This window comes from Vespa crabro, chromosome 11 (genome assembly GCF_910589235.1).
Source record: "Vespa crabro chromosome 11, iyVesCrab1.2, whole genome shotgun sequence".
NCBI classification, from domain to species: domain Eukaryota; kingdom Metazoa; phylum Arthropoda; class Insecta; order Hymenoptera; family Vespidae; genus Vespa; species Vespa crabro.
The window spans coordinates 6,078,785-6,150,873 of record NC_060965.1 but is presented as its reverse complement, the minus strand read 5'-3'; the positions used below and the strand labels follow the sequence as shown (position 1 = coordinate 6,150,873).

General features: G+C 27.0%; 8 protein-coding genes and 3 long non-coding RNA genes across 27 annotated transcripts in view; 8 read left to right on the top strand and 3 right to left on the bottom strand.

Moving 5' to 3' along the window:
- Positions 1-3,060, top strand: part of LOC124428202 (facilitated trehalose transporter Tret1-like) — a 10,943-nt gene extending 7,883 nt beyond the window's left edge. Inside the window, exons 1-2 of one of the 2 annotated variants that reach the window (XM_046972027.1) lie at positions 55-423; positions 623-3,060. In XM_046972027.1, coding sequence (XP_046827983.1) covers positions 370-423; positions 623-2,077 — 1,509 coding nt within the window. In that variant the 5' untranslated portion in view covers positions 55-369 and the 3' untranslated portion in view covers positions 2,078-3,060. Of the gene's footprint in view, positions 1-54; positions 424-622 lie in introns of those variants that run through there. The other variant, XM_046972028.1, reaches the window with a different exon arrangement.
- Positions 3,061-3,398: 338 nt separating this feature from the next.
- On the bottom strand, positions 3,399-10,321 carry LOC124428199 (cytochrome P450 4C1-like). 6 transcript variants are annotated; one of them, XM_046972017.1, is made up of 15 exons: positions 10,131-10,321; positions 7,611-9,808; positions 6,615-6,684; positions 5,741-5,899; positions 5,523-5,632; positions 5,284-5,374; positions 5,019-5,210; positions 4,854-4,947; positions 4,668-4,770; positions 4,478-4,592; positions 4,287-4,402; positions 4,155-4,223; positions 3,895-4,060; positions 3,638-3,817; positions 3,399-3,572 (listed from the first exon to the last, which is right to left on the bottom strand). In XM_046972017.1, the coding sequence occupies exons 3-15, from the start codon at positions 6,637-6,639 to the stop codon at positions 3,412-3,414; spliced, it is 1,581 nt and encodes a 526-aa protein (XP_046827973.1). In that variant the 5' UTR covers positions 6,640-6,684; positions 7,611-9,808; positions 10,131-10,321; the 3' UTR covers positions 3,399-3,411. The 6 variants fall into 6 exon arrangements, with proteins under 6 accessions (XP_046827973.1, XP_046827976.1, XP_046827977.1 ...); XM_046972020.1 differs by having other exon boundaries at positions 4,668-4,704; XM_046972021.1 differs by having other exon boundaries at positions 5,741-5,832.
- LOC124428203 lies at positions 4,836-5,569 on the top strand. The gene is made up of 3 exons (XR_006943106.1): positions 4,836-4,953; positions 5,103-5,329; positions 5,427-5,569. It is a non-coding gene; the product is annotated as an uncharacterized LOC124428203 (long non-coding RNA).
- Positions 10,322-12,291: 1,970 nt separating the features above from the next.
- On the bottom strand, positions 12,292-19,524 carry LOC124428200 (cytochrome P450 4C1-like). Of its 2 annotated transcripts, XM_046972025.1 has the most exons (16): positions 19,349-19,524; positions 16,828-19,028; positions 15,833-15,903; positions 15,245-15,307; positions 14,996-15,152; positions 14,809-14,918; positions 14,464-14,554; positions 14,199-14,390; positions 14,034-14,127; positions 13,848-13,950; positions 13,658-13,772; positions 13,467-13,582; positions 13,335-13,403; positions 13,075-13,240; positions 12,818-12,997; positions 12,292-12,751 (listed from the first exon to the last, which is right to left on the bottom strand). In XM_046972025.1, the coding sequence occupies exons 5-16, from the start codon at positions 15,147-15,149 to the stop codon at positions 12,591-12,593; spliced, it is 1,551 nt and encodes a 516-aa protein (XP_046827981.1). In that variant the 5' UTR covers positions 15,150-15,152; positions 15,245-15,307; positions 15,833-15,903; positions 16,828-19,028; positions 19,349-19,524; the 3' UTR covers positions 12,292-12,590. The 2 variants fall into 2 exon arrangements, with proteins under 2 accessions (XP_046827981.1, XP_046827980.1); XM_046972024.1 differs by lacking the exon at positions 15,245-15,307.
- Positions 19,525-20,000: 476 nt separating this feature from the next.
- On the bottom strand, positions 20,001-23,122 carry LOC124428201 (cytochrome P450 4C1-like). The gene is made up of 12 exons (XM_046972026.1): positions 22,703-23,122; positions 22,516-22,625; positions 22,171-22,261; positions 21,906-22,097; positions 21,741-21,834; positions 21,555-21,657; positions 21,365-21,479; positions 21,174-21,289; positions 21,042-21,110; positions 20,782-20,947; positions 20,525-20,704; positions 20,001-20,459 (listed from the first exon to the last, which is right to left on the bottom strand). Exons 1-12 carry the CDS (start codon positions 22,854-22,856, stop codon positions 20,299-20,301), a joined length of 1,551 nt encoding a protein of 516 aa, XP_046827982.1. The 5' UTR covers positions 22,857-23,122; the 3' UTR covers positions 20,001-20,298.
- Positions 23,123-26,750: 3,628 nt separating this feature from the next.
- Positions 26,751-31,759, top strand: LOC124428058. 2 transcript variants are annotated; one of them, XR_006943063.1, is made up of 4 exons: positions 26,751-27,126; positions 27,284-27,344; positions 28,560-29,208; positions 29,284-31,759. It is a non-coding gene; the product is annotated as an uncharacterized LOC124428058 (long non-coding RNA). The 2 variants fall into 2 exon arrangements; XR_006943062.1 differs by having other exon boundaries at positions 27,284-29,208.
- Positions 31,760-32,831: 1,072 nt separating this feature from the next.
- LOC124428059 lies at positions 32,832-34,285 on the top strand. Its single transcript, XR_006943064.1, has 3 exons — positions 32,832-33,207; positions 33,365-33,425; positions 33,957-34,285. It is a non-coding gene; the product is annotated as an uncharacterized LOC124428059 (long non-coding RNA).
- Positions 34,286-36,245: 1,960 nt separating this feature from the next.
- Positions 36,246-41,573, top strand: LOC124427849 (facilitated trehalose transporter Tret1-like). Of its 2 annotated transcripts, none has more exons than XM_046971220.1 (2): positions 36,246-36,411; positions 39,930-41,573. In XM_046971220.1, the coding sequence occupies exon 2, from the start codon at positions 39,972-39,974 to the stop codon at positions 41,382-41,384; it is 1,413 nt and encodes a 470-aa protein (XP_046827176.1). In that variant the 5' UTR covers positions 36,246-36,411; positions 39,930-39,971; the 3' UTR covers positions 41,385-41,573. The 2 variants fall into 2 exon arrangements, with proteins under 2 accessions (XP_046827176.1, XP_046827175.1); XM_046971219.1 differs by having other exon boundaries at positions 36,247-36,530.
- Positions 41,574-44,322: 2,749 nt separating this feature from the next.
- LOC124427843 (facilitated trehalose transporter Tret1-like) lies at positions 44,323-49,532 on the top strand. 2 transcript variants are annotated; one of them, XM_046971209.1, is made up of 2 exons: positions 44,323-44,420; positions 47,892-49,532. In XM_046971209.1, the coding sequence occupies exon 2, from the start codon at positions 47,934-47,936 to the stop codon at positions 49,347-49,349; it is 1,416 nt and encodes a 471-aa protein (XP_046827165.1). In that variant the 5' UTR covers positions 44,323-44,420; positions 47,892-47,933; the 3' UTR covers positions 49,350-49,532. The 2 variants fall into 2 exon arrangements, with proteins under 2 accessions (XP_046827165.1, XP_046827164.1); XM_046971208.1 differs by having other exon boundaries at positions 44,340-44,672.
- A 1,742-nt stretch (positions 49,533-51,274) lies between these two features.
- LOC124427851 (facilitated trehalose transporter Tret1-like) lies at positions 51,275-56,559 on the top strand. 3 transcript variants are annotated; one of them, XM_046971225.1, is made up of 3 exons: positions 51,275-51,572; positions 55,034-55,556; positions 55,698-56,559. In XM_046971225.1, exons 2-3 carry the CDS (start codon positions 55,076-55,078, stop codon positions 56,489-56,491), a joined length of 1,275 nt encoding a protein of 424 aa, XP_046827181.1. In that variant the 5' UTR covers positions 51,275-51,572; positions 55,034-55,075; the 3' UTR covers positions 56,492-56,559. The 3 variants fall into 3 exon arrangements, with proteins under 3 accessions (XP_046827181.1, XP_046827179.1, XP_046827178.1); XM_046971223.1 differs by having other exon boundaries at positions 51,278-51,572; positions 55,034-55,330; positions 55,439-56,559; XM_046971222.1 differs by having other exon boundaries at positions 51,281-51,572; positions 55,034-56,559.
- A 15,141-nt stretch (positions 56,560-71,700) lies between these two features.
- Positions 71,701-72,089, top strand: part of LOC124428052 (protein retinal degeneration B) — an 18,349-nt gene continuing 17,960 nt past the window's right edge. For all 5 annotated transcript variants that reach the window (XR_006943061.1, XM_046971641.1, XM_046971639.1 and 2 more), the window contains exon 1: positions 71,701-72,089. This exon is cut by the window's right edge and continues 411 nt beyond it. The gene's annotated coding sequence lies outside the window, so the exon portion shown is untranslated.

The following is a 72,089-nucleotide window of genomic DNA, read 5'->3' as shown; positions in this document are numbered from 1 at the left end:
AGAGACCATTTCTCAATCGAGCATAAGTGACAACTTGTTTCGAAATGCAATTTTTCTCGTGAACGATATTGTTATTAAGTAAAAATTGCAGTATGCTACGTCGACTTATGGATTGTTGTAGTCTACGTAAATTAGATTATTGCTACTCAAAAATAGTATAAAATTTTTAATTAATGTTATACAACATACGAAATTACATTATTGAAAATAATCTTTCTTTTTATTCTATAAAATAATAACAATAGTAATAATAATAATAATACAAAAAATATTGCTACGTTTAACCATATTCGAAGTTTAGTGGTATTAGGAGGAGCTTAAAATTTTCATTGTTTTTCAATAATAATCTCTTAAAATAATACAATCAAAATGATAGAGGAAAATGTTTACGAATCAAGGCCAAGTGTATTTAATTACACTGAGGTTTGTATTTTTTAAATAGAATAATCATTTTTATTATGTATTATACTATAATATTGTTATTGAGCAGAATCTGCTAATGGCTATATTGCTTAGTCTGATTTCTGCTGTATATTTATATTGTTTTAATTTATGATCAAAGTTTATTAATATACACTGTTATTTAATAAGTATCTAATAAAATATTTTCTTTATTTTTTAGGCGGACGACAGAACACCATTACTACCAAATACTCAAGGCAATATGGCAGAAAAAACAGCTGGAATTTCTAAAGAAACCCTTGTTTCCCAAGGTGGGCAAACAATCAAAGCAAAGAGGCTTCCTCAATATATTGCAAGTTTAGCAGCTACATTAGGAGCTGTGGCAGCAGGAATGACATTAGGATGGACCTCACCAGCTGGATTAAATGGTGTCAATTTAAAAGCTATATCTGATGTTCCTATTAGTTTAGAGGAATTCTCATGGATTGGAGCACTCACACCACTTGGTGCTGCAGTAGTATGCATGCCAATTGGTATTCTTACAGATATAATAGGCAGGAGGCTTTCTATGTTAATACTCACGATTCCTTTTACAATTGGCTGGCTATGTATTATTTTTGCCAACTCTGTAACTTTATTTTATATTGGAAGGTTCATTACAGGTGTTAGCGGTGGAGCTTTTTGCGTGACAGCTCCCATGTACACCGCAGAAATAAGTGAAAGTGAAATTCGTGGAAGTGTGGGTTCATATTTTCAATTACTCCTCTCTGTAGGTATTTTACTTACGTACCTTTTAGGTACCTGCGTAAATATGTTGTACTTATCTATTATATGTGCGGCTGTACCAATAATCTTTTGTATAATATTCTTCTTCATGCCTGAAACTCCTACATTTTATTTAATGAAGGGAAATGAAAATGCTGCTAGAGCAAGTTATATTCGACTTCGCGGAAATCAATATAATTTTGAGCCAGAATTAATTGCACAGAAAGAAGCATTAGAAGAGTCTAAGAAAAACAAGGTATCATTTCTAACATCATTGAAATCAAAAGCTTGTAAGAAAGCCATAATAATATCGTATGGTCTTATGTTATTTCAACAATTGAGTGGAGTAAATGCTATTATATTTTATGCTGGTTCTATATTTTCTTCAGGAAATAATTCTCTTCAATCTGATACAGCTAGTATCATAGTAGGTGTAATGCAAGTAATTGCAGTATTTGTTAGTACATTGATAGTTGATCGTTTAGGTAGAAGATTATTGCTTTCAATATCTATTATTGCTATGTTTCTATGTACACTCATACTTGGTGTTTACTATTATATTCAGGAAGAAGGAGATGCAAGTAATATAAGCTGGTTACCTCTTTTATCTATTTGCGTTTTTATAATTTTATTTTCACTTGGGTTTGGTCCTCTTCCATGGATGATGATCGGAGAACTTTTTGCTCCAGAAATCAAAGGTGTTGCTGGCAGTAGTGCTTGCTTATTGAATTGGTTAATGGCATTTATAGTCACCAAAGTTTATTCTAATTTAGTCATTGCTTTACATTCTTATGGTACATTTTGGTTATTCTCACTCATTTCTGCTATAGGTATCGCTTTTGTCCTATTGTTGGTCCCAGAAACGAAAGGAAAAACATTAGAACAAATTCAACGCGAATTAAACGCATAGTTAAGTATTTAGAAGAAATCTCTAATATGTAAAATACATTTTTATATAAGAGATTAAACATTTTCATATTGCAAGACTGATTCTTTTGTAAATTTTGAAAGTCTGTAATATGTTTTAGACGAATATATATATATATATATATATATATATATATATATATATATATATATATAATTTATAATAAAAGAGATATATTCTGTACCATTTATAATCGTTTAAATAAACGTATATTGCTATTATTATAATTATAATTAGAATTTAAACGAAATTAATTTCCAAAATGTTTTTTAAAATTCCTGCTGTTAAATGATCGTATTCAATCGATGTGTTACCTAGCGGAAAATCTTTGATACTAATACTTATGTATCCATTGAAAATAGTGTTCATATTTGTAAAAATACAAATTAATTCTATTTTTATTTTGGAACATAGTAAATCTGTCGAAGATTCAAAAGCGTATTTTTAAGATTATATAGAGAGCACCACTTTCGTATAAATCTATATAAATATTCATACGAATAACATTTTTCTGTTTTTATTTGTACATTATGATATGAGATAAATTACAATAAATAAATAAATTGAATAAGTCAATTTTAGAAATATTTAGTAACACGTTCTAATATATAACAAATCACATTTCTCATAATTCTTGTTCGTTTGATAATAAAAATATCTATAGAGCACGAATTATAATGATCAATGAATCATTCAAACAATTTTATTTTTATGAAAAGTTATTGTGAACAGCAAAAAAAAATAAAAAGAAAAAAATTTTCATTCACAATTCTATTTGCATTTCTTCATATCGTGTATAAGTGAGATATACTAAAAAAATATCTGTATAATGATATCTGATAATATCAGTATAAGTGAGATAGACTAAAAAAAAAAGAGAGAGAAACAGATGATCGGAATGATGAAGTGTAGTTGACGAAACGAATCAACGAAAATAAGACAAAAATAAATGTGTCTCACAAGAATTTCTGTTATAAATATTTTCTGTTATAATTAATTCGTTTAAATTCATTGTAATAACATTGATAAAATAAATCGAATATCGACCGAGTAACTTAATGTTACAAAACGCAATTTGAATGTTGACAAATGTAAATTTTAAAATTTCCATAATTTATCTTCAAACAAACAAGCTTAGAAAATAGATTTACTTGTATATTTCAAGTGTCTTATTTATTTTAATATTTAAATACATTTACCAGATAAATATAAAATTTTATATTCACATCGAACACCACTAGTTATAAATAAATCACTAACAGTTACAATTCCGAATTATTTCATTTTGAAGAAAATAGAAATGTGAAAAGATAAGACTATTTTATTGGGATAAATTTAATATGAAGTGGCTTAGACGAATGCAGCGTAATATTTGCCATCAATTTTACATCATCAAGATCACCCACCGGTTCCAAATGAAAGTTATGCAATATATAAGCTACTATTACTTTTAGCTCGAGCATTGCAAATCTTTGACCTGCAAAAGTAAAGATAACTCAATTATTTATATTCTATTTTTTTTTATCTTTTTGCATTACTTACCGATACAGTTTCTTGGTCCAGCACTAAATGGGATATAGGAATAAGGATGACGGTTTTTTAAATTTTCTGGCAAGAATCTATCGGGATCAAAAACTTCGGGATTTGGCCAATATTCTGGATTTCTGTGGATGCTATAGATGTTTAAGTGACACATCGTGCCAGCCGGGATTAAATAATTTTCTGAAAATTAATATTTTTAGTTGCTTGATTTGAATGATCAAACGAAGATGAATCTAATATATAAATATATTATATACTTAGTTGCATATCCTCCGTCAAATAACGAAGTATAAGATGAACGCTTGGATATAAACGAAGTGACTCTTTCAAACATCTCTCTAAATACGAAAATTCTTGAAGCATTGGAATCGTCAAATTATAGTTTTCTTGCATAACCGTGTTAACCTCGTCTCTTATACGTTTCTATTCATGAACAAATGATTAATTATTCAAGGTAAATATCAAATGAATATTCATCGATAAATGTTGAATAATTCTTTAGCGATGAAAACATTACCTGGACATCTTTGTGTTTTGCAAACAGACTCAATGCAAAGCACAACGCCACTGCAGTAGTATCGTGACCCTACGAAGATTATTTCCTCAGTTTCACTAATTAGTCTAAATATATTAATATACTGGCACTTACCTCAAACATGAAAGTGTCGACTTCTTCTTGGATGCCTTCCACATCGATCATATTTCCTTTCACACAAGCGGCTATAAGCAGATCAAGCAGAGCAAGTTTCTTTTTGAACATCGGATCTGTGTCGGGAAAATTCGAATTATAATTTTATCGTGATTATAATTTTTTATTAGTAAAGAATGTGGAGAAAATACTTTTATTATTTTCCACGCGTTCTTCACAAGAGATTTCATTCTCATCCATTTCTTCATAATTATGCAAATATTTTCCATTAGTTTCTTCGTGAAATTGTATCCTTTCGGAAATTATCTAACACAAAAATGACAATTTCAAAGATCTGAATGGTTTAGTTTAACTAATAATAAAATGATTTATGTAACATACTTTTTTCGAAAAACTGTGTAACGTTTTCAATAGTTTCCTTTGTAATCGACCAGATGAAGAAAATTCAAATATAATATCGAGATAGACCCAAGGTCTTACAAATCTAATAAATGATAATTCTTTTTTAGATATATTTTCTTCTAACAGGCAATCGAATTTATTCCTATTAAAAGAATTAATAGTCACCTAGAAGCCATGATATCGCCGAAACTGTGAACCGCATCACGATAATTAGACTCTAAGTCGCCCCTCTGCTTCAAAGAAGTACCAAGAGCTGCTTCTATAAGTAAGCATTTGAAAATAATTTTTCTTTGTTAAATACCAATGATTAATAAAAAATACATCACAAACCACATATTATGTTAAGTGTATGTTGACTGATAAATTCTTGTAAATCTTTAACTACAGAACCTCCTTTTTCTTCCTCTTTTAAAGATGTTATAAGATACCGTGCTTCATTGTTTAAAGTGACAACGAAGTGTTTCAGGATATTAAAGTGAAAGGCTGGTGTCAATATCTTTCGACGTGTTTGCCATTTCTCACCTATCAAATGAAACATAAAACGTTAAATAATATTAAGCACGTTTACTGAATTTCTATTTGTCCAAACTATTACCTCCACTGGTTAGCAATCCGGTAGACAGCCAAGGTCTCAAGAAATGGTAAGCTATTCCTTTTTCAATATTTTTAGTGCTTCTCATAAGTACCTACGATCAATTTATATTATATTTACTTTTTTCCATAAAAATATATTGATAGTGAACATTCGAAATAAGAGAGAGAGAGAGAGAGAAAGAAGGAGAGAGGAAGAAACAGATAAAAAACGTATTCTACTCATGTCGCATAATAATTTACCTCAATATCATCCGGATGAAGTAAAACTACTACCCAAAAATAAAAGCACCAAATTTTGAAAATTGGATAAAATTTTGCACTCATATCCCAAATTCTTTGGAGGAGATGTTCTAAACAACAAATATTATATTTAGTGCTAAATAAGGACTGGATGGAGTAAGAATCACAAGTTAAAATACAATTCGTGTCGAACCTAGTTTGATTTAAATGCACTTTACCATTGTCAACGTGAAGATGATGTATATTTCCTATTATGGGATATTCATTTGGTCCTGGAATATTATTAAGTATTCTTCCCATTCTTCCATATCTTATGGAGCAATGCAGTAGAAATAAAATGAAAATTGAACCCAATGAAATAATAAAGAACATAATGTCTGTGGGAAAAATAAGATTAACTAAATAAACTCATTCGAATTGACTATTGTAATTAATTATTATGATTACTATCGAAGTTACTATCCTATGCAAACTTGAAAAAATATTTATTGTTCATGTATATTAATTATAGGTAAATGTAGAAAACAGTTAATGAAAATAATTATCTTACTGATGAAATGCGAAGAGGCTATATAAGATATAAATTCAATACTTTAATATTTCCATAATGCTATATTTTCGTTTTATTTCTCAATAGAAATTATGAAAATATAATCAATTTTCTCACATTTGTAATAGATTTAACAGTCAAATACAAAAATGAAAATACTGGAACCTTAGAAGAACATATTCAAAGTATATCATATTTCAACAGTAGAGACGAACATTCTAGATTAATAAAAATAGGACACAGTTATGTTACTACAATTTTAAAATGACAGTATAATGATATGAATGAAATTTTTCTAATTAATTCATACATTTTAATACTATTATTTAAAATATCTTACGTGTTTTTTAATGATTAATATAATTACTACAATCAAAGAAAAGTTTTAAAATGTATGAATCAAATCATTTTATTTTATTCATTTGATTTATTAGCGAACGCATTCGTACATGTAAACAATATTAACGATTCATTGAAATAGTATATAACAATTAAATGAAACAAAATAATTAAAAACAACAAACACGTTTCAACACACTTACCGTAATCTCTCGGAAAAAAGGACATTCAGCAACGTTTAAGTCTTATTAGATCTCTCTGTTCCGGTTAAATCTACAAGACGAATAAATAATTCTTATCGAATATTACTCTTATATACTTGAACAAATATCCATTAAATTACAAGAATTTGAAAAATACAATTAAGAAAAAATTTATCAATTCTATCATTAAATTCAATCATGTACTCAAAGCACAGAAACTTCCAATCTGTTCAAAATAAAGTATTTATATCATTATAATACATGACTTATATAATATATTTGTCAATTTCGCTGGTGGGCAAATTATTATAAATATTGATAACTAAATAATATAATGTGGTAATAAATATGGTAAAATTACATTTCGCGTAATTATCATGTATTAAGAATATTTTGAACGTAGTATTCAACTATAAATTATAATGCAGTGATAAATCAAAGGTCGAATAGATAAGAAATTTATTGTCAATAATATCAAAGTCGCAGAACTATTTTAAAATATATATAATATAAATATAAGATGAGATCTTTTTTAAAAATTTGATTCATTAGCAATTCAATGATACGAAAACGTATTATAAAGGGTAGATAGGAAATGTAAAAGCATAGATATAGATGTAAAAAGACAGAAACGACTAAGATTTAGATCAGCATTTTTTGTTAGTACAGTCAGTTTTTTCAACTTTTTCTCGATCTCAATTTCTGTTTCTGTTTTCTATTATTAGATTCAATAAAACAAAAGCAATTAAGTTAATTCGATCTCTTCTTCCAATCGTTCTTGTTTTTATTCGGTTGCATTTTCATATTACGTGAAACGTAGAACATAAACATTAATAAGTACGAATGATATCGTTAATAAACGATATTGATAATATGTTACGAGAATGTACACATGCTAGAACTACATAAAGCTATGATACATGAATTAGTAAGTATCAATGTAAGTATCCTATACTCCATGAGAAAAAATTTCTTAATAAAGATATCTAATCTCACCCATTTGCGACAAGCCGCTCTTCGAAATCGTTATCCATATTTGTTACTTATTTTTTTCAATTGATTTCTACATATGTATTCACCTATAAATATATTTATATCTCTTCTGTTGCCCTTTAACATCGATTTTATCTGTCGACTTAACATATGAGAAATCACTGCTTTATGCAGTTTTTTCCAAGATATGAATAATTTATTTCTTTCCCCTTTTAATGCTCTTGTACAAGTCAAATATTATTCTATGACATGAAATATGCATATAAGCAGATTTTTGAAAATCGGTAGTACTAAGGACGATTGTTTTTTTATTGTGTTTGGACATTTTTTGTCGAGTTGAAATTATTATTTCCAGTTGATTTTCTAGCTTGTTTATATCCCTAATATCAATTGAAAACAGCCTGAATTCTGTGATCCGTTGTTAATGCCAGGTTGTCTTTAATGATAATTTTTCCAATGATAATTTCTCATTTTTTCAGACAATTCAATACTGTTTCTGGACCCCACGTTATGTCGTATTTCTGTTGTACCAGCCTCAGTTTGGAGGCGTCTTTACAAAATCGTTTGATAGTGGCATTTTAATCAATATCTGGTCCCAAAACCAGGGCCACAATTGAACTAAACGTGTATTTTTGAAATTTCTGCTATAAATGGATCTGTCTGCATTAAACAATAAAATCTCCACCACCTCATGAGTGTTCCTTCATACTGATCTATTGATGGTTCGCTTAACAATGAATTGCTACTTTTAATGCCTCTGATGGCATTTCTCTTATTCTGTACGCTTGTCGGATAAGATTCCTGCCATCACAGAAAGCTGTCCATCAAAGAGTATAAAAGTTCCCCCCGTTGGAAGGGTATAATAATTGTTTATTAGGTTTAAAGATAGTTGGTTCTGATTTAAACATATTTATATAACGAGTGTATCAAATTTAAAAAGGCCAACTAAGATTGCCCCTCTATCATTCAAACTTAAGATTTTTCTCAAGATTTTTGAGATGAGGACAAAAAGCAAAAACCATAAGCTCCAGTTGACAGTGAATACGACAGCTGTCATCGCATCCAGATCTTTCTTCCACGAAATATATTTATTGCACTATGTGTTTACTCGAACAAGTCTATTTCCGGATTAGCAAATTTACTACATATTTTACTAAATGCTTCCTGACTTAACTCGTATTTGGTCTCTGGCTTTAGTCTCTTAGATACAAGATCTGCAATCTTATTTTCTTTAAATTGAACATACGAGTATAATATCCAGATATTTCTTGCCCCACATTATTTCCAGATTACTTTGGTCTATTGCTTAGTCTTTTAAATTGATTACCTCCCATAGGATTAATACAGCCAATCGGTGTTGTATTATCAATCCGTAAGAGAATATCTCAGTTTCGTCTATTATTTGCAAAACATTTTAAATTGAAGAAAGATCCAAATAATTCAAGATGATCAATTGGAGACTCCTTATCGACTTTATTCCAAAAACCATTTGTGCTTTGTCCATCACAATGGGCTGCCCATCTCATTAGCGACGCATCTGTAAATATTTCCAGAAAAAAACTCGGAAATATTTCCTTTTAGAAAAAATCTGCGATTAAGTTAAAAATCTGCGATAATCCCAAGGCAGATAAGCAAGCGCAGACCTTTTGCTGTTTTTTTACAAGTCTTTTATCTTTATTTATGATTAGCTCTAAAAGTGACGCTTTTATTTAAGCATTCATTTTTTGAAGTTCTAACGTTAAACAATTTTCGAAAGTTGGATACTTTCTAAAAAATCATTCGCGTTCCTCTATTCGAAGTACTTCTTTAAGAACGTCTTTCCAACGTAAGCATAAATCACTTTGAAATGCTAATGTTCTTTCCTTGTCACCATCCAAATGTTTTCCAAATGCTTCTGATTTATTTGGCACCGTTCCTTGATCTGTTTTCTCCGAAGTTTTTTGTCACTTGAATTTTCAGCTCCATTTGCAGTTACCTGCTAATCTTTAATTTGAGAGTCTGCAGTTACTGCTGGTGTTTAATCGTTCGTTGACCATTGTAAGCCAGCTGACTTTCCCACTGTCTTTTTAGCTATTTTTTGACTGGGATTGGGTAAATTTTTTAACATTTGCTCAGAATAAAATTAAAGTATCCTTTTATGTGCAATTTTTCATCTAACGACTTGTCACTATCTGATGACTCCGTTGACGAGTACTTTCTACCTACCATTGATAGAAAATTTTAATAATGTATCAAGGTTCTGATAATATCTAATTGTCCTTTTTTTTTGTTTTTTTTTTTTTTTTAGAAAAATAATAATAATATTATTATGAAATCTGTTCATCTGTCAGTATTATTTTTATAGATTATTATTTAACTTGTCAGTTCTTTTGGTTCTCGATCAAATAAATTATTTTATATCAATAAATTATGTAACTGACAATTATTTATGAGAGAAAACTTGTTCACTCTTAAATATAGGTACTTGATCTAATTACTGCAAAGTGTAAACTGAAAAACATCACAGTTATAGGTTATACATACTTTTTGCTTTAAGACGTTAATTTGTTCTTCTTGATCACTCAGATTTTTTTTGATACATTTCAATGATCTTATTAGATTATTATCATCGTTTTTATGATACTTTTTCTTTTTGTGTCCCATTTTTATATCAATTCTTATGTCTCTGAAAATTATTCTAATATGGTTTTTCGTGCACAATTAAAGAAATGATGTTATCGACCGAGCGCCATACAACAAGGAATGGTGGCGTGGCGGGAAAGAAGTTTATCTTTAAAAATGTGATGAGATTTGTACTTAGTAAGGGTACAACCTAATGATCGGACGAAGAGGTGCGGAATACAATTTCATCCATCGCAAATTCTACTATGTAAACCTAGAGTGCGTTTAAAACTTGAATAAAAGGTGGGTCTGAAAATCTTCTTCTCTCTCTGTACCAAAACAAGACGAATTCTTATGCATTTTACAATATGTATACACATATATTGGGCATTATTTATATCTAAATATACTATACATTCGACAACTGTTGTCCCCGCAAAGTCGAAATAGTTAATTGTTCATCAAAGACGACATCATTTGAAAACAATCCAACCATTATCTTTAATCCAAAATATAAGAATTAAATCACTTTCATTTATTAGTTTGATTTATTAGAAAATACACACCTTCACACGTAAACAATATTAAAGAAAACTTGCAATAATATATAACAATGAAACAAAAAGATTATTATACTACATTTACAGAATTCGCACTTATTCTCAGAAATATAACTGCTTAAGACAAAACACGTTCGATCATTGATTCGTTGTAACATGAAATGAATAATTCTCCAGGAATAATAGATAATATTAAAAGAATGTTAGCCTTGTATATTGATATATTCGTGCACAAATGCATGTTAAAAATTATAATTGATTCTAGATTTAAATAACACTGGATTTATAGTGTTAAATCGTGAAAATTTTGGCTCTTGATATTCTTATATCTATGTTTATATTCCATGAACTTTTCTTTTTTAAATACACTTATCTGGTAAGATACACGATAAATATGCTTGACGGATAACGGTAATGTATTTTTATAAATCAACACTTAACATGCAGATATCAATGGTCTTTAAGACGTAACCAGACATCGATCAGAATTGGAGATAGTAATTAAAATCCATGTTAAAATCAAATATATCGATGATTTTATTTATAAAGAATATATAAAAATAACAAGTAGGTATGTATAAAATGTTATTAATTAAAAATTCAATTCTTTTTAATTCAATGAAACGGTGAAAGATAGAAAGATAGAGTGAGTGAGTGAAAGAGAGAGAAAGAGAGAAAGAGAGTGAGAGAGAGAGAGATAAAGTGGGGGAAAGAATGATAGAAAGAATGAGAGAAAGGACATTTTTGAATCGTGAATTAATGGCTAGTATGATAACTAGAGTGACTTATACATATATGATATCCTCGTAAAAAAAATGACAGTTACATCTACACGCGAAGTTAAAGACATCTTTGATAGAAACATTCCCAGTGATGAAATTATAGTTTCCGCCACCCAGTTTCTTTTTTCTACTCTTCTTCCATTAATATTTATTCGCATAACAGTAATTTACATAACTGTAATTTTTTAGGACTCATATATAGACCATATAGGTAAATATTTTCGAATCGTTATCATTCAATTCTATTAATGTTAACTTAATTTGATTTTTCATTTTACGTCGCTAAATTTATTTCACACTTCAAGAACAATCTCTTAACTATTTAATGTGAAGATTACTTTTCTATTTCATCTATTTTTTTAATTCATATCTATCATTAAAACTGGTCCGATCGATTGTTTAATTCTTTTAGAACGAGAATAACAACAATAGGGCAACTACGTTCATCGAAGTTCTATTTCATCAGTAATAACTTTTCTCTCTCCTCCTCCTGTCTCTATTCCTCTCATTTTATCTCTCTCTTTCTCTTTTAATATAGTTTAATATATTTATTTGTTGCTAGCGTCGAATATTAATATATTATATAATATATATTAAAATATTATTCATAAGGTATATTATAATTTATATTAATTATTATTTGATTACAACAAATATTGATAAACAAATATTAATATCACTCGTTATTAAGGAAAACTTTCTTGCAAGCAAGATGGATTTAATTGGATGAAAAACACAGTATAAAATAATAAAAAATTTATTTCTTATTATATGCATTATTTATAATATTAATATATGGTTTCGTTGGCGCTGCAATTTTTGAAACATTCAATTAATTTATAATTAATTATGAATATATGCAATAAAATAAAGACTAAGAAATACTTGTTGTTAGTTGATGTTCGAACCACAACGGATTTTTAAGCTGTACATCAAGTACAACGTTGATTATAACTATCTATCTTTTCGACAGACATTATCGAAAAATTACCAAGAAATGCACTGAGTACATTTTGAAGAAAATGACTTCTAGGAAGATTCTATTTTATTGGTATAAATTTAACTTGAAGGGGCTTGGTCGAATGCAGCGTAATATCTTCCAACATTTTTACATCCTCAAGATTACTCAACGGTTCCAAATGAAAGTTATGCAATATATAAGCTACTATTACTTTTAGCTCGAGCATTGCAAATCTTTGACCTGCAAAAGTAGAGATAACTCAATTATTTATATTCTATTTTTTTTTTATCTTTTTGCATTACTTACCGATACAGTTTCTTGGTCCAGCACTAAATGGGATATAGGAATAAGGATGACGGTTTTTTAAATTTTCTGGCAAGAATCTATCGGGATCAAAAACTTCGGGATTTGGCCAATATTCTGGATTTCTGTGGATGCTATAGATGTTTAAGTGACACATCGTGCCAGCCGGGATTAAATAATTTTCTGAAAATTAATATTTTTAGTTGCTTGATTTGAATGATCAAACGAAGATGAATCTAATATATAAATATATTATATACTTAGTTGCATATCCTCCGTCAAATAACGAAGTATAAGATGAACGCTTGGATATAAACGAAGTGACTCTTTCAAACATCTCTCTAAATACGAAAATTCTTGAAGCATTGGAATCGTCAAATTATAGTTTTCTTGCATAACCGTGTTAACCTCGTCTCTTATACGTTTCTATTCATGAACAAATGATTAATTATTCAAGGTAAATATCAAATGAATATTCATCGATAAATGTTGAATAATTCTTTAGCGATGAAAACATTACCTGGACATCTTTGTGTTTTGCAAACAGACTCAATGCAAAGCACAACGCCACTGCAGTAGTATCATGACCCTACGAAGATTATTTCCTCAGTTTCACTAATTAGTCTAAATATATTAATATACTGGCACTTACCTCAAACATGAAAGTGTCGACTTCTTCTTGGATGCCTTCCACATCGATCATATTTCCTTTCACACAAGCGGCTATAAGCAGATCAAGCAGAGCAAGTTTCTTTTTGAACGTCGGATCTGTGTCGGAAAAATTCGAATTATAATTTTATCGTGATTATAATTTTTTATTAGTAAAGAATGTGGAGAAAATACTTTTATTATTTTCCACGCGTTCTTCACAAGAGATTTCATTCTCATCCATTTCTTCATAATTATGCAAATATTTTCCATTAGTTTCTTCGTGAAATTGTATCCTTTCGGAAATTATCTAACACAAAAATGACAATTTCAAAGATCTGAATGGTTTAATTTAACTAATAATAAAATGATTTATGTAACATACTTTTTTCGAAAAACTGTGCAACGTTTTCAATAGTTTCCTTTGCAATCGACCAGATGAAGAAAATTCAAATATAATATTGGGATAGATCCAAGGTCTCTTATATCTAATAAATGATAATTCTTTGTTAGATATATTTCCTTCTAAAAGACAATCGAATTTATTCCTATTAAAAGAATTAATATTCACCTAAAAACTACGATATTGCTGAAACTACGAACCGCATCACGATAATTAGACTCTAAATCGCTCCTCTCCTTCAAAGAAGTACCAAGGGCTGCTTCTACAAGTGAGCATTTGAAAATAATTTTTCTTTGTTAAATATCAATGATTAATAAAAGATACACCACAAACCGCATATTATGTTAAGTGTATGTTGACTGATAAATTCTTGTAAATCTTTAACTACAGAACCTCCTTTTTCTTCCTCTTTTAAAGATGTTATAAGATACCGTGCTTCATTGTTTAAAGTGACAACGAAATGTTTCAGGATATTAAAATGAAAGGCTGGTGTCAATATCTTTCGACGTGTTTGCCATTTCTCACCTATCAAATGAAACATAAAACGTTAAATAGTATTAAGCAGGTTTACTGAATTTCTATTTGTCCAAACTATTACCTCCACTGGTTAGCAATCCGGTAGACAGCCAAGGTTTCAATAACGTGTAAGGTAGACTTTTTTCAATATGTTTAGTGCTTCTCACTAGTACCTGCGGTTAATTTATTTTATATTTTCTCTGTTTCATAAGAATATATTGATATTGAACATTCGGAATGAGTGGAAAATAGAGAGAGGTAATGATAGAGAGTGAAAGAAAGAGAGACTGAGATAGAGAGAGGAAGTGAGAGAATGAGAAAGAGAGAGGCTGTGAGAGAATGGGAAAGAGAGAGGGAGAGAGAGAAAGAAAGAGAGGAAATGAGATACAGATAATGCGTTTTCTTTTTTTGTTCCCAAATTATTTACCTCAATATCATCCGGATGAAGCAAAGTTACTGTCCAGTACCCGAAGGACCATAATTTGTAAATTGGATAAAATTTTGCATTTGTTGCCCAAAGTTTTGCAAGATTATTTTCTAAAATAAAATAATAAATTTTATATTAAGTAAGAAATGCATCGAATTGAAAGAATTTTACTTTCGAAAGAGCTTACCATTGTCAAGTAAAAAATAATGTACATTTCCTATTATAGGATATGCATTTGGACCCGGAATATTATGAAGAATTCTTCCCACTCTTCCATATCGTATAAAGCAATGCAGTAGAAATAAAATGAAAATTGAACACAATGAAATCGTAAGGAACATTATCTGTGGGAAAATTAAAATTAACTAAATAAACTCATTCGAATGTACTATTTTATACAAACTTGAGAAAATTTTCGTTGCTTATATATATTTACCTAGTTAAATGTAGCAAGCACTCTACAAAAATAATTATTGTATTGCTGAGATGTGCAAAGAAGCTGTATAACAGATAAGTGCTATACTTTAATATTCCCATAATGCTATATGTTCGTTTATTTTTTTCATTAGAAGTTATGAAAATATAATAAATTTTCTCGCATTTGTAATAGATTTAATAGACAAACACAAAAATGAAAATATTGTAAGATTAGAAACACATTTACAAAGTATATCATATTTCAACGGTAGAGACGAACATTTTAGATTAATAAAAATAGGACACAGTTATGTTACTACAATTTTAAAATGACAGTATAATGATATGAATGAAATTTTTCTAATTAATTCATACATTTTAATACTATTATTTAAAATATCTTACGTGTTTTTTAATGATTAATATAATTACTACAATCAAAGAAAAGTTTTAAAATGTATGAATCAAATCATTTTATTTTATTCATTTGATTTATTAGCGAACGCATTCGTACATGTAAACAATATTAACGATTCATTGAAATAGTATATAACAATCAAATGAAACAAAATAATTAAAAACAACAAACACGTTTCAACACACTTACCGTAATCTCTCGGAAAAAAGGACATTCAGCAACGTTTAAGTCTTGTTAGATCTCTCATGTTCCGGTTAAATCTACAAGACGAATAAATAATTCTTATCGAATATTACTCTTATATACTTGAACAAATATCCATTAAATTACAAGAATTTGAAAAATACAATTAAGAAAAAATTTATCAATTCTATCATTAAATTCAATCATGTACTCAAAGCACAGAAACTTCCAATCTGTTTAAAATAAAGTATTTATATCATTATAATACATGACTTATATAATATATTTGTCAATTTCGCTGGTGGACAAATTATTATAAATATTGATAACTAAGTAATATAATGTGGTAATAAATATGGTAAAATTACATTTCGCGTAATTATCATGTATTAAGAATATTTTGAACGTAGTATTCAACTATAAATTATAATGCAGTGATAAATCAAAGGTCGAATAGATAAGAAATTTATTAATAATATTAAAGTTGCAAAACTATTTTAACATATATATAAAATAAATGTAAGATAAGGCCTTTTTTAAAAATTTGATTCATTAGCAATTCAATGATACGAAAACGTATTATAAAGGGTAGATAGGAAATGTAAAAGCATAGATATAGATGTAAAAAGACAGAAACGACTAAGATTTTGATCAGCATTTTTTGTTAGTACAGTCAGTTTTTTCAACTTTTTCTCGATCTCAATTTTCTGTTTCTGTTTTCTATTATTAGATTCAATAAAACAAAAGCAATTAAGTTAATTCGATCTCTTCTTCCAATCGTTCTTGTTTTTATTCGGTTGCATTTTCATATTACGTGAAACGTAGAACATAAACATTAATAAGTACGAATGATATCGTTAATAAACGATATTGATAATATGTTACGAGAATGTACACATGCTAGAACTACATAAAGCTATGATACATGAATTAGTAAGTATCAATGTAAGTATCCTATACTCCATGAGAAAAAATTTCTTAATAAAGATATCTAATCTCACCCATTTGCGACAAGCCGCTCTTCGAAATCGTTATCCATATTTGTTATTCTTATTTTTTTCAATTGATTTCTACATATGTATTCAGCTATAAATATATTTATATCTCTTCTGTTGCCCTTTAACATCGATTTTATCTGTCGACTTAACATATGAGAAATCACTGCTTTATGCAGTTTTTTCCAAGATATGAATAATTTATTTCTTTCCCCTTTTAATGCTCTTGTACAAGTCAAATATTATTCTATGACATAAAATATGCATATAAGCAGATTTTTGAAAATCGGTAGTACTAAGGACGATTGTTTTTTTATTGTGTTTGGACATTTTTTGTCGAGTTGAAATAATTATTTCTAGTTGATTCTCTAGGTTGTTTATGTCTCTAATATCAATTGAAAACAGCCTGAATTCTGTGATCCGTTGTTAATGCCAGGTTGTCTTTAATGATAATTTTTCCAATGATAATTTCTCATTTCTTCAGACAATTTAATACTGTTTCTGGACCCCACGTTATGTCGTATTTCTGTTGTACCAGCCTCAGTTTGGAGGCGTCTTTACAAAATCGTTTGATAGTGGCATTTTAATCAATATCTGGTCCCAAAACCAGGGCCACAATTGAACTAAACGTGTATTTTTGAAATTTCTGCGTTAAATGGATCTGTCTGCATTAAACAATAAAATCTCCACCACCTCATGAGTGTTCCTTCATACTGATCTATTGATGGTTCGCTTAACAATGAATTGCTACTTTTAATGCCTTTGATGGCATTTCTCTTATTCTGTACGCTTGTCGGATAAGATTCCTGCCATCACAGAAAGCTCTCCATCAAAGAGTATAAAAGTTCCCCCCGTTGGAAGGGTATAATAATTGTTTATTAGGTTTAAAGATAGTTGGTTCTGATTTAAACATATTTATATAACGAGTGTATCAAATTTAAAAAGGCCAACTAAGATTGCCCCTCTATCATTCACACTTAAGATTTTTCTCAAGATTTTTGAGATGAGGACAAAAAGCAAAAACCATAAGCTCCAGTTGACAGTGAATACGACAGCTGTCATCGCATCCAGATCTTTCTTCCACGAAATATATTTATTACACTATGTGTTTACTCGAACAAGTCTATTTCCGGATTAGCAAATTTACTACATATTTTACTAAATGCTTCCTGACTTAACTCGTATTTGGTCTCTGGCTTTAGTCTCTTAGATACAAGATCTGCAATCTTATTTTCTTTAAATTGAACATACGAGTATAATATTCAGATATTTCTTGCCCCACATTATTTCCAGATTACTTTTGCTCTATTGCTTAGTCTTTTAAATTGATTACCTCCCATACGATTAATACAGCCAATCGGTGTTGTATTATCAATCCGTAAGAGAATATCTCAGTTTCGTCTATTATTTGCAAAACATTTTAAATTGAAGAAAGATCCAAATAATTCAAGATGATCAATTGGAGACTCCTTATCGACTTTACTCCAAAAACCATTTGTGCTTTGTCCATCACAATGGGCTGCCCATCTCATTAGCGACGCATCTGTAAATATTTCCAGAAAAAAACTCGGAAATATTTCCTTTTAGAAAAAATCTGCGATTAAGTTAAAAATCTGAGATAATCCCAAGGCAGATAAGCAAGCGCAGACCTTTTGCTGTTTTTTTACAAGTCTTTTATCTTTATTTATGATTGGCTCTAAAAGTGACGCTTTTATTTAAGCATTCATTTTTTGAAGTTCTAACGTTAAACAATTTTCGAGAGTTGGATACTTTCTAAAAAATCATTCGCGTTCCTCTATTCGAAGTACTTCTTTAAGAACGTCTTTCCAACGTAAGCATAAATCACTTTGAAATGCTAATGTTCTTTCCTTGTCACCATCCAAATGTTTTCCAATTGCTTCTGATTTATTTGGCACCGTTCCTTGATCTGTTTTCTCCGAAGTTTTTTGTCACTTGAATTTTCAGCTCCATTTGCAGTTACCTGCTAATCTTTAATTTGAGAGTCTGCAGTTACTGCTGGTGTTTAATCGTTCGTTGACCATTGTAAGCCAGCTGACTTTCCCACTGTCTTTTTAGCTATTTTTTGACTGGGATTGGGTAAATTTTTTAACATTTGCTCAGAATAAAATTAAAGTATCCTTTTATGTGCAATTTTTCATCTAACGACTTGTCACTATCTGATGACTCCGTTGACGAGTACTTTCTACCTACCATTGATAGAAAATTTTAATAATATATCAAGGTTCTGATAATATCTAATTGTCCTTTTTTTTTGTTTTTTTTTTTTTTAGAAAAATAATAATAATATTATTATGAAATCTGTTCATCTGTCAGTATTATTTTTATAGATTATTATTTAACTTGTCAGTTCTTTTGGTTCTCGATCAAATAAATTATTTTATATCAATAAATTATGTAACTGACAATTATTTATGAGAGAAAACTTGTTCACTCTTAAATATAGGTACTTGATCTAATTACTGCAAAGTGTAAACTGAAAAACATCACAGTTATAGGTTATACATACTTTTTGCTTTAAGACGTTAATTTGTTCTTCTTGATCACTCAGATTTTTTTTGATACATTTCAATGATCTTATTAGATTATTATCATCGTTTTTATGATACTTTTTCTTTTTTTGTCCCATTTTTATATCAATTCTTATGTCTCTGAAAATTATTCTAATATGGTTTTTCGTGCACAATTAAAGAAATGATGTTATCGACCGAGCGCCATACAAGGAATGGTGGCGTGGCGGGAAAGAAGTTTGTCTTTAAAAATGTGATGAGATTTGCACTTAATAAGGGTACAACCTAGTGATCGGACTTAGATTTGCGAAATACAATTGCGTCAGACATCAATCAGAATTGGAGATATCTTATTCAAATCGATGTTAAAAACGAATATATCGATGATTTTATTTATAAAGTATTAGTATTATGATTATAAAAAATCTCTTTTTCTCTTTTAATATAGTTTAATATATTTATTTGTTGCTAGCGTCGAATATTAATATATTATATAATGTATATTAAAATATTATTCATAATATATACTATAATTTATATTAATTATCATTTGATTACAACAAATATTGATAAACAAATATTAATATCACTCGTTATTAAGAAAAATTTTCGTGCAAGCAAGATGGATTTAATTGGATGAAAAACTCAGTATAAAATAATAAAAATTTATTTCTTACTATATGCATTATTTATAATATTAATATATGGTTTCGTTGGCACTGCAATTTTTGAAACATTCAATTAATTTAAAATTAATTATGAATATTTGCAATAAAATAAAGACTAAGAAATACTTGTTGTTAGTTGATGTTCGAACCACAACGGATTTTTAAGCTGTTCATCAAGTACAACGTTGATTATAACTATCTATCTCTTCGACAGACATTATCGACAAATTACCAAGAAATGCACTGAGTACATTTTGAAGAAAATGACTTCTAGGAAGATTCTATTTTATTGGTATAAATTTAACTTGAAGGGGCTTGGTCGAATGCAGCGTAATATCTTCCAACATTTTTACATCCTCAAGATTACTCACCGGTTCCAAATGAAAGTTAAGCAATATATAAGCTACTATTACTTTTAGCTCGAGCATTGCAAATCTTTGACCTTCAAAAGAAGAGATAACTCAATTATTTATATTCCATTTTTTTTTATCTTTTTGCATTACTTACCGATACAGTTTCTTGGTCCAGCACTAAATGGGATATAGGAATAAGGATGACGGCCTTTCAAATTTTCTGGCAAGAATCTATCGGGATCAAAAACTTTGGGATTTGGCCAATATTCTGGATTTCTATGGATGCTATAGATGTTTATGTTACACGTCGATCCAGCCGGGATTAAATAATTTTCTGAAAATTAATATTTTTAGTTGCTGGATTTGAATGATAAAACGAAGATGAATCTGATATATAAATATATTATATACTTAGTTTCATATCCTCCGTCAAATGACGAAAGATAAGATGGACGCTTGGATATAATCGAAGTGACTCTTTCAAACATCTCTCTAAATACGAAAATTTTTGAAGCATCGGAATCGTTAAATTATAGTTTTCTTGCATAACCTTGTTAACCTCGTCTCTTATACGTTTCTAATCATGAACAAATGATTAATTATTCAAGGTAAATATCAAATGAATATTCATCGATAAATGTTGAATAATTCTTTAGCGATGAAAACATTACCTGGACATCTTTGTGTTTTGCAAACAGACTCAATGCAAAGCACAACGCCACTGCAGTAGTATCGTGACCCTACGAAGATTATTTCCTCAGTTTCACTAATTAGTCTAAATATATTAATATACTGGCACTTACCTCAAACATGAAAGTGTCGACTTCTTCTTGGATGCCTTCCACATCGATCATATTTCCTTTCACACAAGCGGCTATAAGCAGATCAAGTAGAGCAAGTTCCTTTTTGAACATCGGATCTGTGTCGGAAAAATTCGAATTATAATTTTATCGTGATTATAATTTTTTATTAGTAAAGAATGTGGATAAAATACTTTTATTATTATCCACGCGCTCTTCGCAAGATATTTCATTCTCATCCATTTCTTCATAATTATGCAAATATTTTCCATTAGTTTCTTCGTGAAATTGTATCCTTTCGGAAATTATCTAACACAAAAATGACAATTTCAAAGATCTGAATGGTTTAGTTTAACTAATAATAAAATGATTTATGTAACATACTTTTTTCGAAAAACTGTGCAACGTTTTCAATAGTTTCCTTTGTAATTGACCAATTGAAGAGATTCCAAATATAATATCGGAATAGGCCCAAGGTTTCACAAATCTAATAAATGATAATCCTTTTTTAGATATATTTCCTTCTAACAGGCAATCGAATTTATTCCTATTAAAAGCATTAATAGTCACCTAGAAGCTACGATATTGCCGAAACTACGAACCGCATCACGATAATTATACTCTAAGTCGCCCCTCTCCTTCAAAGAAGTACCAAGGGCTGCTTCTACAAGTGAGCATTTGAAAATAATTTTTCTTTGTTAAATAGCAATGATTAAAAAAGGATACATTACAAACCGCATATTATGTTAAGAGTATGTTGACTGATAAATTCTTGTAAATCTTTCACTACAGAACCTCCTTTTTCTTCCTCTTTTAAAGATGTTATAAGATACCGTGCTTCATTATTTAAAGTGACAACGAAATGTTTCAGGATGTTGAAGTGAAAAGCTGGTGTCAATATCTTCCGACGTATCTGCCATTTCTCCCCTATCCAATGAAACTTAAAACGTTAAATATTATTCAGCACGTTAAATAAATTTTGATTCATTCAAACTATTACCTCCACTGGTTAGTAATCCGTTAGATAGCCAAGGTCTCAAGAAATGGTAAGCTATTCCTTTTTCAATATGTTTAGTGCTTCTCACTAGTACCTGCGGTTAATTTATTTTATATTTTCTCTGTTTCATAAGAATATATTGATATTGAACATTCGGAATGAGTGGAAAATAGAGAGAGGTAATGATAGAGAGTGAAAGAAAGAGAGACTGAGATAGAGAGAGGAAGTGAGAGAATGAGAAAGAGAGAGGCTGTGAGAGAATGGGAAAGAGAGAGGGAGAGAGAGAAAGAAAGAGAGGAAATGAGATACAGATAATGCGTTTTCTTTTTTTGCCCCCAAATTATTTACCTCAATATCATCCGGATGAAGCAGAGTTACTGTCCAGTACCAGAAGAACCAAATTTTGTTAATTGGATAAAATTTTGCATTTATTGCCCAAAGTTTTGCAAGGGTACTTTCTAAAATAAGATAATAAATTTTAAATTATGCAAGAAATGCACCGGATTGAAAGAATTTTTCTTTCGAAGGAGCTTACCATTGCCAATGAAAAAATGATGTATATTTCCTATTATGGGATATGCATTTGGTCCCGGAATATTATGAAGTATTCTTCCCACTCTTCCATATCTTATAAAGCAGTGCAGTAGAAAGAAAATGAAAATTGAACACAATGAAGTCGTAAGGAACATTATCTGTGGGAAAATTGAATTTAACTAAATAAACTCATTCGAATGTACTATTGTATGCAAACTTGAGAAAACATTCATTGCTTATATATATTTACTTAGTTAAATGTAAAGTTTTTTGTAATTTTATATAACAATAGAATGAAACAAAATAATTAAAGACCACTTTCGTGTTTTACACTTATTTTAGTTGCTCGGAAATTGATCCGTTCACCGTTAAAATAGAATTGTTAAGTCTGTTCGATTGCTAAATTGGCATATATGTAACGATTAATTCTGAAAGACTAATAAGATAATTCTTATCAAATATTACTCTTATATATTGGTATACACTGCTATATACTGGTATTTACTGGTATTCATATGCGTTTTAAAATAAGATTTCGTAATACATAATTCCAAAAATTTTCATGAATTCAGTATTAAAAATCATGATCATGCACTGAAAGTGTAAACTTCCACTTTTCTTGAAGAACTATTTCTATACTTTTATTCTACATAAATGTTGCCAATCTCCCAAACACATGAATCTTTATATATGCGTTCATCCCGAAATAAACATGATAAATTTGCATTACGTATAATTTGTATAAATCAAGATTTATTGAATATTTTATTCAAAAATCATTTATATTGTAGACATAGATTAAACATTGATTAAATTAGGTTTTTCCTCGCTATTATGCTAAATACGTGTCTCGCAAAATTAATTTACAAATATATATAATATAGATATATATATATATATATAAAATGGTCCTGATTAATCATTCGATTCCTTACTAATTCGATGAAATGGAGAAAGAAAGATAGGTGGATAGAAATTGTAGAGAAACATGGAGGTAGAGATAGAAAGAAAGAGAAAAAGTCTAGAATTTATTCGGCTTTTCTCTTCAACCAAGTCAGTTTTCCCTACGTTTTCTCTTTTTTCTCTCTGTTTGTTTTCTCTTTTATTCAACTCGATAGAAACGTACAATGGAATCAACAAAAACATAACTCGTATTATCTTCTTGGTATTCATTTACATTCTGCTTCATTTATTTATATTATATAAGACATACAATGCTACAATCAACATATATAGTTGTAATGATGATTAGTATCGCTAATGAATTATATTTATAGAATTGTAAAATGAGTACATGCTCAAATTATCGTTAAGGGGTGATATACATAGGACTATTTCCTGATCAAAATAACTTTCATACTATATATGTTATAAGCTTTTATGTCACTTCATTAAATAGTCAAACAAGATAAAAGCATAAAAGATATATTATCAGTTTATATATATATATATATATATATATATATATATATATATATATATATATCACTCTGCTTCAAACAATTCTCGATTGCAAACATATCGCATTATATCTATATTTTCTTTTGTTTTAACAAAAAAGCCGAAATATATTAATTGTATTATCGAGTACATGTCGATTTTTGAAGATTGTCCTTTACGCTTGTTCTTATGTCCCACTGTTGAATGTGTTTGATTCCATTGTTCGCTAGTTTTTTTTTCACTACCTTTGACGTCAATCATGCACAATTTCTAATTCGATAATGCTAATATGCGATTATGTTCTGTCCATTTCTTCTTTTGCTACATTTTATTGTCCGGTTCGTAATATTGTTTAGTTGACCTATTTAAAGCATTGCTTGTTAAATTCATTTATAAAATTATTTAACGTTTTAAATTTATTTAACGTTAAATAATTTTTCAACATACGTTACATAATTTGAAATTTGGTGACGATTATTGCAAAATATGTGAATACTACTTTCCGTGTCTAAAGAACTTACAAAAAAATTAAGGCTCTGGATAGATATATATGCATATGTATTACAGCAGAATTCGAACACAGATATCTTTTTATTTCCTGAACAAATACTCTATCCTACTGAGCTATCCAAGATACCTCAGGACAAAGTTTTCCCACTAATTTTTACAAGCACTGAAAATAAAAGCAATAATTAAGATATTTAGCAATCTAGGGTACTATATATATCATATATACTACAAATATCACCGGATGATTTGTCAACACGCAATAGTATGCCGGTATCAGTACGAAGGGTTTCAATGTAGAACTCTTTTCGCAAGTATTCCTTTCCTTCTAACCATTACTATATCCGTGTTTTGCTGTGTAAAGTTTTCTTAACAACTTGAGAAGTGCCGATGTAAGTCCTGTTAGGCGTATAGCCCCAGCGCGCATTTCTTTTCTTGTCATTACCCAAAATGTGGAGGAATATCTGAACTTGTTGATAAAAAAATGTATTCAAGTTATCTTTTGGTCAAACATTCATACCATTAATTACAAGAACGAGTTCGCACAATTCGATAGTTTGACTGTTCGATAACAGTTGGCACACTTATATCACTAAACATCAAGAATGATATATATAAACAAAATGATATGTATGAAATGATATATACAAGACATAATATGACAAAGATATCCAAAGTGTATCGACGATAGCGTTCTTTTTATCTTTATCTATATCTATATAGTGTAAAAATTCATGAGAATATTTGGTTTCTTCGGATATCTAGAACTAAGATTCGAAACTGGGTCTTTCACTTTCAAGGTATTTTCAATCCTCTAATTATACTAATTGAGCTATCCAGGTTTTGAAATCATACTTCTCATAAATACCTTTTAAACAGCAATAGAAAATGTTTATTTATGTGTGGATATGTGTGTATAATCTATGTACTATAAATGTAAGTATATGTATATTTGTATATATACATATTTGAGTGTAGTAATATATGTACGTATATATACTTTGTGTGTATATACTCATTCGAAATATACGTATATATATATGCATGCATATTTACTATAGATTATATATATGACATAAATCTATATATATACTATACATATACATATTATTTATGTTCACACATCTTCATATGTACATATATCACTGGTTACGTCAGCGCATCTAATAAAAATTATGTAATTAGAAATTTTACAAAATATATGCATGTATATACGTTTAATTGTATTTGTGTATAGACGTGTATGTATACTTATAAACATATGTACATATATTGGGAAGATTTCGCCGTCGTCTAAGATCTTTTTTTGCACGTTCGAGATCGGCATCGTTTATAGGATCCCGAATGATAACAAAGATTAGCGATCGGCCGATAAATTGAAACAGAACGAATCAGTTTATCGAGAACCATTGTAACAGAAACATCATTTTAAATATCTATTAAAATCTATTTGAACATATATTATATTTTTGTCTCCGACCTAAAAATTCTTCATAAATGTCATAGAAAAGGCGGCCATAAATTCGTATATATTTACGTCATGCTTGCAACTATACATATAATTATCCTAATATTTATTATTTATTAATATCTTCATCTTTAACATGATATAATAAAGAACTGATCAAAGAATCTGTATAGTAGACGCCATTTACTGAAAAGTTACGTATAATTTTATGAAATTTTTCGTGGAAATTTTCAAAATGTTTTTGTGTTGAGTTTGTTGAAGATAATTTATAAACTTTAATCAATTAATAATTCATCAAAATAACGGTATATTCAATATATTTCAATATTTTCTCTCTCGACATCTTCAAGAAGTTACCTTTCTGAATAATTATGATGAATAAACGTTCTGTATCTTAAATGTAATAGTTCGACGAATAAATGATTTATTTCTTAATCGATTGGTTTTATGTAATAAATTAGTTCATTTCTATCTTTCTGATAAATCGACAGAAATTAAATTACATTCTTTTGATTATCGAAATTAGATTCTTTGACTTCTTTACTTTAGATATTGGTGATGGTTTAGATAAAAATAAATTACAATGAAAAGAATGTCAACTTTCATCCGAATTATATAATTCATTTTCGTAAACAAGATTAATATAATTTAAATATTATTATTTATTTTAGAAGATATAAATGTTATAACAAAAAAAAATATGAATTTTTATTCGTAATAACGATTCTATTTTTAGTACGTTTTCTTACGCTTCGTTATCGTATATATGTCGTTGTAGTAAATACGCATTGTTACCTTGTATACAAGAATGATCTTAGAAGTACAATAACAAAAACATTCGATAAATAAAACATGAAATCGCCGACGATGGAAGAAAATCTATAAACAAGAAAGTGTCTATGGAACTACAGCTCAGTTGAAATATTAGTTATATAATCAACAAAAATTATGTGCTGTGATTCGTATAGATTTTTCAAAAATTCTAAATTTCTGGCACATGTAATCTGTATGTAAGTATTTATATATGTATATTAATAAATAACAATTATTGTACATTTGTATACATTCAAATATTTACGAGCAGTAATTACATTCTAGCCGACGTACACCTGCAAGAATTATCAAAAATGTTTAATCTATATTTGTTAATAAATGTATTTATTTCAGATAGAAATATTTTGAAGAATGAATTAAGCTGAATCTATGTGAATATTATTCAAAATCTAAGGTAATAGTTTATCAGATAATTACAAAAAGAAACGGACACGTAATAGAAAGAAAAAAGAGATATGGAGAAAAAAAAAGAAGAAGAAAGATTAATGAGCAACAATTAGGAAATGTTAAAAAAAGTATTTTATTTAAATTTATTAGACATTTAATCTTATCGTCCAAATATGACATTTCTCATTAGTTTCTAATATATATACATATAAGTATTCTATATTTTTTATCCACTATAATATAGATAAAAGACATAGGTACACAAAAAAAATTATCCTGCATAAATATATATTCATATATTTATTTACATCTATATCTGCATTTCTAAACCATTTCTGTCGTGTAGCCAATATATTTGCTTGTAATGCAATCGCGGATCATATTTTCATAATATAAAATTTTTAATAATCTTGTAAAATGAATTTCTATAAGATATATTATTTTAAATATACAGCTGTTATTACGTTATATAGTGTGTATCTTATTTCAAATATGCTGCTGTTTTCGTGATATTCTCGTGAATTCGCAAGATTATTCTACGAGAACTTTCTTGAAATCTCTTAGAAAGTAATCATTTTCTTCGCTCTGGCATAAAGCAATAGTAGGAAGATGATGAGTAAGTAAAGAAAGAAGAGGAACAAATAGTCAAGGAAAGGAGCAGAACTTCCATCAAAAGCGTATTTTCCTTTATAAACAATATATTTGTAATTTATTCTATCATTTATTACCTCATGTTGCAACGTATTAAAAATATGTTACATTATAGCGAAATATGCTACATAGGTTGCTAATTCACGTTTCAAAGAACGTATTGCATGATTATACAATGTATTGTAATAATTAATAGTTATAGTAAAAGTTATAGTAAATATTTTATGAATTTTATTATTCGACAATTATAAGTACTATTCGAATTTGAATTTTCCATTAAGATCCGTTGAGAATCGCAAATCAACACAATCCATTTTTCTTATACTTGTCGTTCTTATACTTTCTGTATAGCAATAACAAAATCACTATTTATCTTACCTAGAAATTCAATGTAAAAATAAAGTATTTCCTCCAAAACAGAATTTTCATACACGCGAAGATCTCTTTCTATTGTCTTTTTCATCATTATTTAATTAGGATGTATTATATTTCCTTTCTCTCTCTCACCGTAAAACTGAACAATCGAACAAGAACGATCTATAAAACTATTTATCACCAATTTCTTTTTTAGAGATCATGCGATTGTTCTTCCCGTACTTGAACGGAATTAATCTTTATATGTGTGTCCAGAACGTCTCCAGGAGAAGACTGATGAATGGTTTCTATCTGTCCCTCTATTTCTTTCAAACGATTGTCGATTGCAAACATATGCCCTCACATCTAAGTTCTCTTTTGTTTAAACGAAAATGCCAAAATATAAGAATCATACATAATTTATGAGAATGTTCTTCGCAGGGAAGCAAAGTTAACTGACTGAAACGATCAACAGCTGTTCTACATTTGCTTAGAAAAAATTTCAAACATATGGCAGAAAAGAATGCATCTGTCAATCGGATGTGCAATGGGAACAGAAAAAATTATACGTCTTAACTAAATGACGTATAGTGAAAAATGTTCAAGTAGACATTCTGAAAATTTTTTCCATCGTATTTGACCACGATGAAAAACTGAGTCCAGCATAAATGTGGAAATCCTACGACTATGTGGCTCAAATTGTACTCTGTATATAAAAGACGTTAAAGACAGATGAATGGTTCCCAAATCACCTTTTCTCCTGTACCATCCCGGAATTTCTCATCAGAAAAAATAGCATTCTTGGAACAAAAACCTTTGTCATGCTCTATACCTTCCTATCTGGAATATGGTGTCAAATAATTCAGGTAGATGGTCTCGCCAAGTTATTTATATTTGCAGCTATTCTACCTCAGACTAACATTTTCTTTTGAAATTCTCAGAGGAGGGACTTGGCCATGCCCAATCATAAAAGCGCATTTTCGAAATCTGAACTCCGCCTATAATGTGCCCAGAGAAGGGAGATGTCGGTCGCATGAAGTTACTATATAATCGATTTGGCGCATTGGATTTCTCAGTATTATAAGAATACTCCGTGCATCTCAACACTTGCACACAATTACAATGTAAATCAACCACTATACGAACATGCTTGGACTTATTACGACCAGCCACAAAATTAATTGGATCTAAAATAATACATAGATCCGGACTTATTTGATCATTTTACGGTCAACCATGGAATCACTCTTGCTTATATGATGCTAAAACATAACAGAATTATACTGGTGAATAAGAATCTTTCGGACTGGACTCATCAGAATTTGTTGGAGTTTCAATAGTTCTTCCAATTGGATCCATATAAGTGTGGAAGGCACTTCTTGATGATGAAGAAATCATTTAAAAACTCATATTTTATCAAGAGAATCGCAAGTCTTGCTAGTTCCTGAAGATACAATTATAAAAGTAACTTTTAATGGAATTAGATCGCTCATTAGAGCGGCACTTTCTACATTTACGGATCATACTACTCTACCATCACGACCCGGTGGAAATTTGAATTATGTATCCGAAATCTAACAACAACCAAATCTGAAGCCATCCACCAATTTCTAATCCATTTAACGATCTCCAAGTCTTTCACCAATCTATAAACCAACCATCAATATCTTGCTATCTGCAAAAAACTTGGAAAATTCGAAATCATCGACATTGTAACGAAACAACGATTGGCCACAATTCTACGAGGAAAAAACATCAAAGTGTTGTGATATTATAGGTGTTATTTCGTCTGCAAATCTTCCCGAAGATTTTGTCTCAGAACGCGTTGTTACAAAGTGTAAGAATGAGCAAAAAGTTGATATCATTTTAAGGGTTTTCTGAAATTTCTTTCTATTTTCATTTTATTCAATATTGCTTGCACGTGTTAAAGGCTTCGTAAAGTGTATCATAAAAGCTAATTATATTTATCTATTATGTATCAATAACGATAAAAGGTCAATACAGTTGTAGACGTCGACATTTGAAGATCATCACGTATGCTTGTTCTTGCATCCCAATATTAAATGAGTTTTGGTTCCATTGATTGCCAGAATTTTCTCACTACCGTCGGCATTTTTTTTGTACGATTTCTTATTCTATAGCACTAAAATGCGATTATGTTCTCTCCACTACTACTATCGCTATTTTTTATTGCCTAGTGTTTAATATTGGTACCTATTTAGATCACTACTTAATCATTATTAAAGTACATAAATTCCACCTTAAAGAATTTGTCAACTTATATTGCATAATTATAAATTTGGTGACGATTATTGCAACCAATATGAATAATGTCGTCTGCGTCTAAAAAACTTGCAAAAAAATTAAGGCTCTGGACATACATATATATATATATATATATATATATATATATGTATGTGTATGTATTATAGCAGAATTCGAACACAGGTATCTTTTTTACTTTACGGGCGAATGCTCTTGACCAACTGAGCTACCTAAACACCTCAGTCCCAAAATTCTCTCCAGAATTTTTATACTCATACTGAATTGAATGTCAACGTCAAGACACTTTTAGCCACCTTTGTTAGATACTTTGTATTATTATAAATATCACAGATAGATACCCAAATATTTTTATGCCGTATGGCGCGTTGGGTTCCAATATAGACACTGATGATGTGTCATACACTTTCGCCCTCCCCGCCAAACCGCTATCACACATGCACAGCATATGTCAACAATACATACAACAATTTTCTTCACAATTTGAGAAAGTTTCGAAAGAGAAAGTCATGTTTTTCTATATTATATAACCAGCAACTATAATATAATACAGAAGGGGCATTACTTTTTTTCGACCTGAACTCAGAAATGTGAAGAAAATCTTTGGCAAATGATTTTTTGGATTTGTGAGAAGAAAATCTTTGGCTTATGATTTTTTGATTTGGTCCTTAAAATACTTACATCAATATTTTAAACACTAATGTGATATGTACAAGAATAGACTGATGAATATTTACAATAATGAGAAAATATATTAGAATAATATTTAATCATACAATCGTTTAAGAACAAAGATTTCTATGAAAGTGTGGCTTGGACTGTTGTTTAAACACTCTTTTCAAATTTGAATGTAAAAATTCGTGAAGATATTTTGTTTCCTTCGGATATTCTGGGCCAGGATTCGAACCTGGGTCTTTCGCTTTCCGTGTATGTTTTCCATCCTTTGCTTATACCAATGTAGCTATCTAGGCCCTGTAATTATATTTCTCTTAAAAGGCTTTTGAGTAACGATAGGGAACGCTCATCTACATATGTGTATGTGTATTTGTATTTGTGGTCTGTGTATGTATTATAAATATAAATACAAATATATCCACATGTATACATACTGAAATATAATAATATATGTATGTATATATACTATGTATTTACATAATATTCGAACTATACATATGTATATGTACTATATATATTGTTTATGTTATGTACTTATACGTTCACACATTATATATGTAGATAAATTCAGCCATATATACATATATCTTTGTAATAATTGGTACGAATAATAAAAATTATGTAATTGGAAATTTTAAATTATGTAATTGCAAATATCCATGTATATGTTCAAATACATTTGTTTATATAAGTATATTTATATATACGTATTACGGAAATTTCGCCGTCGCCTGAGATCCTTTCTTGAACGTTCGAGATCGGCTTTGTTTATAGCATCCCGAATAATTACGAAAATAAGCGATCGGCCGAAACAAAGCGAGTCAGTTTATCGAGAACCACTATAGAGAAACATCCTTTTAAATATCTATTAAAATCTATTTGAACATATATTATATTTTTGTCTCCGACCTAAAAATTCTTCATAAATGTCATAGAAAAGGCGGCCATAAATTCGTATATATTTACGTCATGCTTGCAACTATACATATAATTATCCTAATATTTATTATTTATTAATATCTTCATCTTTAACATGATATAATAAAGAACTGATCAAAGAATCTGTATAGTAGACGCCATTTACTGAAAAGTTACGTATAATTTTATGAAATTTTTCGTGGAAATTTTCAAAATGTTTTTGTGTTGAGTTTGTTGAAGATAATTTATAAACTTTAATCAATTAATAATTCATCAAAATAACGGTATATTCAATATATTTCAATATTTTCTCTCTCGACATCTTCAAGAAGTTACCTTTCTGAATAATTATGATGAATAAACGTTCTGTATCTTAAATGTAATAGTTCGACGAATAAATGATTTATTTCTTAATCGATTGGTTTTATGTAATAAATTAGTTCATTTCTATCTTTCTGATAAATCGACAGAAATTAAATTACATTCTTTTGATTATCGAAATTAGATTCTTTGACTTCTTTACTTTAGATATTGGTGATGGTTTAGATAAAAATAAATTACAATGAAAAGAATGTCAACTTTCATCCGAATTATATAATTCATTTTCGTAAACAAGATTAATATAATTTAAATATTATTATTTATTTTAGAAGATATAAATGTTATAACAAAAAAAAATATGAATTTTTATTCGTAATAACGATTCTATTTTTAGTACGTTTTCTTACGCTTCGTTATCGTATATATGTCGTTGTAGTAAATACGCATTGTTACCTTGCATACAAGAATGATCTTAGAAGTACAATAACAAAAACATTCGATAAATAAAACATGAAATCGCCGACGATGGAAGAAAATCTATAAACAAGAAAGTGTCTATGGAACTACAGCTCAGTTGAAATATTAGTTATATAATCAACAAAAATTATGTGCTATGATTCGTATAGATTTTTCAAAAATTCTAAATTTCTGGCACACGTAATCTGTATGTAAGTATTTATATATGTATATTAATAAATAACAATTATTGTACATTTGTATACATTCAAATATTTACGAGCAGTAATTACATTCTAGCCGACGTACACCTGCAAGAATTATCAAAAATGTTTAATCTATATTTGTTAATAAATGTATTTATTTCAGATAGAAATATTTTGAAGAATGAATTAAGCTGAATCTATGTGAATATTATTCAAAATCTAAGGTAATAGTTTATCAAATAATTACGAAAAGAAATGGAAAGGCAATCAAAATAGAAAAGAGATAGGGAGAAGAAAAAAGGAAAAAAAAAGAAATGGAAGATAAAATATGAATAACAGTTAGGAAATTTTGAAAAAATATTTCATTTATATTCATTAAACATTTAATTTTATTGCCCAAATATGACCTTTCTCGTTAGTTTCTAATATATATTTAATATCTTATATATTTTATTGACTATTAAATAGATAATAAATATATAAAGTTATTCTATATAAACACACATTCATCTATTTATTTACATCTATATTAGCGTTTTCAAACCATTTCTGTTGTGCAATCAATACATTTGTTTGTAACGCAATCGCAGAACAAATGTTTATGATATAAAAATTTTAATAAACTTGTAAAAGGAAGTTAGTGTATATTATTTTATATATACTGCTGTTATTACGATATTCTCGTGAATTTGCAGAATCATTGTATGAGAACTTTTGCGAAATTTTTTAGAAATTAATCATTTTTCTCGCTTTAGCGTAAAGTAACAATAAGAAGAGTAAGATGATGAGTAGATAAAGGACGATAAGGAAAAGATGGAGAAGGAAGAGTGCGGAACATCCCCTATAGTGTATTTTCCTTCCACTTGTAAACAGTGTAATTGCAGTATATTCTTTCAGTTGTTATCTCATGTTACAATGTATTGCAACATATTGCACCATATTGAAATATGTTATATCAGTTGCTAACTCACGTTCCAAAGTTGCTATTGCACCATTGTATCAGTTGTTAACTCATATTGAAAGTTATACTAAATATTTTACTTTAATATATATGTTACTTTAAATAATTATATTAAGGATTTTGTCGTTTGCTAAATGCAATAGAATTTAAATGTGACTTTTACAAGAATATTTCATATTATTTATATTCGTTCATATTTAACTTTCTAATAGAAACTAATTTCTTTATAAATTAATTTTATGATAAAAGAAATTAATTATTTAGAAATTAAAAAGTAAAACGTAAATTTATTAATTCTTTTAAAGAGAGATTGATTGATTAAAAGTTACAAATTAAAACGTAAATTAATTGATATCTTTGCAAAAAATTATAATATATACAAATTCGTAACTGTAAAATTATATGGAATTATAGAGAATTAAATATAGTAGCCAAAAATTAATCCAATTTAATTTACAAAAATTAAATAAATAAAGATACTTTCTTTTTCTTCATTTTTTCTCTTTTTTTTTTTTTGATATAGGAAAATACAATTAATCAATTTTCGATGCTTTCCTTTCATTTTTGTTAATCCTTTTCTTTCTTTCCTTCTTTCAATGCCCATATTTTTGATTATTTGTAAAAAATGTACATATATAATATATATAATAATGATTAAATGACATATATATATATATATATATATATATATATATATATATATATATATATACAATTATATATATATATACAATTATATATATATTATAATTTTGTTATAAAAATTACATAAGATTTTATTCTTATTTCTTTTTGATTGTAACACATTAAATCTCCTTAATGATTTTTAAATAATAAAAATTGATACCGTAATAACATTTTGCTGTACGGAATAAAAAAAAGATAAAATGAAAATAAACGTTATTTTTAATGGAAATGTATTCTGCGAAATAGTTCGCCAACATATATGAATAAAAGAAAAACTATGGTGTAATATCTAAAAGAAAAAGATTAATGTTTTATATTCATCCGTTGTCGATAGCAATAATCATTATCACAATAAATAAAAATAATTCAATTTTTTTAGAAAATATCATTTTTATTGATGATATTATCACGATAAATTGTCTGGCTCAAAACTGATTTTATCCTATTGTCTTTATCGTTCATTATTGATTATAATTGTTGATAAAGAGGGAAAAAATGTACAGTTTATTATTTCTTGATATAACTCGTATAAATAATTAATAACAAATAATAATTAAATAAATTAATTATATTTTAATAAAGTCAAGAAGAGTCAAGAAAAAAATAGAAATGAAAAAAGGATAAAAATAATCTTTGTACCATTTCGATGTAAAGATTAATTTGCTAATGACTAATCGATTTGCTTATCATCTACATGCTTTTATCAAACTAATTTCTGAACAGAATATCTGTTCCATATTATCATATCGTAATCTACTTGATAACATTTGTTGATATATAATAGTATGTATCAATATATTGTATAATATACGTACAGGAATCTTTATAAAGCAAAACATTATTTAACGATATGACCTTGAAATGTCAAAATGATAGATCTTTGTAATGAAGCGGCCAAATGTATCGATAAAAATTGGAAAAAATAGAACAGATTTTTTATCATTTCTTTTTATACCCAATAATAATTTGATTTAATCGATAATATATATGTATATATCTACGTATATATACATATCTATATGTATGTACATAGATTGAATTTATCATGTATATAGGCTTGAATTTATAATATATATTGATTGAATATACAATTATATACAATATTATAAATAATTGGATAAATCAATTTTTAATATAATATTTTGACAAATAATAAAATTATATATAAAATTTTATATACAATTATGTTAATATTAAATAATAGTATCATTTGATCGATCAATACACGTATCAAATCATGTATACATCATTTGATACGATTTTAATTGTATTATTATTTTTCTTACAAAAAAAAACTGAACAAAGAAACTCGTAGAGAAGAAGTGGAACGATTAAAAAAGTATAAATACACGAGTTGATAAGAGAAAACCAGTAAGAAGAAAAGAGATAAGGATTTTGGTATAACAGGGAGAGAGAGAGAGAGAGACACGTAAAGAAAGTAAAAGAGGGAGATAGAATAATAAAGCTCAGTGAACTAAATCCTAAACTGTCATCTTAGGTAACGGAATGAAACGGACGGATTAGCAACGATATATAATTTGAAAAGTTAATTATAAGTTAAAGTAAATACTTGTTAGTTCTTCCTATTATTAAATATTTTGTTGTGATATTACGTTAAGTGCACGTAACCGTTCAACAACATGCCATTTAGAGATACAAAAACTTTTTCGGCTGTCATTCAGTATGTTTTTTTTTTATATATTAATATTTTTCTTTCATCTTTTAACATATTTTTTTTTTTCTTTCTCATTTTTCTTTCACTAAACATCGTTTCTATTCTCCTTTTATTATGTCTCTTTTCTTTTTCTTTTATGTTTCTTAGCGAGACCTTTCATATCTCTTCTTCGAATCGACGATAGAATATATTTCGTTTATATACTATTAAGTTTCATATATATATTCTTACTCAAAATTAAATTAATCATTAAAACGTACGGTCACGTATCGACGGGATCGTATAAATTTCTTAATAAATTAAATAGTATATAAATATTGAATGAAAAAAAATTTAATTCAACATAATTAACACTTTAATGATTTCTAAAAGTAATTTTAAAGTATACCGAAAATTTATAATAACATAAATATTAATTATATCCTTATTGATATTTAATATAAATTGCCATTACACATTAAATTTCAAAAATAATTTATTCGAAATTCCAGATGAAAAATCTTTGTTTCGAATAGACTTAATTTTCTATGTTTAATTTAAACAAAAACGTGAAAAATTTAAATAGGCGTAATTCCGTTCGATTGTTAAAAAAAAGTACATTTTACAAAATAACGTTAGACAAAATTCCTCTTTGCCGATTCCTCTTTTTCATTCATCATTCACTATTTCTCATTCTTTCTTACCGATCAGACGATCCTTCGCTTCTCTAGTTTCCAGTATTTTACTTAAATGATCCATTTGTCAAATTGATTAATTCCACAAAACAAAAAGCCAAAAAAATTAATAAAATTATTGCCATCAATTCGCGTTATTTATTATTCAACGATCATAAAAATTTTGATCATACAGAAAATTGAAAAAAAAAAGAAAAAAGAATTCTAAAATTCGAATTAATCATTTTTGCCTGAGAATTGCTCAAATAGTGTAACAGGCACATTCTTTATACTATATTTAATTTAATAATAAAAATAATTATTAAAATAGCATGAAGTACAAAGAGATAAAATTGAAATACCCTAATAACATGAGAATTACATTTTTAATAAAATATATGCACCATAAGATCAGTAAAAAATAAATCTTAGAATCAATTCGTTATCAGAGTAATAATAACCAGAATTCTTTTCAACAACGTTATCGTTATCTAGAAATATCGTTGTTTATATTTTTCTTATTCCATCATTATTTCTCTCTCTTCCTCTCTCTCTCTTTCTCACTCTGTCTCTCTCTCACTTTCTCCTCTCTCTCTCTCTTTCTCTTCTCTCTTTCTCTCTTTATCTTTCTCTGTCTCTCTATCTAACTACCTATCTGGATCTCTCCTCTCTCTCTCTCCCTCTCTCTCTCTCTCTCTCTCTTTCTCTCTTTCTCTGCCTTTCTCACTCTAATCTTAGATAAACTGTAAATGATATAATATTGATGTTGATATATAAAATAGAATTACAATTCATAGTCTCTTCAAAAATGGAGAGAAGATTAAATCGAATTTAAAAATTGATTTAAAAAAGAACTATAATTAAACTAGGTCGATTAGATCAATGAAGCTATGATTGAATCGCGTGAAATAAAAGAAGAAAATCGTACATTTCTAACTTTATCTCTTGGAGAAAATGCATTTTCTTATTTCCGTCTCTCTTTACCACCATTCTTATTTCTCTTATAATTCATTTTTCTTATTTCATAACAATCCTCTCTAAACCAATTTCTTTTTATGTCTTAAAATAATAATATAATTAGACAAATAATTTCACTAATATTTAGTATAACTTATGCTAGTATAATTATATTACAATAAATAGTTATTGTTCCATTCTTTATATGCGAAAATAGAATTTGTTTATACTCACTATAATTCAATTATATTTTGGTATATAAAAAAATGATGTATTAATAAATAGAGTATTATTTATTTTAATATAACTTTACTATAATAATTCGTAATAGAGTTTAATTATGTATGTCTAGATAATATTTTTTTATAATGCTCTATAATCCAATTTCCTTTCGTCTTCGACGATAGAAAATCGATAAAATAAATATTTTGATAATCATATCTATAATTTATAATAGTATTACTTTATTATAATAATTCATAATAGTTTCATTTTCAATATCTACACAGACTGCTGTTTAAATCCAATATAATTAAATGTTTATTATTGACTAAAAAAGAAATTATATAAGTTAATAATTATATTTTGAAATAAATAATTTGATAATTGTACAATATAACTTATACAAATATAATTATATTACTATAAATCGTAAAATTATTATTTTCAATATTTACAAAGGATTTTATTTGAATTCTTTACAGTTCAATTGATTTCATATCTAAAAAAGAAAAAATCATTATATAATTCGAGATTTATATAATATAAAGTATAATTTATATTCAACAAAAAAAAATTAAATTTCGAATATAAACTGACAGATAATGTTAATTTCCTAAAATGAAATAATATAAATAAAAAGATACATAATATCAACATTATTATAAAAAGTAACATTATTACTTGTATTAATTTCTTTGATTAAGCAATATTAAGCAATAATTTCATTTTCTTTTCTCTAAATTTATTTCAACTTCGACACTCTCTCATTTCTTTTCGTTCATTTCGAAATGATAGGTTAAATAAAAATATAAATCCAAAAACTGTAATACTATTTTACTGAATTCATTATTTAATGGACCCAATAATAAAATTATTACATATAAAATGTTAAAAAAAAAAAACAAAGGAACAAAAAGAACACGTATTATAATTTATATAAAAAAAGAAACAGAAAATTTATAAAAATAAATTATATTAGCATTTTTTAATAAATTTTTATTAAATTTTATATCAATTTTAACATGTTCATTTTGTTTTATTATCGACGAAAAATGTCCTAGTTAGGAAAATACATTAAAAGCAACGTTCTTTAAATTGTTATTTAACTGTTAGTCTTCTAGAAAATGGTTCTATTTCCATAAGAAGTTATCGGTCCATTATTTTATCTTACGATGTTATAAATAAATATTACTCTATCAATTAAAAATGGTAGTTCTTTTTATTTTCAATATTGATATTATTCTCCAATTGGTATAAATAATACCTAACATAAATGTAGGAACGTGATATTAAAATCGAGGTGGGATAATTGTAACAATACAAAATATTAAACTATATTATAAGTATTCAAATGAAAAATTACTCGTACAACTGAACATAATTGTTCATTTTATTATTTATTATATTATAATTTCGTTATCGAGAAAAGGATCTACCGATATTTCATTATTTTGGCAATATCGTGCAACCGAAATTTTAAATACCTTATTCTTCTATTCTGCTCTGTAATATATGTTTAAAACTTATTAATACATGCTGCTATTTAGTAACAAAATATTTTATTCAATTTTAGATAAACGAAAAAGCATCATTACGCAAAAATACTCGAAGAAATATGGCAGAAAAAATTGTTGGATTTTCTCAAGAAACCCTTGTCTCTCAAACTGAGCAAACAATCAAAGCAAAAAGGTTTCTACAATACATTGCAAGTTTAGCAGCCTCCATAGGTGCAATAGCAGCAGGAATGTCAGTATCATGGACCTCACAAGCTGGTACAGATGGTGTCAATATAGCAACCATATATAAAATCACCATTACCCCAGAAGAATTTTCATGGATTGGATCACTCGCAGCACTTGGTTCTGCAATAGTGTGTGTACCTATTGGTACTCTTGCAGATATAATAGGCAGAAAATATTCTATGCTAATGCTTGTAATTCCTTTTACAATTGGCTGGCTTTGCATTATCTTTGCAAAGTCTGTCGCTTTTTTTTACGTCGGAAGGTTCTTGACAGGTTTTAGCGGCGGAGCATTTTGTGTGACAGGTCCTATGTATACCTCAGAAATAGGAGAAAGTGAAATTCGTGGAAGGTTAGGTACATTTTATCAGTTATTTCTCACTATAGGTATTCTGATAGTATCCATCTTAAATATTGGCGTAAATATGTACCAATTATCCATTATATCTGGGTTTATACCAATAATCTTTGGTATAGCATTTTTTTTCATGCCAGAAAGTCCTGTATACTATTTAATTAAAGGAAATGAAGATACAGCTAGGAAAATTTATATTAAACTTAGAGGTTCTCAATATGATGTAGAACAAGAATTAAGTATGCAGAAAAAAATGATAGAAGAGGCTAATAAAAACAAGGTATCTTTTCTAACTTTATTGAAATCTAAAGCTTGCAAAAAAGCCATATTAATATCGTATGGGCTTATGGGATTTCAACAATTGAGTGGAGTAAATGCTGTTGCATTTTACATTGGTTTTATATTTGACAAAGCAGGAGGGTTTGTTGGACCTAAGGAAGCTGCTATTGTCGTAGGAGTAATTGGAATAACTATGGTGTTTATTAGCTCATTAACAGTCGATCGTCTAGGTAGAAAAATATTGCTTATAATATCTAGTACTTTTATGACTTTATCTAATTTAGCACTTGGTATTTACTTCTATCTCTTAGAAACAACAGGTACAAGTAGTCTAGGCTGGTTACCACTCTTATCTGTTTGTTCTTTTATCGTTTCATTTGCAATTGGATTCGGTCCTCTTCCATGGATGATGATATCAGAAGTTTTTACGCCTGAAACCAAAGGTATCGCTGGTAGTAGTGCTTGCTTATTGAATTGGATACTGGCATTTGTTGTCACTAAAACTTTTGTTAATTTAAATGATATTATTCATATTTATGGTACGTTTTGGTTATTTTCTCTTATTTGCGCTGTAGGTGTCGTTTTTGTTTTATTCTTTGTTCCAGAAACAAAAGGAAAAACGTTAGAACAAATTCAACGCGAATTAAGCGCATAGTTAGGTATTTAAAAAATTTTTAATTTATAAATTACATTGTAGTATAAAAGATTATACAAATTACAAATCTGATCTTTTTGTAAAATAACTATAATACGTCTTAGACAAATAAATTTCTGTATGCAAAGATATGCAAAGGGTTATAAGTCAAATTTTGAATCAAACAGAATAAATACGCAATATATTCTAGATTATCATTTTTTGCTTAAGATTCTAATAGTACAAATCAATTTCACTTTTTCCCATACTTTTATCTGAAATTCTAATAGAATATGAAAAACGAAAAACATTTTATCAAGATATATATTTTTAATATATAAGTCATTTTCCAAAAAAAAAACAATATTTTTAAATCGATTATGTCGATGTTTATTTTGTAAGTCTAAAATCTAATCTTTCATAGCACTTTAAGTATTATAAGTGCGTCTTTGCAAAATTAATATTCTTTTTCTCGCCCACAAGAATTATATAATATTATTCATAATAAAACAATATTATTCTCTATCATTTATGGTCGCTTTGCAAAATTATACAACGTATATTACTATTGTTATAATGAAAATAAGAAAGTAAATGAAATTTATATTAGAATTTTTTTTGAATATATCTAATAAAATCTTAGCCATTTAATTATTTTGTATTCAATTAAGAAGCTATCTGGCGGAAAATGTTTGATACCTATACTCGTTTATCTTAATCCAGCAAGTATTAAGTAATGTTCGAAATTATATATACCTATAGAGAGGTATATTATACAATTCATTTGTATATACAAATTAATTCGATCTTTCTTTTATCAACTAATCAATACCATATTTTTAAGTTTATATCAAGATAAAATTATGCACATCGTCTTTAAACCATATGATATTCATAGAAGTAACATTCTTTGTTTTTATTTTTTGTAATATCAAACAAATTATAATGAATAAATTAATTGAATAAATAAATTTTTCCAACATTCATTAACATGTTCTAACATGTAACAAATTATATTTCCATAACTACCCTTCGAATGACAATAATCTTAAAATTTAGAGGGTGTCAACCATTTATTAATTAATCATCAAAACAATATTATTCTTATATGAAGCAATAGTAAAATGAATAAAGAATTTAGAATATTCACAGTTCAGATTAAACGGACTGCATATCGACTTCATAATTACATTTGCATGCATTCCGTCATCTCGATATATGAATATTTGTGAATAAAGCAAGAAATATACATTAAAAAAGAGTGAAAAAGAGAAAGAAAAAGAAAGACAGTGGAAATGATAAGATTACCTGACGAAGTAATCAACGAGGAATAAAAGGATGAATACATATACATGCATGCATCCATATATATCATATATCATTGATTATACTCTGTGAAGGATCAAATATGCATCAAGAAATATGTACGTTAATGATCGAATAATTAAAATGATTTAAATCGATAAATCGATAACAAAATATATATTTTCTATGTCAGACAAAATGGTGATCGTTAAAAGTATATAAACACACACATACACATTGCTTTCCTTTTATATATCATAAGAATTTATATCATAAATATTCTCAATAATTAATTTGTTTAAATTCATTGTAGTAGCATTGTTAAACTAATTTGATTTTTACACGTACTTCACAGAACGCAATTTAATAGTTGACGAATGTAAATTTCAAAGGGAAGTTCATTCATCTTGATTTAAACGAGCTTAGAAAAAGGTTTATTTACCAGTCACACGTACATACGAACGTAAGCGAGAGAAAATGAAAACTTGCAACGTTCTCTCTACATTAGAAGAATATTCTAAAAATATATATGTAGAAATATCACTGTAAGGAGGTTTGCTTCTAACCCGTATAATTATAGAAGAAACATCAAAATCTATCAATAATATCGATAAAAGTTTGTATTGATATATTTATTTACTATGACAAAAATATCGATCAGTTCGTTCGTTGGATTTATTTTCAGATACAAACACCGAATTAACGTATTTATGTATTTCTACTTAATCGATCGTACCGTCAAGATTTATTATTTCGAAACTTTTACCTTTTCCACTTTTTTAAAGACATTTATGACAGTTACTCGAGAATTATATAGGCTAAACTAATATTTTTCATGAAACATAGTACATAATAAAAAATTTATAAAATAAATTGAGAGAAATCGAGGAATATATTACCCAACATTGCCTTAAGATAAACCAAGCACCCTAATACGGAAGATAATTACGAATCGCAAAAATCTTTTTAAACCGTTTTTAATTTATACAAGACACGTTATTTAATCATCATTGGTCAATAAAATACTTTATAATTTCTTTTCTTGATTTCAACCTCATTATGCTTTAGTAGAATGTGACTATTGTTAAAAATTTAGTGATTTTAGAATCCGATATTAGTTCACAAAAAGGAGTAACATATCGTATATACATATTTATATGGATCGAATTATTTATGTATATAGATTTGAATTTATAATATATATTGAATAAATACATAATTTTATACAAATTTGTATATAATAGAATAAATCAATTTTCAATATGATATTTTCACAAATAATAAAATTATATATAATATTTTATATACAATTATGTCAACATTAAATAATAATTTCATTTGATTAATTAATATACATAAATATCATGAATATATCATTCGATACGATTTCATTGTATTATTATTTTTACTACAAAAAAAAATAACGAACAAATGTGCTTGTAGATAAGAAGTAGAATGATTAAAAAAGTGTAGATGTTCGAGATAATATGGGAAAACCAGTAGGAAGATAAGAGATAAGGATAATGATGTAACAAGGAGAGAGAGAGAGAGAGAGAGAGAGAGAGAGGGAGGGAGAGAGACAGACAGAGAGAGAAAGCGAAAAAGAAAAAAACAAAGAGAGAGGAAAAAAGTGAGAGAGGATAATAAAGCTCAGTGAACCAAATCTTAAAATGTTATTTTCCGTAAGGGAATGAAACGGACGGATCGGCAACGATTTATAGTTTGAAAAGTTTTGAAGTTAGATACGTGAGGGTAAATACTTGCTTGTTCTACCTGTTATTATCAGTTATTAAATTATATTTATAATACAAATATATAAATTGTATTTATATCAGTGTAATATTACGTTAAATGCTCATAATCTGAAATGCTCGTTCAATGATATAATAAATGTCCGTTCAATGATATATTAAATGACAATATTGGATAAATAATAAGTCTACGTATAGAACCATTCAACGAGATGTCGTTTAAAGATAGAAAAATATTCTCGGCTGTCATAGAGTATGTATCTATTTTAATTATTGATATTTTTCTTCCTTCTTTTAATATATTTTTTCTTTTTTTTCTTTTTTGCTATTTCTTTTCTTTGAACAATGCTTCTATCTATCCTTTATTATTTTTCTTACTATTTTTCTTCTCTTTTTTCTTAGTAAATCCATAAATATTTTTTTTTCGAATTGACGATAGAATTTATTTAGTTTATATTTTATATATATACTCGTACTCAACATTATATTAATCATTAAAACATACCGTTACGTAGGATTGTACAAATTTCTTAATAAATTAAATAGTATATAAATATTAATATGAAAAAATAATGTAATTTAACATAAATAACATCTTAAAGATTTCCAAAAGTAATTCTAAACTGTACTGAAAATTAATTGCAATAGAAATATTGTTTATATCCTTATTGATATATAATATAAATTGCCCTTATATACTAAATTTAAAAAAATATTTATTATAAATTTATTAAAAAGATGAAAAATTTTTGTTCAAAAAAGAATTAATTTTAAAAAAATTTAAATAGTGATTATTCCGTTCAATTGTCAGAAAAAAAATCGTCCAATGTAACATTCGAAAAATTTCCCCTTTGACGATTCCTTTTTTTCATCCTTCATTTTCCATTTTTCGTTATTTCTTATTGATTAGACGATCCTTAACTTCTTTATATTTTTCAATATTTTTCTAAAAGGATCCGTTCATTGGTCTAATCGATAATTCCACAAAACAAAAAGAAAAGAAAATTAATAAAGTTATTATCATCAATCCGCATTATTTGTTATTCAACAAATTTTTAAAAATTTTGATCATTCAGAAAATTCAGGAATTCTAAAATTCGAATTCATCGTTTTAGCCTGTGAATGGCTCAAATAGCGCAACAGCCACGTTCTTTATATTATATTTTATTTAAAAATAAAAATAATGTATTAAAATAGCATGAAGTACAAAAAGATAAAATTGAAATGCCCTAATAACATGAGAATTATATTATTAATAAGATATATGCACCATAAGATCAGTAAAAAATAAATCTCAGAACAGATTCGTTATCGGAGTAATAATAAACAGGATTCTTTTCAACAATGTTATCGTTATCTACAAAATTTCGTTGTTTATATTTTTCTTATTTCTTCTTAACTTTCTCTCTCTCCCTCTCTTTCTTTCTCTCTCTCTCTCTCTCTCTCTCTAATCTTTGATAAACTGTAAATGATATAATTTTGATGTTGTTATATAAAATAGAATTACGATCGATAGTCTCTACAAAAATGGAGAAGAGAGTAAATCGAATTTAAAAATTGATTAAAAAAAACTCTTATCATACTAAGTCGATTAGATCAATGAAGCTATGATTGAATCGCGTGAAATCAAATAAGAAAATTGCACGTTTGTATTATTATTTCTTCGACAAAATGCACATTCTTATTTCCTCCTCTCTCTACCAACATATTTATTAATTCTCTTATAATTCATTTTTCTTACTTCTTAATAATCCTCCCTAAACCAATTTCTTTTTATGTCTTAAAATAATAATATAATTAAACAAATAATTTCACTAATATTTAGTATAACTTATGCTAGTATAATTATATTACAATAAATAGTTATTGTTCCATTCTTTATATGCGAAAATAGAAATTATTTATACTCACTATAATTCAATTATATTTTGGTATATAAAAAAATGATGTATTAATAATTAGAGTATTATTTATTTTAATATAACTTTACTATAATAATTCGTAATAGAGTTTAATTATGTATGTCTAGATAATATTTTTTTATATTGCTCTATAATCCAATTTCCTTTCGTCTTCAACGATAAAAAATCGATAAAATAAATATTTTGATAATCATATCTATAATTTATAATAGTATTACTTTATTATAATAATTCATAATAGTTTCATTTTCAATATCTACACAGACTGCTGTTTAAATCCAATATAATTAAATGTTTATTATTGACTAAAAAAGAAATTATATAAGTTAATAATTATATTTTGAAATAAATAATTTGATAATTGTACAGTATAACTTATACAAGTATAATTATATTACTATAAATCATAAAATTATTATTTTCAATATTTACAAAGGATTTTATTTGAATTCTTTACAGTTCAATTGGTTTCATATCTAAAAAAGAAAAAATCATTATATAATTCGAGATTTATATAATATAAAGTATAATTTATATTCAACAAAAAAAAATTAATTTTCGAATATAAACTGACAGATAATGTTAATTTCCTAAAATGAAATAATATAAATAAAAAGATACATAATATCAACATTATTATAAAAAGTAACATTATTACTTGTATTAATTTCTTTGATTAAGCAATATTAAGCAATAATTTCATTTTCTTTTCTCTAAATTTTTTTCAACTTTGACACTCTCTCATTTCTTTTCGTTCATTTCGAAATGATAGGTTAAATAAAAATATAAATCCAAAAACTGTAATACTATTTTAACGAATTCATTATTTAATGGACCCAATAATAAAATTATTACATATAAAATGTTAAAAAAAAAAAAGAAAGGAACAAAAAGAACATGTATTATAATTTACATAAAAAAAGAAACAGAAAATATATAAAAATAAATTATATTAGCATTTTTTAATAAATTTGTATTAAATTTTATATCAATTTTAACATGTTCATTTTGTTTTATTATCGACGAAAAATGTCCTAGTTAGGAAAATACATTAAAAGCAACGTTCTTTAAATTGTTATTTAACTGTTAGTCTTCTAGAAAATGGTTCTATTTCCATAAGAAGTTATCGGTCCATTATTTTATCTTACGATGTTATAAATAAATATTACTCTATCAATTAAAAATGGTAGTTCTTTTTATTTTCAATATTGATATTATTCTCCAATTGGTATAAATAATACCTAACATAAATGTAGGAACGTGATATTAAAATCGAGGTGGGATAATTGTAACAATACAAAATATTAAACTATATTATAAGTATTCAAATGAAAAATTACTCGTACAACTGAACATAATTGTTCATTTTATTATTTATTATATTATAATTTCGTTATCGAGAAAAGGATCTACCGATATTTCATTGTTTTGGCAATATCGTGCAACCGAAATTTTAAATACCTTATTCTTCTATTCTGCTCTGTAATATATATTTAAAACTTATTAATACATGCTGCTATTTAGTAACAAAATATTTTATTCAATTTTAGATAAACGAAAAAGCATCATTACGCAAAAACACTCGAAGAAATATGGCAGAAAAAATTGTTGGATTTTCTCAAGAAACCCTTGTCTCTCAAACTGAGCAAAAAATCCAAACAAAAAGGTTTCTACAATATATTGCAAGTTTAGCAGTCTCCATAGGTGCAATAGCATCAGGAATGTCAATATTATGGACCTCACAAGCCGGTACAGATGGTGTCAACATAGCAACTATATATAAAATCGCTGTTACCCCAGAAGAATATTCATGGATTGGATCCCTTGCAGCACTTGGTTCTGCAGTAGTGTGTGTACCTATTGGTACTCTTGCAGATATAGTAGGCAGAAAATATTCTATGCTAATGCTTGTAATTCCTTTTACAATTGGCTGGCTTTGTATCATCTTTGCAAAGTCTGTCGCTTTTTTTTACGTCGGAAGGTTCTTGACAGGTTTTAGCGGCGGAGCATTTTGTGTAACAGGTCCTATGTATACCTCAGAAATTGGTGAAAGTGAAATTCGTGGAAGATTAGGTACATTTTATCACTTATTTCAAAGTGTGGGTGTTTTACTGACAGCTGTATTAAATTTATTTGACGTAAATATCTATCAATTATCCATTATATCTGGATTCATACCAATAATCTTTGGTATAGCATTTTCTTTCATGCCAGAAAGTCCCGTATATTATTTACTTAAAAGAAATGAAGATGCTGCTAGAAAAATTTATATTAAACTAAGAGGTTCTCAATATGATGTAGAAGAAGAATTAAGTATGCAGAAAAAAATGATAGAAGAGGTTAATAAAAACAAGGTATCTTTCTTATCTTTATTGAAATCTAAAGCTTGCAAAAAAGCCATATTAATATCTTATGGACTTATGGGATTTCAACAATTGAGTGGAGTAAACGCTATTGTATCATACATTGGTTTTATATTTGAGACATCAGGTAACTTCATTGGACCTAAGGGAGCTGTTGTTATAATATCTTTAATTTCAATATCTATGGTATTTGTAAGCTTATTGACAGTCGATCGTCTAGGTAGAAAGATATTACTTATAATATCTTCTCTTATTATGTCTTTATCTAACTTAGCACTTGGTATTTACTTCTATTTCCTGGAAACATCAAGTACAGATGGTCTAGCCTGGTTACCTTTTTTGTCTGTTGGTTCTTATATAGTTTCATTTGCAATAGGATTTGGTCCTCTTCCGTGGATGATGATCTCAGAATTTTTTACGCCTGAAACCAAAGGTATCGCTGGTAGTAGTGCTTGCTTATTGAATTGGATACTGGCATTTGTTGTCACTAAAACTTTTGTTAATTTAAATGATATTATTCATGTCTATGGTACGTTCTGGTTATTTTCTCTTATTTGCGCTTTAGGTGTCGTTTTTGTTTTATTCTTTGTTCCAGAAACAAAAGGAAAAACGTTAGAACAAATTCAACGCGAATTAAGCGCATAGTTAGGTATTTAAAAAAATTTTAATTTATAAATTACATTGTAGTATAAAAGATTATACAAATTACAAATCTGATCTTTCTGTAAAATAACTATAATACGTCTTAGACAAATAAATTTCTGTACGCAAAGATATGCAAAGGGTTATAAGTCAAATTTTGAATAAAACAGAATAAATACGCTAATATATTCTAGATTATCATTTTTTGCTTAAGATTCTAATAGTGCAAATCAATTTCACTTTTTCCCATACTTTTATCTGAAATTCTAATAGAATATGAAAAACGAAAAACATTTTATCAAGATATATATTTTTAATATATAAGTCATTTTCCAAAAAAAAAACAATATTTTTAAATCGATTATGTCGATGTTTATTTTGTAAGTCTAAAATCTAATCTTTCATAGCACTTTAAGTATTATAAGTGCGTCTTTGCAAAATTAATATTCTTTTTCTCGCCCACAAGAATTATATAATATTATTCATAATAAAACAATATTATTCTCTATCATTTATGGTCGCTTTGCAAAATTATACAACGTATATTACTATTGTTATAATGAAAATAAGAAAGTAAATGAAATTTATATTAGAATTTTTTTTGAATATATCTAATAAAATCTTAGCCATTTAATTATTTTGTATTCAATTAAGAAGCTATCTGGCGGAAAATGTTTGATACCTATACTCGTTTATCTTAATCCAGCAAGTATTAAGTAATGTTCGAAATTATATATACCTATAGAGAGGTATATTATACAATTCATTTGTATATACAAATTAATTCGATCTTTCTTTTATCAACTAATCAATACCATATTTTTAAGTTTATATCAAGATAAAATTATGCACATCATCTTTAAACCATATGATATTCATAGAAGTAATATTCTTTGTTTTTATTTTTTGTAATATCAAACAAATTATAATGAATAAATTAATTGAATAAATAAATTTTTTCAAACATTCATTAACATGTTCTAACATGTAACAAATTGCATTCCCATAACTACCCTTCGAATGACAATAAACTTAAAATTTAGAAAGTGTCAACCATTTATCAATCAAAATTAATCGATCGTACCGTCAAAATTTATTATTTCGAAACTTTAATCTTTTTCACTTTTTTTTATGACATTTATGACATTTATTACTCGAGAATTATATAGGCTAAACTAATATTTTTCATGAAACATAGTACATAATAAAATATTTATAAAATAAATTGAGAGAAATCGAGGAATATATTACCCAACATTGCCTTAAGATAAACCAAGCACCCTAATACGGAAGATAATTACGAATCGCAAAAAACTTTTTAAACCGTTTTTAATTTATACAAGACATGTTATGTAATCATCATTGGTCAATAAAATACTTTATAATTTATTTTCTCGATTTCAACCTCATTATGCTTTAGTAGAATGTGACTATTGTTAAAAATTTATTGATTTTAGAATCTGATATTGGTTCACAAAAAGGAGTAACATATCGTATATACATATTTATATGGATTGAATTATTTATGTATATAGATTTGAATTTATAATCTATATTGAATAAATACATAATTATATACAATTTTGTATATAATAGAATAAATCAACTTTCAATATGATATTTTCACAAATAATAAAATTATATATAATATTTTATATACAATTATGTCAACATTAAATAATAATTTCATTTGATTAATTAATATACATAAATATCATAAATACATCATTCGATACGATTTCATTGTATTATTATTTAAAAAAAAAAAATTTTTTTTTAAATAACGAACAAATGTGCTTGTAGATAAGAAGTAGAATGATTAAAAAAGTGTAGATGTTCGAGATAATAAGGGAAAACCAGTAGGAAGAAAAGAGATAAGGATAATGATGTAACAAGGAGAGAGAGAGAGAAAAAAAGAGAGAGATAGAGAGAAAGAATGAAAGTGGAAAAGAGGGAGAGGGAATAATAAAGCCTAGCGAATAAATGCTAAAATATCATTTTAAGTAACGGAACGAAAGGGGTGGATAGACAATGATTTATAATTTGTAAAAATTATTATAAATTAAAATAAATACTTGTTTGATCTACCTGTTATTATTCATCTCAGTGTGATATTACGTTAAGTGCTTATAACCATTGAATGAAATATCAAATGATAATACTGGATAAATATTTATACAACAAGATGTCATTTAGAGATACAAAAAACTTCTCGGCTGTCATTCAGTATGTCTCTTTTTTTATATATTAATTTTTTCTTTCATCTTTTAACATATTTTTTTTTTCTCTCTCATTTTTCTTTCACTAAACATCGTTTCTATTCTCCTTTTATTATGTCTCTTTTCTTTTTCTTTTATGTTTCTTAGCGAGACCTTTCATATCTCTTCTTCGAATCGACGATAGAATATATTTCGTTTATATACTATTAAGTTTCATATATATATTCTTACTCAAAATTAAATTAATCATTAAAACGTACGGTCACGTATCGACGGGATCGTATAAATTTCTTAATAAATTAAATAGTATATAAATATTGAATGAAAAAAAATTTAATTCAACATACTTAACACATTAATGATTTCTAAAAGTAATTTTAAAGTATACCGAAAATTTATAATAACATAAATATTAATTATATCCTTATTGATATTTAATATAAATTGCCATTACACATTAAATTTCAAAAATTATTTATTCGAAATTCCAGATGAAAAATCTTTGTTTCGAATAGACTTAATTTTCTATGTTTAATTTAAACAAAAACGTGAAAAATTTAAATAGGCGTAATTCCGTTCGATTGTTAAAAAAAAGTACATTTTCCAAAATAACGTTAGACAAAATTCCTCTTTGCCGATTCCTCTTTTTCATTCATCATTCACTATTTCTCATTCTTTCTTACCGATCAGACGATCCTTCGCTTCTCTAGTTTCCAGTATTTTACTTAAATGATCCATTTGTCAAATTGATTAATTCCACAAAACAAAAAGCCAAAAAAATTAATAAAATTATTGCCATCAATTCGCGTTATTTATTATTCAACGATCATAAAAATTTTGATCATACAGAAAATTGAAAAAAAAAGAAAAAAGAATTCTAAAATTCAAATTAATCATTTTCGCCTGAGAATTGCTCAAATAGTGTAACAGGCACATTCTTTATACTATATTTAATTTAATAACAAAAATAATTATTAAAATAGCATGAAGTACAAAAAGATAAAATTGAAATACCCTAATAACATGAGAATTACATTTTTAATAAAATATATGCACCATAAGATCAGTAAAAAATAAATCTTAGAATCATTTCGTTATCAGAGTAATAATAACCAGGATTCTTTTCAACAACGTTATCGTTATCTAGAAATATCGTTGTTTTTATTTTTCTTATACCTTCATTACTTTCTCTCTCTTTTCCCTCTCCCTCTCTCTCTGTCTCTCTCTCTCTCTCTCACTCTCTCCTCTCTCACTCTCTCCTCTCTCTCACTCTCTCTCTCTCTCTGTCTCTCTCTCACTCTCTCCTCTCTCTCTCTTTCTCTCTTTATCTTTCTCTGTCTCTCTATCTAACTATCCATCTATCTGGATCTCTCCTCTCTCTCTCCCTCTCTCACGCTCTCTCTCTTTCTCTCTTTCTCTATCTCTCACTCTAATCTTAGATAAACTGTAAATGATATAATGTTGATGTTGTTATATAAAATAAAATTACAATCGATAGTCTCTTCAAAAATGGAGAGAAGAATAAATCGAATTTAAAAATTGATTTAAAAAAGAACTATAATTAAACTAGGTCGATTAGATCAATGAAGCTATGATTGAATCGCGTGAAATAAAAGAAGAAAATCGTACATTTCTACCTTTATCTCTTGGAGAAAATGCATTTTCTTATTTCCGTCTCTCTTTATCACCCATTCTTATTTCTCTTATAATCCATTTTTCTTATTTCTTAATAATCCTCTCTAAACCAATTTCTTCTTATGTCTTAAAATAATAATATAATTAAACAAATAATTTCACTAATATTTAGTATAACTTATGCTAGTATAATTATATTACAATAAATAGTTATTGTTCCATTCTTTATATGCGAAAATAGAATTTGTTTATACTCACTATAATTCAATTATATTTTGGTATATAAATAAATGATGTATTAATAATTAGAGTATTATTTATTTTAATATAACTTTACTATAATAATTCGTAATAGAGTTTAATTATGTATGTCTAGATAATATTTTTTTATATTGCTCTATAATCCAATTTCCTTTCGTCTTCAACGATAAAAAATCGATAAAATAAATATTTTGATAATCATATCTATAATTTATAATAGTATTACTTTATTATAATAATTCATAATAGTTTCATTTTCAATATCTACACAGACTGCTGTTTAAATCCAATATAATTAAATGTTTATTATTGACTAAAAAAGGAAATTATATAAGTTAATAATTATATTTTGAAATAAATAATTTGATAATTGTACAGTATAACTTATACAAGTATAATTATATTACTATAAATCGTAAAATTATTATTTTCAATATTTACAAAGGATTTTATTTGAATTCTTTACAGTTCAATTGATTTCATATCTAAAAAAGAAAAAATCATTATATAATTCGAGATTTATATAATATAAAGTATAATTTATATTCAACAAAAAAAAATTAATTTTCGAATATAAACTGACAGATAATGTTAATTTCCTAAAATGAAATAATATAAATAAAAAGATACATAATATCAACATTATTATAAAAAGTAACATTATTACTTGTATTAATTTCTTTGATTAAGCAATATTAAGCAATAATTTCATTTTCGTTTCTCTAAATTTTTTTCAACTTCGACACTCTCTCATTTCTTTTCGTTCATTTCGAAATGATAGGTTAAATAAAAATATAAATCCAAAAACTGTAATACTATTTTACCGAATTCATTATTTAATGGACCCAATAATAAAATTATTACATATAAAATGTTAAAAAAAAAAAGAAAGGAACAAAAAGAACATGTATTATAATTTACATAAAAAAAGAAACAGAAAATATATAAAAATAAATTATATTAGCATTTCTTAATAAATTTTTATTAAATTTTATATCAATTTTAACATGTTCATTTTGTTTTATTATCGACGAAAAATAATATCCAAGTACGTGTTCAGGAAAATACACTAAGAACAACGTTCTTTAATTTGTTATTTAACTGTTGGATAGTCTTCTCGAGGATAGTTCTATTTTTATAAAAAATTATCGATCCATTATTTTATCTTTCAATGTTATAAATAAATATTAATCTATCAATTAAAAATGGTAGTTCTTTTTATTTTCAATATTGATATTATTCTCCAATCGGTATAAATAATACCTAACATAAATGTAGGAACGTGATATTAAAATCGAGGTGGGATTATTATAACAATACAAAATATTAAACTATACTATAAGTATTCAAATGAAAAATTACTCGTACGACAGAACATAATAGTTCATTTTATTATTTATTATATTATAATTTCGTTATCGAGAAAAGGATCTACCGATATTTCATTGTTTTGGCAATATCGTGCAACCGAAATTTTAAATTCCTTATTCTTCTATTCTGCTCTGTAATATATGTTTAAAACTTATTAATACATGCTGCTATTTAGTAACAAAATATTTTCTTTAATTTTAGATAAACGAAAGTACACAATTAATAAAAAATATTCAAAGCAATATGATAGAAAAAATTGCTGGTTTTTCGCAAGATACCCTTGTCTATCAAAGTGGGCAAACAATCAAACCAAAAAGATTCCTACAATATATTGCAAGTTTAGCAGTCTCCATAGGTGCAATAGCATCAGGAATGACAATATCATGGACCGCACAAGCTGGTACAGATGGTGTCAATATAGCAACCATATATAAAATCGCTGTTACCCCAGAAGAATATTCATGGATTGGATCGCTCGCAGCACTTGGTTCTGCAGTAGTGTGTATACCTATTGGTACTCTTGCAGATATAATAGGCAGAAAATATTCTATGCTAATGCTTGTAATTCCTTTTACAATTGGCTGGCTTTGTATTATCTTTGCAAAGTCTGTCGCTTTTTTTTATGTAGGAAGGTTCTTAACAGGTTTTAGTGGCGGAGCCTTTAGTGTGACTGGTCCTATGTATACCTCAGAAATTGGTGAAAATGAAATTCGTGGAAGATTAGGTACATTTTATCATTTATTTAAAACTGTGGGTATTTTAATGGTAGCCGTTCTATATATAATTGACATAAATATGTATCAATTATCCATTATATCTGGGTTCATACCAATAATCTTTGGCATTGCATTTTCCTTTATGCCAGAAAGTCCCGTATATTATTTACTTAAAGGAAATGAAGATGCTGCCAGAAAAATTTATATTAAACTTAGAGGTTCTCAATATGATGTAGAACAAGAATTAACTATGCAGAAAAAAATGATAGAAGAGGCTAATAAAAACAAGGTATCTTTCCTATCTTTATTGAAATCTAAAGCTTGTAAAAAAGCCATATTAATATCGTATGGACTTATGACATTTCAACAATTGAGTGGAGTAAATGTTGTTGCATTTTACATTGGTTTTATATTTGACAAAGCAGGAGGTTTTGTTGAACCTAAAGAAGCTACTATTATCGTAGGAGTAATTGGAATAGCTATGGTATTTATAAGCATAATAACAGTCGATCGTCTAGGTAGAAAAATATTACTTACAATATCTTCTCTTATTATGTCTTTATCTAACTTAGCACTTGGTATTTACTTCTATCTCTTGGAAACAACAAGTACAAGTAGTCTAGGCTGGTTACCTTTCTTGTCTGTTTGTTCTTTTATAATTTCATTTGCAATTGGGTTTGGTCCTCTTCCGTGGATGATGATCTCAGAACTTTTTACGCCTGAAACCAAAAGTATCGCTGTTAGTAGTGCTTGCTTTTTGAATTGGACATTGGCATTTATAGTTACTAAAACTTTTGTTAATTTAAATGATATTATTCATATCTATGGTACGTTTTGGTTATTTTCTCTTATCTGTACTTTAGGTGTCGTTTTTGTTTTATTCTTTGTTCCAGAAACGAAAGGAAAAACGTTAGAACAAATTCAACGCGAATTAAGCGCATAGTTAGGCATTTAAAAAAATTTGTAATATATAAATTACATTATAATATAAAAGATTATACAAATTGCAAATCTGATCTTTTTGTAAAATAACTATAATACATTAACTATATAACTATAATACTATGTATTATATAACTATAATACATTAACTATATGACTATAATACTATGTATTATATAACTATAATACATTAGACAAATATATTTCTGTATACAAAGGTATGCAAAGGATTATAAGTCAAATTTTGGTTAAAACAAAATATATACGCTAATATATTCTAGATTGCTCTTTTTTCTTATGATTCTAATAATACAAGTCGTTTATTTCCCATTCTTTTACCTGAATTCCTATTAGTATATGACAAACGTAAAACATTTTTGTAAAGATATCATTTCCAAAAAAAAAAAAGAGGAAAGAAATGTTTTTAAAATCGATTATGATATTTATTTTGTAAGTCTAAAATCTAAGTTTTCATAGCACTTTAAATATTATAAGTGCTTCTTTGCTAAATTAATATTCTTTTTCTCGCCCACCAGAAATATACAATATTATTTATAATAAAACAAAATTATTCTCTATCATTTATGATCGCTTTACAAAATTATACTACGTATATTGCTATTGTTATAATGATAATAAGAAGCTAAATGAAATTTAGATTAGAACTTTTTTCGAAAATATCTATTAAAATTCCCGCCATTAAATTATTTATAATCAATTAATATGCTATCTTGCGGAAAATCTTTGATACCTGTATTCGTGTATGTTGCTCCGCCGATCATTATGTAGTGTTCGATATTGTATATATCTATAGAGATATACAAATTAATTCTATCTTTCTTTTACTAGATGGCAGAACGATCAATTTTATCGAATAATCCGAAAAATTTTTCTTTAGTTTGTATCAAGATACTCACCATCTTTAAATCTAGGTGATATTTATAGGAGTAATATCTTTTTTTTATATTTATTATAATATTAAATAAATAACATAATATTCATATGAGTAACATTCTTTTGTTTTTATTTATTATAATATATAATTTATAATGAATAAATGAATTGAATAAATAGATTTTATCAAACATTCATTAACATGTTCTAATATGTAACAAATAGCATTTCCATAATTATTATTTGATTAATATTAAGCTTAAAATTCAGAGCGTGTTAACCGTTTATCAATCGATCATCAAAACAATATTATACTTATGAAAAGAAATCATAAAAAGGATAAAAAAATTCTTCATACCAATGTATAAAGAACTGTTAGTATAACAAGAAATATAGATTAAAAAAGAAAGATGAAGAAAAAGAGAAAGAAAGATGGTAAGAATAATAGTATTCACTGACGAAATGGTCAACGAGGAATAAAAAGTTATGGATGAATCTATATACATTCATGCATATATCCATCCATCACTGGTTAAACTCTTTTTGGAAGGACCAAATAAACGACAAGAGATATGTATGACTAAAATGATTTTGATCGGTGAATCGATAACCAAATATATACTTCCTGTATCATGTATGTATATATATATATATATATATATATATATATATATATATATATACATTATGCGAAATATATGTCTTGTAATATATAAAAGAAAGGAAGTATATATATTAAAATTAATGTGTTTAAAATTATTTATATGTATTTACTGTATTTAATGTATTTAAAATTAATTTGTTTAAACTTAATATGATAACATTGATAAACTAATTTGATTTTCGCGCACATTTCACAAAACGCCATTTTGGTAATTGACAAATGTAAATTTCAAAGGAAGGTTTCTTCGTCTATGATGTAAAAAATTTTTTTTATTTATCAGTTATACGTACAGACAAATGTAAACGAGAGAAAATGAAAATTCACAACATTCCCTTTACGTTCGAAGAATATTCTTAAAATACATATATAGATATGTCTCTGGAAGAATGTGATCCATGTCGTTTGTTTCTAAATTATATCATTACAGAAGAAATAACGAACTCTAACAATAATTTCGATTAAAAGCTTTTATAGATATTTTTATATATTGTGATAAAAAGATCAATCATTTCGTTCGTTGAATTGATTTTCACATAAAAACATTGAAATATAGTAATTACAGATTTCTACCTAATCGATCGTTCCGTCCAAATTTATTGTTTTAAAATTTTTGTCTTTTTCATTTTTTTTAAGACATTTACGACAGTCATTCGAAAATTGTAGAGAGAGAACTAACATTTGTTATGAAACATAATAATTTATAAAATAAGTTGAACGAAATCGAGAAATATATTATCTAACATTATTTTACGAAATAAACGAAACACTCCAATACAAAAAACAATTGCCAATCGCAAAAAAGTTTGGAAATCCTGTTTAATCAATATAAGGCACATTACTTAATTGTCATTGGTCGATAAAATACTATCTGTAAAATTTTTCGATATCAACCGAACTTATTATTCGTCGATAAGAAACTTTCTTTAGTGCACTTTGCCCATTGTTAAAACTTTTAGTGAGTTTAGGATCCAATATCAGTTCACAAAAAAGAGTAACGAAGAGAGAGAGAGAGAGAGAGAGAAAGAGAGAGAGAGATAGAGAGAGGAGAGAGAGAGAGAAAGAGAGGAGAGAAAGAGAAAGAGAGGAGAGAGAGTGAGAGAGTGAGATAGAGTTAGGCTTTCTGAAATGTTGACGTCATTGAAAGCATTTCATCATATACTCTATCTCTCTCAGTTTTATATGTGTTGATCTCGTCCTCTTTTTCCTAACTTTAACCTCACCTTTTCTTTTTCACACTCACCAAATATTTTATCCATCTTCCCTTCCACTTCCATTTGCTATCTCTCTCTCTTACTCCCTCTTTCTCTCTCCCTCTTTATCTCTCCCTCTCTCTCTCTCACTCTCTCACTCTCTATCTCTCTTTCTCTCTCTCTCTTTATCTCTCTTTCTGTCTCTCTTACTTCTGGTTGTGCTCTTTCTCCCTCTAAATGACGTCACTGTCGACACATCGATTAGAATCGGACGAGCCTTGCCTAACCTTACGAAGAAGCTAATACTACCTTTTCTTGAGCCTATCAAATTGTCTCTCAAAATAGTTTCTTTCTTTTTACTAAAATTAATTTTTACATATTACTAATGTTTTACTACGTAATACTAAAATATGTACATATATATTTATTGTATATTTCATTGTTTTATACATTGGTTATATTTCATTCAAATCTCTCTCTCTCTCTCTCTCTCTCTCTCTCTCTCTCTCTCTTTCTCTTTCTTTTCCCTAATGAAAACAATTCGACCTTTAGCTTGAATGTTTCCCGAATTGAAATCCATTGGCAAAAGTACAAAAGTCAAAGTATTTTTTGTTCCATTAAATATTCCACAAATATCGAAGCTCAAAGTTCCTTTTCCAATTGTCCGTTCACTTAAGAGCAAAGGTCTTACCCGCGAGCGATATTTTCAAATTCGGCTTCATTCGAACAAGCTCCGAAAAGAGGGAGAGAGAGAGAGAGCGCGCGAAATCGAGGAAAGAAAAAGAGAAAAAGAGAGAGAGAAAAAGAGAAAGGGAGAAAGAGAGAGAGAAAGAGAGAAAGAGAAAGAGAGAAAGATTTAGATGTAGATGCGCATGCAAAAGTGTAAAAAGGTATTCTGTATAGCAAGATTATTCAATCATTTAATAATGATACACTCGCCGGAGATGAGATAACGCAACATAATAATTAATGTGTCGTAAACCTTTCATACTCTCTTTCTCTCTCTCTCTCTCTTTTTCCCTCTCTCTTACTCTTCCTCTTTAAATACATACATAAATTAATGTAAATTCGATTGATATTATTTTATGTATATATTATATTTTGTTTCTGTAGAAAATTTCTATCTTTTATTTTTTAGGTTATTCTTCTTCTCTTAACAATTTATGCAATTTTACAGATAAATATATTTTTAGTATAATATGTATACCGGAAATAAACTAATCCATTTATACAATACAAATCTTTTTTAGTGAATTTAGAAAGAAGAAGAGTTCTTAAAAAGATTACATTAATGTAAGTAAATTCGTATTCTGATTGACAATTTATTCAACATAATTACATAAATCTTATGAAACATCTTATCCTAAATTAGGATTAATAATTTCGAACAATTATATAAAGACAAATAATATAAAATAACCATAAATTCGTACTTATTGCAAATACTTCAAACGTTTCAAATAAATATTTCAACGTCATAATATATATTAATCATAATTATATTCGCGATCAAGAAATTATTAATTATATATATGTGCGTATCTGTATGTCCATATTTATAAATATCTTTTCACTTATAAAAAATAAAGATCCGCACAGAGATACATAGATAAGCGCTCGTATAGTTACTCATACATACGGTTATATATAAAAGTAACATTTAAATCGAACAGATCGAACAGAAACGATTATTAGAACTAGACGAATCTTTCCCCAACTATTTCTCTCTCTCTCTCTCTCTCTCTCTCTTTCTCTTTCTCTTTCTACGTTCTTGTAACAATTCATTCTCAGGTGGCCTTTTAACCTCAAGCCTTTTTAACGCCAGCGGGCACCTACTGCCTAATCCCCACCATCGTTCATTTTCTTTTACTCTATACCTATTTTCAGAAGAAACGACGAATGAACGGGTTGCTGGGAAATAGAGTATATAGTATCTACATGCTATACTTCGTGCTAAAAGGGAGGACGAAGAGGAGGAGAAGGAGGAAGAGGAGAAAGAGAAAGAGGATAGGGGATGAAAACTACTTGCCACCCCTCTTCAAATGTCAAAGGTTACCGCGCAGCCTGGATAAAACGTATCCTCGTTTTCCATGAACCTACTCGACTAGCAATGCCAATGGCATTCCTTATTTTTTCTTCTTTTCTCTTTCTTTCTTTTCTTTTTTTACTTCTTTTTTCCGTCTTTCTTTTACTTTTTTTTTTTTTTCTAACACGTTTATATTCCTTCGATCTTAATTTCGTCATTATTTTGATTCGTTATTATTGGATAATTATTTATATTAACATTTGATAATAATTATTTGATTATTATCTTCATTGAATGTAGTTGACAATTATTACCATTGGATAATATTAGATATTTCATTGTTATTTTTTCATTGATATTATTTCATTGATTCGATATTATTCACATCAAAATTTTAACGATTTAACTTTATTTATATACTAAAATTATAATTTTATATATGTATATAAAATTGTACATTCTTCTTGTCATAATAATTTTATTGTAATTATAATACAATTAATGTTATTGTCATTTTTATTTTATATCAAGTCGATGTAATAATCAATACTTAAAGAAGTTACTTTTGCTAAGACTGCTATCAGTATTTAATAAGTGTAATCACGCTTTTTTTGATATTATTTGTTAATAGGATAGATCATAGATCATATTACATTGTTCATAATCATTCAAATTTTAAATGATAATAGGAATGATATTAAATTTAAATAACATTAATTAATATATGTAATTTGAAATGTTTTCTATAAATTATTATCATTCTTTAAATTCTTTTAATATAGTTTTTTAATTTATTTGATCATGCATTTGATATATTTTGTTAATAGTTTAAATCATAAATCATTATTACTTTTTATTGAATCCTATCGATCAATTACATAATAGTAATCGATAACTTTATCTTCGATAAACGTAGGATATATAGATGATTGAGTCTCAAAATAGGTTTTATAAGAATACATGCTTTCATTTCCACCGTTCTCGTTAAAAAGTGCTAAACAAACAAGAACGTGGGAAGAAGATTGGAATAAATGGCTCTCTTTCTCTATCATAGTCGATCGTCCTGTTCGCTTTCGCTCGTTTCATGACCCAGACAAACTGGCGCTACGATTTAATATCTACATATTAAACGACGCACAGTGATCTATGTACTTTGTAAATACGTATTTTAAATCAATAATAGTGAGTTGTATATACACATATATATATGTATATATATATATTTTTTTTCCTGAATTATTCATTAATTATATTGTATATTAAACATTATATATATTATATATTATAAAGAGGTTTTATATTGTATATTGAACATTATATATATATTATATATTATATAGAGGTTTTATTATAGGTTATATATATATAATTTACTATAAATAATATAATATATAGTATAGGATAACACACACGCACACATACACATATTTCTTTTTTATTTATTACTTATATGGTATATAAGTATATATTTTTTCACTACTTTTATGTAATATTTTTATATCTTTTAAATCTTATAAATATATAATCATTAAACAAATATAATAATAAATCATATAAAAACTTACCAATATATCTCTTTCTCTCTCTTATTTTTTCTTTCTAATAAAATTTTGAATTATAGTGGTGAAAAAATTTTTTTAATTCAAAGACTGTTTTGTCTACTCATTTTTTCAGAACAAAAAAAACGTATTACTTCGGCATTAATTAATATTTTAAAGTATAACAAATGATAATATGTATATTTATGTACTTATATTGTATATTTATATACTTATACTTAATAAAAGGAGAAAAAATAATACATTAAAATAGTCTTTGATGTTTGCATATGATTTAGATGTTATATAGGTTAAATAAAAGAAAAAAAAAAGTATATTTCTAATGAACACCATTCGAAAGCACTTAATTTATATACATACGATGTATAATTATATTCTAGAACATTTAAAACATTTTATTTAGGAAGCGCACGTAATGCAGCATAATAAGCAACGCTATAAATAGGGAAGCCGATTCATAAACATTTAGAAAACGAACGTTCGTGGTTAACGTAAGTCCGATGTTCATCACTTAGAGAAGAAATGAGATTACGACGAGATTTCTCAAGGGTTCTAAATTATGATGAATTGCTATGAGGAAAAAATACTATGACAAAAAAAATAAATATCGAGGTTAGATTCTTTTATTTCTTTTCTTTTTGTATAATAACAATTCATATGAACGTTTTATAATCGATGAATAATTTAGTACAAAAGAATTACTACAAAAAAATGTTGAAAAAAATATTAAAAATAATTTTGAAATGTTCAAAATTACAACAACAATTGTAATAAAATAGAAAGGTATTAATTAGATTAATTATTTTTTTTTTCTTTATTATTATTTTCTTTTATGTAAAAATTATTCGAATTAAGATATCAATATATGTATATTTACGATTTAAAATATCAATATACATAATAACAATCGACCAATTATTTTTACGAAAAATGATTATAGTAAACAGCTTTTGCGTATTTCAAATAATAACAAATTGCAATTAAAAAAGTAAAGAATTTGAGAACGTTATTAAGATTACGTCATTCTCTTTATTTCTTATTTAAAAGTCAATTTTCAATCTAATATTCTACAATCGATCAATAATTTTATACGTAACTATTATTTATCAAAGGTCGAACAATGATCATTCATTTTCGATACTATCGAAACTGCTTTTGAAAGGTCATTTCGACATCTAACCTTTTGTTTGGAAATATCGTTCGGTCTTTCACGGCACGATTAATTTTTTTTACTTTTTTATTTTTAAACAATTATATATGTATATTCATTGGTAAATTTACCGATGTCGAAAAATAAAATGATAACGTTATTATCACTTTTACGAAAGACTTATACCAATTCACATTTTTCATCCTCTTTGAAAATCGAATTACAATTCATGGAAAATTTATCGAAGAGATACAAATATATATCGACATTAGTACCACGTGACTTGAGGATATTTACAAAGGAATCTCGTAAAAGTGTTCCAGCAGAAAAGAAAACGTCGTCGTATTTATTCGATTGGGAAAGAACTCGATCTAAATTCGATCCGATTTGTATCAACTGGAATCCAATTGAACAAATCGAAACGGCAAAATGGCGGACATTTTCAAGATGGAATCCAAATTCGAAATTTAATCAAAAATTTATCGATAACGAAAAATTCGTAGATAAATTGAGTTTCGAAATAGACATTGCTTATTGCAAGAGAACTCGTTCATTAGTTTTAGAAAATTCTTTTAGATCGAAAATTCAAAGAAAACGTATCTTCGGTGGAAAGAACAGTGAACGAGAAAATTGGCGAGAATGTATAAAATTCGCCAAGAAATCATTATTCCTCTGGACATATTCCAATCGATCATATTCTTCGACCTTGATGATAGAACATTATCCTTGGAAAAAAGGGCTCGTCCTTCCTACAATAAGATTTTATTCTACGCGTGACGATCATTGCAATAAACCTACCAAAACCGAATGCAAAACTGAATCTAAAATAAGTTCAATAAAAGATATGAATTCTGATTCATTTGATGGATCGTGTAAATCAAACGTAGATTGGAAATCATTGGAAAGTAAAGATTACGAGGATTGTTCGAAGAGTAATTTGAAAACTAATGAGAACGAAAGTATCACTTGTAAAACAGAAATTACAAAAGAAAGCTGCGAAGAAACATCTTTACAACCGGATTCTAAGTTGTGCGTTAAAGATGATTGTCCTCCGGAAATATGTTCCCAGTGTCCTGTTGATCCTTGTTCATCTAAACAGGAATTTTCTCCTTGTCCACCTCAAAAACTTGTTCCACCTTGTCCATCGAAAAAAGGTAATACATATGTTAATTTCGAAAATTTTATTGTTCGTAATATACTTACATTTTTTTTAATGATTTCATGTATCGAGAATAAATAGAAAGTATAAATAAGAAGATTTAGTAGACCAATAGAATTCTAATTAGAGTTATATCAATCTGTTGGATCAGCCTAATAATTTCGGAATTTTCAATAGAAGATAACAAGATATAATAATATCGTTTGTGTTTAAAAACTTTTAATATGCAATATTATTTATCGGCCGATTTTTTCTTTTTAACATTTTTATGTATTTTATTCTAGTTTATTTTATTTTATTTTTAAATAAATATTTCGGTTACAATTTCTATGATCTTTCACATTATATTGAATTAGCCAATAAGTGAAAATGAAAATTTTTTGTATAAATAACAAGTATTTTTTATTTCTTTTTTTACATTAAAAATTCTGACATTACCTATAAATCAATTCAACGCATATATCATAAAACATAAAATCATAAAAATTGACGGATGGTAAAATGCTAAAAGAAAAAAAAAAAGAAAGAAAATTAATTTCTTATAAAATCTTACAATACTCCAATTTTTTTTCATGTAGAGCCCATAAAATTAAAATTTTGGCGGATAATATCACTACTCTCTTCCATTGTACTTATGATCGCATTAATGATTATTATACCAAGAGTAGAAGAAGAGAAAAAGAAACCAAGGCCAGAATTTGAGGACATTCCATATATGTATCGACGAACGAAGGTAATTTTTTTCGTTACATATATGTATATCATATTTATGAACAAAAACATATATATTAGACTGTTACATATGAAATGTTCGATTTTTCATATTATATTCATCTTATAAAATCGCATATTTCATATGTAATGACCTTATGTATGTGTGTATAATATATATATATATATATATATATATATATATATATATATATATATATATATATATATATATATGATCTACGAACATCGTTGTTTATAATTCCATGACCAAGTTATTGAGTTCAACGCATTTCGAAGCAATAATCCCTTACTCACCCTCGGCATTCTCGATAATCGATTAATGAAGCCCTACGTGAGAAACGCTTCGGTCGACCGCACATTGATTATACATTTTCAATTTATTCCCTCTTTTGTTTTGACCTCGATCTATTCACCAAACATAATAATTTTCATGATAATTAACTAATCATAATTAAAAATCACAATACAATTAATATATATATATATATATATTATATATATATAATGATATATATACATATATTAATACCTACAGAGGTATTATTAATTATTATAAATTATATTGTATAAGTTATATAATAACAGTTGATCGATAATTTATTAATCCTGTTCGTTTTAAGTATGAGTAAGAGGAAGATATTTATTTAAAAAATATTTTTTTCTTCCTTTTTCTCTAATCTCTTCTCAACTTCTATAATACGTATTTAATTGATCATAATAAATAATGATATAATCATACTGTAAACATGTTTTATAGCCTACATATGTATCTACTTATTATTAATTATTTTATATTATATTATCACAACAACGGAACATTTAATAAATAATATATTTACCTGTTGATAACAAACAAGATAAGAAAGTTAATGATGAAAAGAAAAATTTTTGTTTCGACATTTTCTCATTTTCTAATACATTCCTTTAATCCAATATTACGCTCAAAATTATATTATTTATCGATCAACGATCAGGATTTATTTTTACTCTTTGAAATTTCCCTTTTCTCTTTCATTTTTTCGATACATTTTTTTTTCCTTCCTTTTCTTTACTACATCTCGTTTGAATAACCAAGGATAAGTTAAAGCGTCCCGATAATTATATCATCGTCGATATCAATTAACACGCTCCATTTTAACAGCCCTTCCCTTGGGGTGATGGTAACCATACACTATTTCACAATCCCGTACGAAATCCTATTCCTCCAGATGGTTACGAAGTGGAGGATCCATACGCTGTAAAATGATTTATAACAAATACTAAAAAAATTTAATCAAGATATTATAAAAGATAAGGAAACAAGAAATGAATAATAATAATAATAATAATAATAGTAACAATAACAACAACAACAGCAACGACAACAATAATAATAATAATGATGATGGTGATTATCAATAAAATGAAAAATAATTATCACATAAATGTGATCAAAAAAGTCATAAGAATTCTTGTTACAAGAATGACTTATTAAACACATGACTTTGATATTTATTCTTTGAAAATAAATGTACCGTTTTATATGTATATACTATATATACATACACTTACACACGCACACGCTTACACACACACACACACACACACACTAATACATGACGGCTTAGTCATTCTCTTTTATCTCTCGGAATTTTACACGTGCTAGGACCATTGAAAATTATCTATTGAATGTTCTCTCAAACATCGATATTATTTTATCTTCTCGTGGAAGAAGGAAATATCTCGGAATGAAAATACAAGGTTAACTTTTTCATCTAAAAAGACGAAAAATTCTCATAAAACTCTTTAAAAAAGTATAGTTCTTGATCTTTTATATATATATATATATATATACATAATATATATACTCTGAAATAGATGTGGTTTCGTATAATATGAGATAAGTTTATATAATCGAACAATGAAAAAAATGTAAAAAAAATGTAAAAATAATAATAATAAAGTGAAAAAGAACTATATAATGTTGTCCAAACTATGATAATTTATTCTGAATATCTTTAATTATCGCTACTGTCAGATCTCGAAGGACAGAAAAACTAAAGGATTTAAAATTTATTTAATAATTAATATTGATAAATATACATTGATAAATATTAAATAAAGTGCCATTAGAATAATGTTAATAACTTTTATGGATCATATTCGTTAATGATAATTAATAAAAAAGCAAACAGAGATATTTGTGTGTTTGCGTTTATACATATGTGTGTGTGTGTGTGTATAATGTTTATAATTATTTATTAATGTTTATAATTATATATATATATATATATAATTATAAATAAAAGATTATAATAAAGAATACATTTTTCGTACTTAATAATAAATCTCTTGACAAATTTTCATATTAAATGAAATACAAATTGAATAAATTTCTTATGTTGTTAAAAATATTGAAATTTTGCATTACTAAATATCATAATAAACGCGTTTTACCGTTGCTTACGTTACAAATCTTCGTAACATTTAAGATTAATGTTTAATTCTTGGTTATTTCAATTTGGAAAATGTAATTTTTAACGCAAAAGATGGAAGGAAGTGATGAAAATACGATTCTCGAAATTTCATTACTCATCCACCTCCATTTGGACATTTTACATCGTTGACTCTCACAAACAAGATTCTCAATTTCCAAATCTTTTAATGATTTAGTTATAAGTAAAGGCAAATATATATATAAAATATAACAATTTATATGAACATGTAATATAATATATTCTTACATCTTTTTTTTTTAATAAAAATAATTTTAAACATAAGACGCAATAGTGTATATAAAAAATTAATAAACTAAAAATATAGTATGGTATATTTTTATCCATTTCCTTTCTTTGTAAATAAAAAATAAAAATGATATAATTATATTTTATATATATTATTACAATAGTACATATAAAATAATAATGGTGAATATAAATGATAATATATATATATATATATATATATATATATATATATATATATATATATATATATATATATATAGCAACGTAAAAGTACATAAAAATATAGTATAGAATATCACACCGGAGATTATCTAACACCTTCTTTTTTGGTCCTTCCATTATATTCGTCCAAAAAACATGAAAGAAAAAAGATATTTTAAAAATTTGGACCATCAGACAAACGATGCTATCCAGGCTATTGAACAAAATGAGGATGCGTATGGACGTTACTTGAAGGTCAACATAAGACGAACTCTATATATCTTTCTCTTTTTTTCTCCCTTTTTCTCTTCTCTCTCTTTTTCGCTTTTACTTGAAATTTTTGCTGACATAATTTTTTTGTATACATATGTATATGTATGTATATATACCTATATATATATATATATGTATGTATATTTATTTATTTATTTATTTCCCATTTCAATAAACATATTCCAAATAAAAGGGTACATTGTTGTGTTATTTTTTATACTCATTTTTATTAAAAAGAAAATAAATATATAAATAATAGTAACATATTGTTAATAATTTTAATAGACCTTGCGATTAGAGAATGTACATATTTGTTGGAAAAAAAAAGACAAAACAAAATTATGTTGACTGAATATAAACAAGTTTTTCTTGATTTAAATATTCATAGGAAATTATGCGGTTTGAGATGATGATGGTAATAATAAATAAGAGGAAAAGATGGTAAAGAAAATTAAATATTAGTGAAAGGGACAGAAACATTCTGTCGGATTGTCAGTTTGGGAGTAATCGAGTTAGGTAGCAAGGCTGTTAGCAAAGTCTGACATCAGATCTGACCCTGTTTCACGCCATTCTTCGTTTTCCCTTGATGTTGATAGAAAATTCATAGAAATGTAGAATTATTGATGAATTTACTATGATGTTTCGTGAGGCAGTAATGAGAAGGAAAAAAAAAGGAAAAACAAAATATAGCCACTCGTTTGAAAACCGAAATATGCCGAAAATTATAATGAAATGATAATAAAATTTATAAATATTAACTGAAGAAAAGTGAAAAAACATAAAAAAAATTCTTCGGGATATATTATTCTGAACTTAATTATAAATAAAAAATGTAGTAAACTAATTTATTTGATAATTATGTTGTCATTGATTATTGAACTATCGTCTTAATCGATATAAAATTGTTAACAATATAAAATTAATAATTACATATTATACTTAATTGAAAATTACATCAACACCTCTAATTATATTTATAGTTAGAACAAAATTGTGCATTTGTAATTTTTGTCTAAGAACACTTTCCGATATCTCGAATAGTTTCGGTGATATTCATACCAATTAATTACGGTGAGATACACACTTTCTCTCTCTTTCTCTCTCTTTCTCTTCTCCTTTTTATAATAAATGTATATATGAACGTAATATATATATATTATATAATGTTCATTACACAATCAACAGATAAGCATGTATGCAATCCTGTATGTATATTAAACCTAACCTAACCGAACTATTTATTACCGAATTAATTATAATGGTACACAATTTATATATATATATTTGCTAATTATAAGAAACATTATAAGTAATTAAGTAATATTATATATATATATATAAATCAAATCTAATCTAATCGAATTTTTAAAAATATTATTTAATATTTATATAAATTAAATATATCCAAAAAAACACCCTGTATATATATTTTGTTTATAATGTTCATTATAAGCAATAAATATTTACACATTCACCATATATAAATCAGATCTAACCTTTTAAATCTTAATCTAACTTCTCTTTTAAGTATTCTTATTGTTTGATATTAAACTAATATAAACAAACAAAACGTTATGATAGATTTATATTGACGAATTTATATATAACGACGTAATTTGTTTATTGAAATATTGTAAATCGCTTTCAATGAAAAGAAATCTCTTGAAAAAATCCGATTAGCTTATCATTTCCGGTCCGGACGATCGGTTCCCTTCTCGTTAGTATTATCCTTGTAAAGTAGCGAACGTATAACCGGTCGTTCCTATATAATAATCGAGGACAGATTTTAGCCTTCCTTCTATTTCTATATAAATGCGCAATCGCATTACGTTTACCAGCTCGATGGAGGGGCAATATGATTCGCGGCGCAGCTGGTTTCGCGTTCCTTCCTTCGTTTCCCGGTTCGATCAATAACCTACGTCCCTAGGACATGGTAAAGGTGGTTGTCCAGACCAGTGGCGGATTCAGAATTTAATACTCAAAGAAGATTGATATAGTTATGAAAATAAATACAGCTCAGTCAATCGATCGATTAAATTTCATCACTTGTTCTTCCATCTCATTTCGTATTTAAATATCAACGTTTTAACCTTGAATCTTACTTTTTATTTGCTTCTCTTATTAATTATTCTTTCTTATTGATATCGGAGTTTAATCTAAATTAAATATTCATTTTTATTTATTTTATATAATGAAGACAAACTTTTAATCAAAGTATGCTTAGTATTAATATTGTCAAGGAGAAAAGGAAAACAAAAGAAAAATGAATCACTAGAAAAGAAAAAAGATTTAATTCTCAATTAATTGTTAGAAAAAGTATAACAATGTATTAGAACACATTATATCAAGATCAGAATTAAATTGGCAAAAATATTATTCTGGAAAAGAAATTCGAAAATTAATAACAGAAAAGCATGCAAAAATTTGAATGGGCACAATAAAACCACATTAAATGAAAGGAAATGAATTGTAGGACACATGAAATAAAATGAAACGCAATTAAAATTTGGCGCGCAGCCATAGCTAGTTACACTACTGTCAGAGCGTGAAGATTCATGATAGGTCGAGAAGATCGTGGGCGTCTGTGACGCCGGCAGTTCGATATGGTAGTGGGGATAAACAGTGAGAACCACGGCAGGTCCGTTAGTTGGTCGCCGCGCGTCGGCGATGTAACATTTTGTTATATGTTATGTCTTAATTATTCTCGTTACCTCGATCGATTTATTACCTCGATCGATCTATTTCGATGGATTCGTCGCACATATTGACCTTCAACATCATTAAGAATTATTAAAGCCTCATCTATTTTTGAATGAATATCTAAAGAACTTGAAGTTAAAAAATCGAACAAAAAGGAAAAGTGTCAAAGGCGAGTCTGCTGTTTTGTCGACAGATATGAGAACGGTGTATATGTATGTTATGTGTGTTACTACTGTGTCTATTGCGTGTTTGTCGGCGGAACGAGTTCATTTTTTCGTCCAAAGACTTCCTGTTTTAGTGACGTTTTCAAAGGAGCTTTGAA

Coding starts and splice junctions, on each gene's coding strand:
- LOC124428199 (XM_046972017.1), bottom strand. CDS start 6,639: ATGTCCTTTTTTCCGAGAGATTACG. Junction 5,900..6,614: donor CTTTTTTCCGAGAGATTACG/GTAAGTGTGTTG, acceptor TTTTTCCCACAG/ACATTATGTTCTTTATTATT. Junction 4,948..5,018: donor TACACTTAACATAATATGTG/GTTTGTGATGTA, acceptor GCTTACTTATAG/AAGCAGCTCTTGGTACTTCT.
- LOC124428200 (XM_046972025.1), bottom strand. CDS start 15,149: ATGTTCCTTACGATTTCATTGTGTTCAATTTTCATTTTATTTCTACTG. Junction 13,951..14,033: donor AGCAATATCGTAGTTTTTAG/GTGAATATTAAT, acceptor ATCATTTATTAG/ATATAAGAGACCTTGGATCT. Junction 13,773..13,847: donor TGCACAGTTTTTCGAAAAAA/GTATGTTACATA, acceptor TTTTTGTGTTAG/ATAATTTCCGAAAGGATACA.
- LOC124428201 (XM_046972026.1), bottom strand. CDS start 22,856: ATGTTCCTTACGACTTCATTGTGTTCAATTTTCATTTTCTTTCTACTG. Junction 20,705..20,781: donor GACGGAGGATATGAAACTAA/GTATATAATATA, acceptor ATTAATTTTCAG/AAAATTATTTAATCCCGGCT. Junction 20,460..20,524: donor TGGACCAAGAAACTGTATCG/GTAAGTAATGCA, acceptor CTTCTTTTGAAG/GTCAAAGATTTGCAATGCTC.
- LOC124427849 (XM_046971220.1), top strand. CDS start 39,972: ATGGCAGAAAAAATTGTTGGATTTTCTCAAGAAACCCTTGTCTCTCAA.
- LOC124427843 (XM_046971209.1), top strand. CDS start 47,934: ATGGCAGAAAAAATTGTTGGATTTTCTCAAGAAACCCTTGTCTCTCAA.
- LOC124427851 (XM_046971222.1), top strand. CDS start 55,076: ATGATAGAAAAAATTGCTGGTTTTTCGCAAGATACCCTTGTCTATCAA.